Source organism: Dasypus novemcinctus, chromosome 30 (assembly GCF_030445035.2).
Source record: "Dasypus novemcinctus isolate mDasNov1 chromosome 30, mDasNov1.1.hap2, whole genome shotgun sequence".
NCBI lineage: Eukaryota > Metazoa > Chordata > Mammalia > Cingulata > Dasypodidae > Dasypus > Dasypus novemcinctus.
In genome coordinates, this window is record NC_080702.1 from 43,984,869 (window position 1) to 44,056,957 (window position 72,089).

Here is a 72,089-nt window from a genome sequence, read left to right on the forward strand (position 1 = left end):
TGGTGAGAAAAGCTCTCTGAATGATGAGCCAGCATTCATTCTGACATCACAGCAGTTATGTGACCTTAAAATTACTAGGTGGAAACCTGAACATTATATTCCTCTGACATGCTAATGGCAAAATGAAGTCAAATGTACATCCTCTCCCTTCCATCTATCCCTCAAAGAATTCACACATAGATGGGTCCAACAAATTAAACAGACACAATTTTTAAACATCTTCATAGTCATTAAGAAATGAAGGCATGGATAGAGCCAGAAGAAAAGTAGAGAGTGAGGAAAAGAGCTTTTATCTTTTATGGATGTTTGACATTATTCAGGCAGAGATCATGAAACAACCCTTTTCAATGAATATTTGAAAAAGAATATTTTACATATCTAATATGACATGAATATTTAAATATTAAATGAAACAGAACCTCTACGTTCAAAATATACAATTATGAAAATTAAAAATATCCGTGTAGGGTAACTGAGAGAAATTTAAGTACAAGTAAAACCAAAGCCCCTTCCCATTGTAAAGGAGAAATTAGAAAATAAAACAAATTTATATCTGTGGATTTTCTCTATACCTGACTCTTTTTCTGTGTCCCAGCTTTTACTGCCTGTTAAGCATTCACTCCCATGATATTTGTTACCCACACCAAAACAGAACTGTTCTGGTTCATTCCAGTCACTTATTTGTTCCACTGGATGTTTCCTCCTTGGATAATAGATAAATACAAAATATGTGTTTTCTGGAAACTCAAGGAATAAAACTGATATGAACTACAGTTTAGATGATGTATCTCAAAAATCTGTGAGTGCTTCCAATTCCTCTGAGAAGAGTGAAATGGAAGAGAGCAGGAAATGGAATGTTACAATTAGTAAAAGATACTAGGGGATGATATCCAAATCCTTTTCAGACATTACTTAAATGCAAACATTTGGTTCCCTTTGAAACTCGGCTGCTGGCAGTGAGAGATAGGGTCATTCCTCCTGTGTTTGACATAAACAATTTACACTGCCTACATTTTTAAGGCATATTATAAATTGTAAGGACTCTTTTTTTAATAAAAATTTTATTGTATTTTTTGAAGATAGAAAACAAAAAATGTTACATCAAAAATTATAAGTCCCCATATACCCCACAAACCCCCCACTCCTCCCACATCAACAACCTCTTTCATCATTGAAGTACATTCATCGCATTTAGTGAGTACATTTCGGAACACTGCTGCACCACATGGATAATAGTTTACATTGTACTTTGCACACTCCCCCAGTACATTCAGCATTATATAGCAGGATATATACTGTCCAGCATCTGTACCTGCAATATTATTTAGGACAACCCAAGTCCTGAAAATGCCCCTACAACACATCTCTTCTTCCCTCTCCCTGCCCTCAGCAACTACCATGGCCATTTTGTCCCCATCAATGCTATAGTTTATTCCTAGTCACTCTAGTTCTATAGTAGAATACCAGTAAATACACTCTAATCCATATTTTAATCCTCCATCCTATGAACCCTGGGATGGTGATGTCCACTCTACTTCAATATTGAGGGGGGGTTAGATAACACATGGTTAATAGATGCAATTCTCCTGCTTGGAGTTGTAGGCACTCTTGGCTCCCTGGTGCGGTGGTCAAACATCTTCACCTCTCCTCAACTGACCTGGGTAGGTCTCAGAAACTGGAAAGTAGAAGTTGCAACTCTCCTGAGGCCCAGGACCCAGCTGGCACATGGCCAGCAAAGAGATTCTAGACTCCTGAGTATACATCAATCCGATTTCCAATGACAGGTTCAGCAAAAGTGACAGAAGAGTCGTGAGTAGAATGGTCACATCTAAGTACAACTCCATCATGCTCAGGAACACAGACTGCATAGCAGGGCCCACTGACAAGGCACTGAACTCCAGAGCCACTGTCTGTAGCCCTCAGGAACACCAGATACTGGGGTTGTATATACTTTGGCTGTCTCTGGGTACATGCTGAGGCATGCATACATGAGATCCCTCTGATGATCTCCAAACTCTTTTTTGAAGACTCCTCATCATATAAACTCATTTGTCTTTACCATTTCCCCTTTTTATTTAAGGTCTTTTTCTAGGTGCATCACCAGTTAGTGATTGGTGGTAATCCCTTGGCACCATGGAGGTTTATCCCTGGGAGTTCTGTCACACACTGGTTGAAAGGTAATGCATTTACACACTAATTTTGGTTTAGAGAGTGGCCACATTTAAGCAGCATGGAGGCTTTCAGGAGGTAACACTTAGGTACCCTGCAGCCCTAGGCCTAGTTCAAAGTTTTGTCATGTAGGCTCTTAAACATAGTCATCAGTAACAAAGGCTCATCATTGAATCATCTATCTTCACTGGTATTTACTTATGCACTTGGGGGATTGCTGCTCTTCCTTTGGAGAATGTGAAAGAGTTCTCCGGGTAGTTCTCCCTCTTTTGTCATTTGTAACTGTAAATAATATGAAAATACCGAACAAATGTCTGAACATTTTTATACACCTTGATTACTGTCCATGGAGAACTCCCTCCCAGCCATGTGTCCCCTATCAATAACATCCCACACCAGTGTTCCTCCCTTGCCAGAGTTGAACCCCTCTGTGGTAAAAACCTTCTTCAAAAATCAAGCCTAATATATTGCTAAAAATCATTTAGTCAGAAAATAAAATAGTAGTGATAGGTTTAAATATTTACTACTTTCCTCTGTGTCTTAGTTTAAGTGGTGTTCCTGGACATGTTCGTCTTTATTCTGATTTCCTCACTCTGGACAATTGATCATCTTTTCTAAATTTTACATGGATGGGTCCCAATAAATAATTATTCTAATTACTCAACCTAATACAATTGAACAGAAGAGAGTTCACTCAAAATAAGTGTTTTGCTCCTTCTATATATCATATATTTTATGGTTTGAAGACAACAATCAAGTCCCATAATTCCCCATTGAAAATAACAGTATTTCCTTCTGTAACCTTGTATTTATCTCTCAATTCATGGAATTATCTTCAGAGGAAATTCATATTTTAATGACTCTCCTCAAGTTTTCCCTTTAACAAAACCCAAACCCCAAAATTTTGGCAATAACAGACATTTGAATGACTTTTCTTTTAGCTGTGTATAGATTCTTCAAGAATAAAATTTAGTTTTCCATGGGAACAAATTGATACTCTCAATTCAACATGAATCATTATTGTCACCACATACTATAAGGGTTTTGGAGAGGAATAAAATTTCCCTTATAAAGTTCAGAAATATTTTGCTGAGATAAAAAACAGAATAGGAGGAATATGAAAGTATGTAGAGATCTAGGAATAACTGGCAGATTTGAAAGAGCCTCCATCACTCACTCAAGACATGCTCTATAAACACCTTTTCTTAAGAACTAATGTACCTGCTAAGCGTATTGGAAAATAAATGGGAAAATAATTGGGAATTTTGAAAGTGATAAATCTTACTTTCTCCAAAAATACACTCAAAACCTCAGCAGACTTGGAACTCCTACCCTCTGGTTTATTGGACCTACCCTGGCCAGCTAACAGGGAAGTGAAGAACATCAACCACCACACCAGGGAGACAAGAGTGCCTACAATTGCAAGCAAGGGAATTGCATCCATCATCCATGTGGAATCTAAGCTCCCTCTTGATGTAGAGGTGGACTGGACATAACCATCCCAGGGCCCACAGGATGGAGGAGTAGAGGGTGGACTAGAGGTGACTTACTGGTGTTCTGCTGGGGAACTATTGTGATTAGTAAGTTAAGAAATTGTAATATCGATGTGGAGAAATTGGCGACAGTAGCTGCTGATGGTAGGGAGAGGGAAGTAGAGATATGATGGGCACATTTTCAGGATTTGGAGTTGTCCTGGTTAGTGCTGCCGGGACAGATGTTGGACATTGTGTGTCCTGCCATGGCCCACTGGGAACGGGGGAGAGTGTAGACTACAATGTAGACCACTGTCAATGTGGTGCAGCTGTAGTCCAAAATATATTCACTGGGTGTAGTGAATGTGCCATGATGATGGAAGATGTTGATGTGGGAGGGGTGGGGTGGGGCATGGGGGGTATATGGGGACCTCATTTTTTTAATGTAACATTTAAAAGAAAATAATGAAGAAAAATATATAAGTATGATTGACATTTGTCATTGAGTGTCAATGTTATATTGTGAACTAGTTGGCATGAACTGGCCCTTAGCTGCAATTTCTCCCTATTCTGGTTTACATTACTCCACTACAGAGGATGGTAAACTGATAGGCACATTGCCTATTTTATCAACTTTTATAGCAAGAGATTCCTACTACTTGGACTGCAGAAAATGCAGCATTTTTGGAGCCAAGTATTTCAGTGGACTCTTGCGAATTATACAGGGTTCCTAATGAGAGTAGAAGCATCAACCTGGTTTGCATGTTTTTCAGTCTTTTTTTACTTAAAAGGCTTTTTACTTAAAAGGTTTACCTCTAGCTTATTCAACAATATTGAGAATACCTGCTTACACTACATTCATAAATATATATTTTTTCACAATGAGATTTTTGCTTAAATTAAGACATACAGGGAAATTATTTGATAAAAAATTGATTGCAAAATACAGTCTTGTAAGATAGGAATCTGGGAATTGATATATGAAGATGTTGCAAGTGAGGACAGCAATGACATTTTATTGGATAAATTATATTATTTGTGTATGTATAGCACTGGAAAATCTAACTCACAATATTTTCTTTGTAGTTACTACTAAAGTTTGTACCTAGGGATTATTTTGGCAAACTGAATGGTTTATATGATAAATGACTTTTTGATAATCATATTTCAAAGCATGTGGAGTGACGTGATTCTTTTATTTGCACTGAAGAGATTTCTGAAAGAAAATGGCAAGTTGAAGATTTTTACTTCACTAATTATGGCACAACCCAAAATGAGAAAATTTCAGGACTATTAATCAAAACTCATATCTCTGAATGTACAGTTCTGATTTGGGTATGACTCCAAAGCAGAGTTTCACCCTATGTGTTAGTACATTACCAAATACTATAAATTCATCATTTGCAAAATAACGTGAAATGAGAAAAAGGAAATGTCCAGATTTTTTTTGTCAAAATTGGACATTAGAAACAATAGAAGATCACAACAAACCAATCACAAGTGAAGAGATTGAAACAATCACAAAAATTTCCCAAAGATGAAAAGCCAAAAGCCTGAGACCAGTAAGCTTCACAGTTGAATTCTACCAATCAATCAAAGATGAAATAATACTGATGATTCTCAAGCTCTTCCAAAACACTGAACAAGAAAGAACACTACCAAACTCATTCTATGTAGCCAAAATCACCCTATTAAAAAAAAACAGATAAAGAACTACTAAAAAATTACAGATCAATATCTCTAATGAATATAGATGCTAAACTCCTCAACAAAATATGTACACACAGAAAGCAAAAACACATTAAAAGAATTATACACCACAGTTAAGTGGTTTTTATCCCAGGAGTGTAAGTGTGGTTCAACACAAGAAAACAACCAATTAGTGTAATAAACCACATTGATAAATTGAAGAAAATATATCACATGATCCTTTCGATGGATACAGAGAAGGCATTTGACAAAATACAACAATCTTTCTTTACAGAAAGGATCCAAAAGATGGAAAATCAGAAATATTTTGTAATTTGTGAAATGTATATATGAAAAACCTACAGCTAGCATTGCACTCAATGGTAAAAGACTGAAAGTTTTCCCACTGAGATCAGGAACAAGACAAGGATGCCCACTCTCAACATTATTATTCCATATTGTGCTAGAAGTTCTAGACAGCACAATTAAGCTAGACAAAGAAATAAAAGGCACTGAAATAGTAAAAGGAAGAAATTAAACTTTCACTATTCACTGATGACATGATCTTATATCAAGAAAACCCTGAAAAATACACAACAAAACTCCTAGAGTTAATAGACTAGTTCAGCAAAGTGGCAAGATACAAGGTTAATATGCAAAATTCAACAGTGTTTGTATACATGACTAATGTGCAGTCTGAACCTGAGATCAGAAAGAAAATTCCTTTTATAATATGACTAAAACAACCAAGTATTTAGGAATTAACTTAATCGAGTACATAAAAGACCTGTATTCACTAAACTTAATCGAGTACATAAAAGATTGCAAAAAAAAACTGAAGAAAACTTAAATAACTGGAAGGACATTATGTGTTCATGGATTGGAAGACTAAATATCGTTAAGATGTCAATTCTACCCAAATTGATTTACAGATTCAATGTAATTCCAATATAAAATCTCAGCAGCCACTTCTGCAGAAATAAAAATGCCAATAATCAAATTTATTTGGAAGGGTTAGGGGCCCTGTATTAGGTAGCCAATAGGGAGCAAATGCAAAATCCCAGAAATTGGGATTTTATAAAGGGTATTCTTTTGGGGTAGAAATTTAGAGTTCCCAGGTAATAAAGCATAAGTTACTTCCATCACCAAAATTTTTGATACATGTTGGAGCAAAATCACTGCCAATGTCTACCAGGGTTTAGGTTTCCTGGATTCCTCTCTTCCCAGATCTTTCCTCTCTCCACCCTCAGGTCCTCTGGTTTCTCCACAAGGTCTGCTGTAGACTATGAAGTTTTCTAAGCTTTAGCTCTCTTCAAAAGGTCAGCTATAGGCTATCAGGAGACTGGCTTTGTCTCTCTCCCTTGGGTTTCTGCTGTGTCTAAAGAGCTACCTCTATTTCTCTGTGTTCTCCTTCGTCAGGTCCTCTCTCCCCAAGACTTGTTTCTCTTTCCTCTGTGTGCTTATGTTTGCTGAAGATCCAGCTCAAGACTCCAGAATCAAACTCCTATCAAAACCCCAACATCAAATTCTCCAACTCTGTCTTTTGCCAAGTCTTTTATTCATGAGTCCCCACCTACCAAGTGGTGGGGACTCAACATACTACTGACATGTCCCAATCAAAGTCCTAATCATAATTTAAACATGCCCAGGTACAGACCAGTTTACGAACATAATCCAAAATCTATTTTTGGAATTCATAACTACATCAAACTGCTAAAGACCCTAAATATCAAAATTGTCTTAAAAAAGAAAAGGTTGGATGATTCTTACTTCCTGACTTTAAAGAATATTACTTAGCTACAGTGGTAAAGAGAAGTGTGGTACTGGTATATGGACAGATAGATTAGCCCATGGAACTGAATCACAAACTCAGAAATTGACCATTACATCTACTGTCAACTGATTTTTACAAGGCAATTAAGCCCATGCAGCTGGGCCAGAACAGTCTGTACAACAAATAGTGCTGGAGGAAATATATAGCTATATTGAAAAGAAAGAAAGAAGACCCCTATCTCATGACTTATACAAAAATTAACTCAAAATGGATCAAGGAATTAAATATGAAACCAATAACCATAAAACTCTTAGAAGAACCTGTAGGAAAACATCTTCAAGAACTTGTGCAGGTGGTCGTTTCTTAAACCTTACACCCAAAGCAAAAGAAACAACAAAAATGGTAAATGGAACCTCCTCAAAATTCAACACTTTTGTATCTCAAACAACTTTGTCAAGGGGTTGAAAAAGCAGCTGACTAAATGAGAGAAAACATTTGGAAATCACATATCTGTTAAATGTTTAATATCCATGTTAGATTATTATGTATTCTATTTCTAATCTATTAAAATATCTTTTAAAGAGCAACATTACATCCCTGGAAGAACCACATATTGGTGGGATTATCAACTTTGGAAGAATTAGAGGTTCTAACATCTATTACATCCTCACTTACCTTATGTAAGAGAATGCGCATGAAAAATCATGTAATCAGACATGAAATAATCTGAATTGCTGTAAATTTAATCAGATAGTGAATTCAGTGCAGGATGTGAACTCTTTCTAGAGCAAGATTGCACAAATCCTGTCAATGGGGTCACAGCCCTGGATGACACAAATGAATTTTCAACAAAAACATATAACACCATGACAATTGCTTTCATTTGGGAGGGTCTGAGTACAGCTTCATGACCCCAGCATCTCCTATAATTTATTTAATGCATACCCAATAACATATATTAAAATTATCCTGAAAATTTTTGTAGGTCATTCTGTCTTCAACACTGAAATCAGAGAATACAAACAGGGAAGTCAAATGACTTAAAGAAAACTGGAAGAAGCAGTTGTTTTTGATGTATAAAAATTAAAATGACAGAATTCTGGAAATTATGTAAATACCAGATAATCATAAAAACATCATGATTTAAATCTTGCATTGTTTGACCTCAATTAATCATAAAAAAAGTTCTAAACTTGAGAAAAAGTATCCTTTTATACGGAGAATGTTTTTCTTCTGGAGATTTTTTTTTAAGGTGTGCTATATGTGCCTGTTTCTAAAAGTAGATAAAAGTTTTCAGCAAGGGACTGACCACCATGTACATGACTGATGGCATTGCATTTCTTTTTGAATATGGGGTAGCTTCAGAACTCAGATTCATAAAACAATGACACTACTGAAAAATGAGAACCACAGGTAGAAAATGTTTTATACTTTCCCCAGCTGTTGAAATTTTCAAAATGGAGGACATTATATTAGAGAAAGAGTAAAGGATCCCCTAAGTGGAATAACACCCAAAGTCCATGTGCAAAATACATCACTTTATCATTGAGGAAGGTATCAGAATAAGCAAGTTGGACCACCTGATTAAATTCACAGAAAAACTGGGTCATTTCCAAATCTGTACAAGGAGACAAATGCAAAATCATTAAGTATTCTAAAAGGGAGTTCAGAACACTCAATAATCATGTTACCAATAATAGCAGCACACACAACTGGAGGCTCATGATGACTACATAGTGCAGGGAATAACAGATGACATCGAAGCAGGAAGATAGGAAGATAGGAAGAATGTGTCTAATCATGCAAAAAATACATGGAAAAATACTTGTGACTTACTGTCAAACCAACGCAGAACTGTCTATTCAAAAAATGGTGCTGGGAGAACTGAATATCCACAGACAAAAAAAAAAAAAAAAAAAAAAAGGACCCTATCTCACACCTTACACAAAAATTAACCCAAAATGGATAAAATACCTAAATATAAAAGCAAGAACCATAAACGTTTTGGAAAAAAATGTAAGAAAATGTCAAGTCCTGTTGGTAGGTGGTGTGTTCTTAAACCATACAATGAAAGCATGAGCAATAAAAATAAGCACACAAATAAATGGAACCTCCTCAAGCTGAAACATCTTTGTGATTCAAAGGACTTCCTCAAGGAGGTGAAAGTCAGCCCACTCAATGGGAGAAAATATTTGGGTAAGGATTTGATTTCCATTCTATACAAAGAGATCATACAATTCAAGACTAAAAGAGCAAGCAATCTAATTTAAAAATTGGCAAAAGATTAAAAAAACTCTCCAAAGAGGAAATAGAAATGGCCAAATAACACATAAAAATATATTTTCTATCACTAGCTAATAGGGAAATGCAAATCAAAATGACAATGAGATATTATCTCACATCGCATTGAATGGCCATTATTAAAAAAGCAGAAAACAATTAATGATGGATAGAATGTAGAGAAATAGGTTAACAACTTTATGGTTGATGGGATTGTAAAATTGTGCAACCCCTGTGGAAGACAGTTTGGCAGTTCCTCAGGAAGCTAAACACAAAAATGCTATATGATCCATCAATTACTCTACTAGGAATATATCCAGAAGAACTGAAAACTGACATCAACAGTATCAGCACACTAATTTTCATTGTAGTGTTATTCACAATTTCCAAAAGTTGGAAACAACCCAAGTGTCCATCAACCAAATAATGGATTTTAAAAAGTTGCATTTATAAAGATATATACATATATACACACATATATACACACACATATGTATATATATAATGTAATACTATGCTACAATAAGAAAAAACGTAATTGGGGCACATATGATAACATAGATAAATCTTGAGTACAATATGATAAGTAAAATAAGCCAGACAGATAAGGGCAAATATTGCATGGTCTTGTTAATAAGAACAAGAATAAATGCATGGAGTTAAAACATAGAACATATATTATTAGGAAATAAGAGAAGGACTGAGAACAACTACTGATGCTTAGTATAAGTAGAAGTTTTATTCAGCCTGAATGTGAAAGTGTGGAAATGGATAGAGTTGATGGTAACACATTATAGTTAGTAGCAGCTGGTTCATAAATGGAATTGTTGATGAAAAGTTTAGTCTAGGGATATAAATACCCATTGAAATAAAGTTAGAATATAATCTAGGGACTGTGTAACATAGTGAAACCAGAGTTGTATGAGAATTGTGTTTGATGGAACAGATGAAAGAGTGTCCTTCTATGAGATGGAACAGATGTACATCATTGTTGCGGGGTGGTGGGAATGTGATGAAGCATGGGAAAAATACAATTGGTGTGATCTATGAACTGTGGTTTACAGCAGTACTGTAATATTCTTGCCAAAGATGCACTGTGTTGAAAATGGGAAGATAGGGAAGCCAACTTGACCCAGTGGTTAGGGAGTCCATCTACCACATGGGAGAGCCACAGTTCAAACCCTGGACCTCCTTGATGTGTGTGCAGCTGGCCCATGCACAGTGCTGATGCATGCAAGAAGTGCTGTGCCACGCAGGGGTGTCCCTTCAAAGGGGAGCCCCACGCCCAAGGAGTGCGCCTCATAAGGAGAGCTGCCCAGCATGAAAGAAAGTACAGCCTGCCCAGGAATGGCATTGCACACATGGAGAGGTGACAAAATGACACAGCAAAAGGAATCACAGATTCCCATGACACTGACAACAACAGAAGGGGACAAAGAAGAAGATGCAGCAAATGGACACAGAGAACAGACAACCAAAGAGGGGGGAAGGGGAGAGAAATAAATAAATAAAATAAATCTTTGAAAATAAAAGAAAATGGGAAGATAAGGAAAAAGTGTGCCAAATATACATTATGGACAATGGTTGGTAATAGTCTGATATTATTGTCACATAATCTGTAATAAATATTCCACTATGGTATGATGTGTTGGTGAAGGGTGTTGAATAGGAATTCTACACAAGTGCATGATTGTTTTGAAAGTTCACAAAGTCTGTAATTAAAATACTTTAAAACATATTAGGGTGGGCTGTGGGAAAATAACAAATATAAGATATGGACTATAGTTGGCAGTAATATTTTTTCTTCTTTATTTTCTTTTAATGTTACATTAAAAAAATATGAGGTCCCCATATACCCACCACCTCACCCACCCCACCTCTCTCACATCAACAAAGTCTTCCATCATTGTGGCACATTCAAGCAATAATATTTTGATGATGCTCTTACATAGTTTATGAAAAATATTTTTCTACAATGCAAGGTGTTGGTTGAAAGGTGATGTATGTGACCACTGATCATGTTATGAAAAATACACAATATTAATTATGCTCTTACTGTATAGTGTAGAAGGATGATAATGAACAATATCCATACCAAAAAACAGAGTTTTTATAACTGCAAGAAAGACAGATCCATCAATCTACCTTGTGAGATCTAAGCCCCCTCTCCATCAGAAACAGAATAGGCATCATGATCCCAAAATCACCAAAACTGAAGAATGAACAGACATAAAGGGGGATTAATTGTAGACTAAAGTAGGCATTGTTGGCAGCGGACTTGGCCCAGTGGTTAGGGAGTCCGTCTACCACATGGGAGGTCTGCGGTTCAAACCCCGGGCCTCCTTGACCCGTGTGCAGCAGGCCCATCTGCAGTGCTGATGTGCGCAAGGAGTGCCGTGCCACACAGGGGTGTCCCCGCGTAGGGAAGCCCCACGTGCAAGGAGTGCACCCCCTAAGGAGAGCTGCCCAGTGCGACAGAAAGTGCAGCCTGACCAGGAATGGTGCCGCACACACGGAGAGATGACGCAGCAAGATGATGCAACAACAACAAAAAAGAAACACAGATTCCTGTGCTGCTAACAACAACAGACGTGGACAAAGAAGACGCAGCAAATAGACACAGAACAGACAACCGGGGTTGGGGGGTAAAGGGGAGAGAAATGAATAAATAAATAAATAAAAATCTTAAAAAAAAAAGTAGGCATTGTTATTCTAGCAATGAAAGAACGTATATCATTGATATAAAGGCAGTGGCCACAAGAAGTTCTGAGAGGAGAGAATAGAGAAGAATAGGTATAATACAGAGTATTTTCTTGGACTTACAGACCACTAAACATTTTGCCAAAACCTTTAATACTTTTAATGCAAATTCTAAAATATAATGTAAACTATAGAACATGGTTAACAGCAATGTTTCAAAAATATGTCCATCAATTCTAACAAATGTACCGAGATAAGGAAAGATGTTAATGAGAGAAAGTGGGGGAAGGGAAGTGGAAGGGTTTATGGGAATTCCCTATATTTTTGATGTAACATTTATGTAATCTAAAGGATCTTTCAAAATAAAATAAAATATATATATTTAAAATAAAACAAAAACACATCAGCTCTGCAAAAATCACTGTTAAGAGCTGGGGAAATATTGTGATTAGTAAGGGAAGAAATTGTAGTAATGTGGAGAGGGTGGCCATGGTGGCTGCTGATGGTAGGGATATGGAAGAAGAGATATGGTGTGGGGGCATTTTCAGGATTTGGAGTTGTCCTGGGTGGTGCTGCAGGGACAGATGCTGGACATTGTGTGTCCTGCCATGGCCCACTGGGTGGACTAGGGGAGAATGTGGACTACAGTGTGGACTGCTGTCCATGTGGTTCAGCAGTTCTCCAGAATGTATACCCAAGGTGAAGTGGATGTGCCACGATGATGGAAGAGGTTTTTGATGTGGGAGGGGTAGGGTTGGTAGGGTGGGGGGATATATGGGAACCTCATATTTTTTGAATGTAACATTTGAAAGAAAATTTAAAAAGAAAATTAAAAGGAAAGTCACAAAAATGAGAGAAAATGCATGCAATACCCATATCTAATAAAGGAACTGAATCCAAAATAAATAAATAAACTTTAAAACACAACAATAAGTAAATAAACAGTCCAATTTTAAAATGGGCACAGATATGAGCAGAACCTCATCAAGGAAAATAAGCATATGGAAAGAAAATAGCATAATTCCTCTTTAGGGAGCTGCAAATTACAACATTGTGATACCACTACACACCTTTTAGAATAGCTAAAAAAAAAAAGTATGTAAAACTGCCAATACCAATTACTAGCGAGAAAGTAGAGCAATACAAATTCTCATTTTGTTAGGGGAATACAAAATAGTACAGTCGCTTTGGAAGACATTTTGGAAATTTCTTGCAGGGACACCCAAGAGACAAAGCTGGAACAATTTAAAGAAAATAATAAATTTTTTTAGATTATAACCTAAAGTATAAAATAAATGTCCATGAGTCCATAATGATAAAAATTAATGATTGAATAGAAAAGTAAGTAAATTAATTAATGAAATCTCCCATGCTGAAGAAATCTAATGATTTATGTTGATATCCTGCTCTCAACGAGATGAATCATAACTCCCACTCCTGAAATATCGGCTGCACATAAAGACTTCCTTAAAAGAGTACAGGAAGAAAAGGAGGAAAGAATAAATTTACAGTGGATAAACCTAACAAACACTATCTCAGCCTGGTAATCAAAGTTTGCATGAAGAGTGATAGGTCATATAATATGCATATTAGATATCACAGACTAGAGAAGCTTAAAGAAAATGATCAAAAATACAGAGAAGTATACTGTGTGGAAGATGTCAATAATGTGGGAAATTCCCTGTATTAGCTTCACAATTTCTCTGTAGATTTACACTGCTAAAAAACAGATTAAGAAAAAATAAAAATATTACTGAAATGCAACTACTTTGGAAACATTGAACTCTGTGCTTGACTCCAGACTCTACTAGATTCCTCAGAGAAGCAGTATCATTGCCATAAGTCTCACAGTATTCAGGCATAAACTCAGAGTATGGATATCAATTTCATAGAGTTATCAAAGAACTAAATGAAATATCAAATAAATAATATTATGCATTGAGCTGAATTTTAATCAGTGAGTTCTTTGATACATTGTTTTATTTCTTTCTTTTTTCTTTGTCTATTTATATTTTTAATATTACATTAAAAAATATGAGGTCCCATATACCCCCCACCCCCCTCACCCCACGCCTCCCCCCATAACAACAATCTCCTCCATCATCATGAGACATTCACTGCATTTGGTGAATACGTCTCTGAGCACCGCTGCACCTCATGGTCAATGGTCCAAATCATAGCCCACACTCTCCCACAGTCGACCAAGTAGGCCTTGGGAGAACATACAATGCCCAGTAACTGTCCCTGAAGCACCACCCAGGACAACTTCAAGTCCCCAAAATGCCCACACATCTCATTTCTTCCTCCCAATACCTACCCCAGCAGGCACCATGCCACTTTCTCCACACCAATGCCACATTTTCTTCGATTACTAATCACAATAGTTCATGAATAGAATATCAGTAAGTCCACTCTAATCCATACTCTATTCTTCCATCCTGTGGACCTTGAAATGTTTGTGTCTACTCCACATCTATGTCGAGAGGGGGCTTACATTCCACATGGATGATGGAAGCAATCCTCCTGCTTTCAGTTGTAGGCACTCTTGGCTCCCTGATGTGGTGGTTGACCTTCTTCAACTCCATGTTAGCTGAGAGGGGTAAGTCCAATAAATCAGTGTGTAGGAGCTGAAGTCTGTTGAGGCTCAGGGCCTGGGTATCACATGGTCAGTCTAGAGATTCAGGTCCCCTGGGTATATATTAAACCCCAGCACCAACTATAGTTCCAGTAAAAGTAACAGGAGAGGCTTGTGAATGAAGATCACATCTGAGTCCAGCTCCATCACACAGAAAAACAAACACCAAAGTAGAGCCAACTGACATGCCACTGAACTCCATCTGCCATGACCATAGAACCTGTGGGTCTCTGTAGCCCTCAGAAGAACCTGTGGTTGTATCTACGTTATCTGTCTTGGGGACTCTGCTGAGGTGTGCATAAGGGCAACCCCTTGGAAAACCTTCCAGCTCTTTTTAGAGACTCATAGCCATATAAATTCATTTGTCCTTTCCATTTTCCCCTTGATTCAGGTCAAAAAGCAATTTTAACTCCTGGTATTATATGCAGATTGAGATATTTGCTGGCCTGAGTTGACCCTTTTATTCAAGGTGATTTTCTAGTTACATCATCAGCTGGTACTTGGTAGTAATCCCTCAGCGCCAGGGAGGTTAATCCACAGGAGTCATGTCCCAAGCTGGGGGTAGGCAATGCATTTACATACTGAGTTTGGCTATGAGACTGGCCACATTTGAGCAGCATGGAGGATCTCAGGAAGTAACTCTTAGGCACCCTACAGCTCTAGGCCTTGTTCTTATTTCAGGTACACAGGCTCACAAGCATAGTCATTAGTATCAAGGGCTCATTGTAGGACCTTCCTTCTTTTTTGGTCTTTGCCTTTGCACTTGGGGGATTGTTGCTGTTCCTTCAGGGACTGTGATAGAGCTCCCCTGGCTAGGAACTCAGCACCCCCTCGGTTGTTGTTTTGATTTGTACCCACTAAGAATATATCAAAAGATTTTTATGTACCCTGGTTAAATGCCCTGGAGAACTCCCTGCCAAACGTGTGTTCCCCTGTCAATAACATCTGACACCACTATTCCTTCCCTGCCATTGTTGAACCTCTCTGTGATCCAAAATTTCTTAAAAAGTGAATCCCAATATATTGCCAGGTTCCATTAATAGTAAAATGGAATATAGTGATGAGTTTAAAGGTTAGATATAGAATACATATTAATTTAGAAAAATTAAGGTAAAAATAAATTGGGTTATCAAAAAAATTAAAAAATGCAAGAGCTTTGTTTTTGTTGTTTTGCCTTCCATCACTGCAATAAGTGTGGCCCTGTATGCAAATTGGCAAGGGAACTACTTCTGTCTTTTCCTCAGTATCTACAACCTTTTTCTTTTCTTTTTTCTAATTATTAAGCTTACCTTCATGAAAGGTTTTTTCACACTAATTCAAATATACAATATAGAGTACTCCCACATATCCAACATAAAACTTTTCCCATCCACAGCAATAATGTTTTTACATATTCATTCTATATTTACTGAAACTGATGTACAGAGATTGAGACAGTAGCTTTCAAACAAGGTAACATTTGTGTTTACATTGTGGTTTATATTTTAGACTATATGATTTTCTAAATTTTTGTAACCTTATGTTTTACATTATGATTTACATTTTAGCCTATCAGCCCCTGTATATTTATTTTACATGTCTTATATCCATCCTTGCATACACTTGTGGAACATTTCTATAGCCCACACATTTACATTGGTTCTATCTATTCAATACCTCTTTCCCCCTCCCCTTAGGGCCCAAAGTGACAGTCACTCTTCATTGCTTGAAGGGCCATGTTCAGAGATACTTGCAACAGTGTTGAGAGCTTGACATGCTCAACTGCTCTAATGCACTGGGAGCCACCATTTCTCTTGAGAGATACAATTCCCTCTATTTGAAGGCATCAGTGCTGCCCAGGACGTGGGTATGCCTTCACTCTCATTATATTAGTCTCTATCCAATAATATAACTCACTATGGCAAAATGAGCATTCACATATTCCCTAGGAGCCTGTCCTGTGTCAGATTATCCCCTTTAATCATCTTAAACAGGTAACGTTACTTATTATATTTTTTAAAAAGTTTTCTCAGCATTATACTCCCAACCAAATACCTAACAATCTCCTATCATCGTATGTTGCCACACCCTACCCCAATTTCTTGGACAATATTACCCATCCTCCTATCCCTAGCTCCCTTCAAGCCTGCAAGGTCCCACCAAAATGTCACCCTGTGCCCCCATTTTATCCCTTCCTAGTACAAATACTTACCTCCAGCTTTTCATAGATTTCACCCATGTAGATGTCAGCTTACATCCTTCCTTTAACCCCCAATTTCCTTTAAGCCTATCATACAGTCTCTAGCTCTCTGAGCCAACTTGCTTTACTTATTTCATGTCATTGAGGTCATGTAGTATTTGTCCTTCAATGCCTGGGTTGCATCACTCAACATAAGGTTCTCAAGATTCATCCATGTTATCACGTGTGTTTGTAGTGTATTCATTCTTAAAGCTGATTAGTATTCCATTGTATGCATATATCACATTTTATTTATCCATTCACCTGTTGATGGGCATTTGGTTTGATTCCAACTTTTGGCAATAGCAAACAGTGCTGATATGAACATTTGTGTGCATATATCTCTTTATGTTCTTGTTTTCAGTTCTACTGCAGTGGAATTGCTGGGATATATGGCAAATCTATGGCTAGTTTTTTGAGAAAACACCAAACTGTCCTCCAGAATGGCTGGATCCTTCTGCATTCTCACCAGCAGAGGATGAGTGTACCCATTCCTCCACATCCTTTTGAGCATTTGAAGTCTTTGTTTTTTTCATAGCTGCCAATCTTATGTGAGTAAGATCGTATCTCATTGAAGCTTTGATTTGCATTTCCCTGTAGCTAGAGATATGGAACATTTTTTCATGTGCTTTTTAACCATTTGTATTTCTTCTTTGGGGAAGTTGAGATGGTTTGTTGGCTTTCTAGAATATTATATGACTGTATATATGAGGATCTATATCAGAACTCTGAAGACGGTTCTGTTGGTCTCTGTGTCTCTCCTAATGCCAATAAGATGCTGTTTTCAGTACTGTAGCTTTGTAGTATGTTTTGAAGTCAAGTAGTGTGATTCCTCCAATTTCATTTTTCTTTTTCAATATATCTTTGGCTATCCGGGGCCTCTTTCCTTTCCAAATAAATTTCATAGCTAGTTTTTCTATTTCCTTAAAGAATGCTGTGTTGATTTTTATTGGGATTGCATTGAATGCATAGATCAGTTTTGGTAGGATAGACATCTTAATAACATTTAGTCTTCCTATCCGTGAACAGGGAATATCTTTAGATTTTTTAGGTCTTCTTTGGTTTCCTTGAAAATGTGTTGTGTAGATCTCTGTGTATAAGTTTTTTACATCTTTAGTTAAATTTATTCCTAGGTATTTAATTTTTATATTGACTGTTTTAAATGATATTTGTTTCTTGATTTCCTCCTGAGCTTGCTCATAATTGTACAGAAATGCTACTGATTTTTGCACATTGATCTTATAACCTGTGATTTATTAAAGTCATTTATGAGTTCTAGAAGCTTTGTTGTAGACCTCTCAGGGTTTTCTATGTATAGGATCATGTCATCTGCAAATCATGAAATTTTGACTTTTTCCTTTCCACTTAGAATGCCTTTTATATCTGGTTCTTACCTCAGTGCTCAAGCAAGTACTTCTAAGACAATGTTAAATAACAGAGGTGATAGCGGGCATCCTTGTCTTGTTCCTGATCTTAGAGGCAAAGACTTTAGGATTTCACCATTTTAAATGATGTTGGCTGTGGGTTTTTCATATATATTTTTTGCCATGTTCATAAAATTTCCTTGTATTCCGATCTTCTGCAGTGTTTTTATCAAGAAAGTTGCTGTATTTTGTCAAATGCTTTTTCTGCATCTATAGGTATTATCATGTGATTTTTTTTCCCTTCAATCTGTATGGTGTATTACATTGATTGATTTTCTTATGTTGAAACATCTTTGCATACCTGGAATGAATCCCACTTTGTCATGGTGTATAATTCATTTATTTTGTTGTTTAATATGGTTAGCAATTATTTAGTTGAGAATTTTTGTTTCTAGGTTCATTAGAGAAATTGGTCTGTGATTTTCCTTTCTTGTGGTGTCTTTGTTTGGCTTTGGTACTAGGGTAATATTGGCATCATAGAATGAGTTAGATAATGTTCCTTCTGTTTCAATTTTTTGGAAGAGTTTCAGCAGGATTGGTGTTGGTTCTTCCAGAATGTTTTTGATAATTCACCTGTGAAGCCGTCTGGCCCTGGGCTCTTGTTAGTTGGGAGGTTTATAATGACTGATTTTATCTCTTTACTTGTGATTGGTTTTCTTGAGATCATCAATTTCTTCTTTCATCAATATAGGCTGCTTATGTGTTTCTAACAACTTGTTCATTTCCTCTGAATTGTCATTTTTGTTGGAATATAGTTTTTCAAAGTATCCTTTATGATAACCTTTATTTCTTTGGGGTCAGTGGTGATATCTCCTTTCTCATTTCTTATTTTGTGTATTTACATCTTCTCTTATTTTCTTTGTTAATCTAGCTAAGGGTTTGTCAATTTTATTGATCTCAAAGAACCAGCTCTTGGTTTTGTTTACCTTTCAAGTGCTTTCTTATTTTCTATTTCATTTGGTTCTGCTCTTGTCTTTGTTATTTCTTTCTATCTTCTTCTTGTGGGGTTACTTTGTTGTTATTTTACTAATTCCTCCAAATGTGCAGTTAGTTCTTCAGTTTTTGCTATTTCTTCTTTTTTGATTTATGAATTTATGGCTATAAATTTCCATCTAAGTGCTGCTTCTGCTGCGTCCCATAAGTTTTGGTATTATGTGTTATCATTATCATTAGTTTCAAGGTAGTTATTAATTTCTTTTGAGATCTCCTCTTTGACCCACTGTTTTTCTAAGAGTGTACTGTTTAATTTCCATATATTGTTCTGAAATCTGAGCCTCTGGCCCTTGCAGATTTCCAGTTTCACTCCACTGTGATCACAGATATTAATTTTTATGATTTCCATCTTTCTGAATTCATTGAGCCTTTCTTTGTGGCCTAGCATATGGTCTATCTTGTATAATGACCCATGTGCACTTGAGAAAAATGTATATCCTGCTGTATTTGGGTATAATGATCTGTATATGTCTATTAGATCCATCTCCTCTAATATAATGTTCAAAGTTTTTGTTTCTTTAGTGCTTCTCTTTTGAGATGTTCTGTCCAAAGTTGATAGTGGTGTTTAAAAGTCTCCCACTATAATTGTAGAGGCATCTATTCTTTCACTTAGTTTTCCAGTGTTTGCCTCTGTTATTTGGAGGTGCCCTTGTTAGGAGCATGAATATTTATGACTATTCATTCTTGGATGATTATCCTTTTCTCTAATACGTAGTATCCTTTTTTATCTCTCACAATTTTTTAACATTTAAAAGTTGATTTTGTCTGATATTAATATAGCTACATCTGCCTTTTTTTTGTTATTGTTTGCTTGTAAGAGTGTTTTCGAGCCATTTACTTTCAACCCCATGAATCCCTGCATCTAAGATGTTTTTCTTGTAGACAGCATATAGATGGGTCATATTTCCTTATCCAGTCTTCCAGTCTGAATCATTTGACAGGTGAGTTTAATCCATTGACATTCAGTGTTGTTACTTTCAAGGAATTATTTATGTTAACCATTTTTTTTGGACTTGTGTTTGTCTTTTTTTGCCTTTTTTTCCCCTTCACTTTTTGTCTTTTCTGTTGCTCTTATACTCTACTCCAACTCTGCCTCTCCTGTATTTTGTTCTTCCTGCAGAACTCCCTGTAGTATTTCTTGAATGGCAGGATTCTTGTTGCCATACTCTTTTGATTTCTGTTTATCTGTGAATATTTTGAACTCTCCATCATTTTTGAATGTTAGTTTAGCTGGGCACAGTGTTCTTGTTTGGAAACTTTTTATTTTAGTACCTTGACTATATCATACCACTTCCTTCTTGCCTCCATGATTTCAGATGAGAAATCAGCACTTATTCTTATGGAGCCTCCCTTGTATATGATGGTTCTCTTTTCTCTTGCTGCATTTAGAATTTTTTCTTTGTCTTGAACAATGGATAATTTGTGCTTCCTGGACATGTACATGCATCACTCTCAGTAGATTTGGGAAATTTTCAGCCGTCAATTCCTCCAACACCCCTCTCTCCCCTTTCCCTTCTCTTCTCCTTCTGTGATGCCTATAATACGTATGTTTGTGTGTTTTGCGTTGTCATTCAGGTCCCAAAGTCCTAGCTGGATTTTTTCTTTTTGTCGATCAGTTCTACTATCTGATGTTAGATGTACTTTCTTCCACATCTCTAATTCTCTCCTCTGCATCTTCTAATCTGCTGCTAATGGCTGAGTGTGTATTTTTGATTTCTTGAACTGTGATGTTCATTCCCATCATATTTGTTATCTTTTTGTGTATGTCTGCAATTTCCTCTCCAAGTGTTTTCTTCATATTGTTAACCTCTTCCTTTACTTCATTAAGTTGGTCTCTAATATATGTTTTGAGATCCTTAATTACTTATCCAATGTTCTGCTCCCCTTTCTGGTTTTTAGTTTCTTCATTGGATTCAGCCATATTTTCCTGATTATTGGTTTGGTGTGTAGTTTTTGTTGCTGTCTTGTCATCTTTGTTTCTTGACGGGTTTAATCAGTTCCATAGCTTCTTTGTCTAGTCTTGGGGAATAATTAGTTGTTGTTCGTGCATAAGTGTTATGTCTTCTCTTTGTCACTTTGTTCTTCTTACTCTATTTTGTCGTTGCTGGCTAAGTTCACTTTGAGGGAAAATATTAGGGCCAGGGACAGCAAAATGTGTAAGAAAAGAAAATATATAAAGTAGTATTGGTAATATGTGTTAACAGAGCAACAATGTGAGATCTAGGAGGATGGATATTAGACTCCTGTACGTTGTGTAGAGTTATAGCAGTAAGTAGTGTACTGATAATGAGACAGTCAACTGAATATGGGGAGGAATATAGTATGAATTAAAGGCCAGTGTTTTCATGAGCGAGCAAAAGAGAAAAGAAAGACAATAATATCAAGAGTGAATAAATGACAGAAAACAGAACAAAGGTACTAGAAATAAAAAGTCAGGCAATGTATATTAGGTGCAGAGGTGCCCAGAGATGTACTTACCGAGTCCAGTGGATGTGTCATGATGATGGGAACGAGTGTTGTTGGGGGGGGGGGGAGAGGGGGGGTGGGGGGGTGGGGTTGAATGGGACCTCACATATATATTTTTAATGTAATATTATTACAAAGTCAATAAAAAATTTAAAAATTATATAAAAAAAAAAGTCAGGCAATTTGGGGGACAAAAAAAAGAGAGGTGGAATGTAAGAGAAACAGTAGATAATGGAGGGTAGAAAGATGTGGGGGAAAGGGGATAGTGTAGGTGGCCAAAATCAATACACACACACAAAAAAAAAAGGAAATGGAGGATGAGGAAACACAGCAAGTGTGAAGCACTCCCTGAAGCACCTATTATATAAAGAAAATAAAATAAAATAAGAAGAAAAGAGTGAAAAGAAAAAAAGGGAAGAGAAAAAAGTGGGAGCAAAAAAAGGGGGGGAAGCAAGAAAAAGAAAAAAAGAAATAAAACTAAATGAATTTAAAAGAATTTTTGGGGATAAAATGGGAGAAAAGACCAGAAGAAAATGCAAGAAGCAACCAAGACAAAAAAAAAAAAAGAAAAAAAAGAACCAACGCTTTAAGCTAGGAATCCACTTTGCCTTTAAAAAATACACTTAGGGGTCTGACCTTCCCCCTTTCTCCTTTCCTCTCTCTCTCTCCCAGTGCAGCAGGAAAGCTACCTGAGGGGTCTGGTAGGAGATTCAAGTAGATCCTTGTTGAACCAACCCAACACAGAAGACTATGAGTCTTTATTTCCAGTATGAGATAACTCACACCTCACAAGAAACCCCAAATATGCTACTGGAAGCTTGGATAGCACCTCCTACAGTCCCTCCCCCTTAGGTGTGCTTGGAGAAGTCTAATTGATTTTCTGATCCCACCTTCTCCCAGACCAAGTTTCCTATATCAGGTCATTTAGGTAAATTGTGCTTTCTCAGCAGATTTGCCTCTCCTTTCTTTCCAGACTCTCCCCAAGACAGCTGGTACATTACTTCAAGTTCAAGGAGAAAGAGAGAAAAAACAACACAAATGCCAAGGGCTCGGTAATCAAGGACCTCAGATGGACCTCAGGATGTGGTGGATTTGGGGATGGGAAGTCTGTGATATTGCAGACTCAAGGTATATGAATCTGGAGTGTGGACCACCAGGGTTTAAGTGACACAGGCCTGGGAACCATGCATCTGGTTAACAGTGGGCCTGGGAGCACTGCAGCACAACACAGCCTTCAGGGATCCCCACAGCTGGGCACCAGCCCTAGGGGGACGGGTCCTACCCACAACTTCTGACCTCCATGTCAGAAACTGAAAATTCCATCTCTTGCAAGAATCTCTTCTGTCACTGTCTCACCAAATCAACCTCCAGACATTTCCTGCCCTGCAAGCCCCCAAAATAGCCTGCTCAGGGTTTGGGAACACCCCACACAACAAAGATCTCAGGGATTGCCATGGCCCAGGCACCAGCCCTAGGCATAGGGGCCCCATTCATACCTCTGACCTCCATGTCCGAAACACAAAATTCCACCTCTCACAAGAATCTCCTCCTTCACTGTTTCAACAAATTGACATCTGGACATGTCCTGCCCTGAAAACCCTGGAAACAGCCTGCTCAGGGCTTGGGAACTCCCCAGCACATCAAAGGCTTCAGAAATCCCTGCTACTGGGCCACCAGCCTCAGGGGGTAGGTTCCAGCCCACAACCTCCAACCTCCATGCAAGAGACCAAAAATTCTACCTCTTGCAAGAATCTCCTCTGTTACTGTCCCACCAAATAGACGTCCAGACACCTCCTGCCCTGCAAACACCTGAAACAGCCCAGTCCAGCAGGACTCCAACCCTACTCAGCCACTTCTTTGCAGGAGAGATTATGAGGTGCACTCACTCAGAGTCTCATTGGGTATTTTCATAGTAGATAAAGTAACAAGAGAATAGAGAACCATCACATACAAAGGAGGCTCCAAAAGGTTAAGTGTTGATTTCTCATCTGAAACCATGGATGCAAGAGGGCAGTGGTATGACATTGTCAAGGTATCAAAAGAAAAGAATTTACAACCAAGAATATTCTATGCAGCAAAGCTAGCATTCAAAAATGATGGAGAGTCCAAAATATTCACAGATAAACAGAAACTGAGAGAGTATGCCAACAAACAACCTGACTTTCAGGAAATAATAAAGAGAGTTCTGAAGGAGGATAGAATAAAACAGCAAAGACAGAGTTGGAAGAGAGTGTAAGACCAACTAAGACAACCAAAAGAGAAAAAAAAATCAAACAATATATGACAAACACCAATCCAAAGAAAATAAGGCTAATATAAGTAATTACTTGAAAGTAATAACACTGAATGTTAATGGATAAATCTCACCAATTAAGAGACAAAGAATGGAAGGTTGGAAAAGGAAATATGACACATCTATATTCTGTCTACAAGAAATAACATCTTTGATCCAGGGAAACAAGGATATTGAAAGTGAATGGCTGGAGAACAATATTACAGGGAAACAATAATCAAAAAAGGGCAGGTGTAGCTATGTTAGTATCAGACAAATTAGACTTTAAATGCAAAACAATTATGAGAGACAAAGATGGACACTAAATATCAGTGAAAGGTACAATCTTTCAAGAAGAAAGAACAATCATAAATATTTATGCCCTAAACAAGGGCAACTCCAAATATATGAGGCAAAAAATGCAGAAATTTAGGGAAGGAATAGATGCCTCTACAATTATAGTGGGGGCTTTAACACACCACTATCACCATTGGACAGAACATCTCAAAAGAGTATCAATAAAGAAATAAAGACTTTGAACAATATATTAGAGGATCTGAACTTAATAGACATATACAGAACATTACACAAAAATGCAGCAGGATATACATTCTTCTCAAGAGCACATGGAACATTCTCAAAGATAGACCACATTCTAGGCCACAAAGAATGTCTCAATGAATTCAGAAAGATTGAAATCATACAAAATAATTTATTTGACCACAGTTCAATGAAGCTGGGAATCTGCAAGAGCCAGAGACCCAGATCTGGAACCAAGATATAGAAGCTAAACAAAACACTCTGAGAAAATCAGTGGGTCAAGTAGGAAATCTCAAAAGAAACTACCCAGAAAGTAATGAAAATGATAACACAACATAGCAAAACTTATGGGATGCAGCAAAAGCTGTACTGAAAGGGAAATTCATAGTCATAAATTCTTACATCAAAAAAGCAGAGAGAGATACAATTGAAGAACTAACTGCACAATTGGAGGAATTAGTAAAAAAAACAACAAACTAATCCCAAAGAAAGAAGAAAGAAAGAAATGAAAAAGACCAGAGCAGAACTAAATGAAATAAAAAATGAGAAAGCACTTGAAAAAATAAAAAAAAAAAGAACTGGTTCTTTGAGAAGATCAATAAAATTGACAAACCCTTAGGTAGACAAAAAGAAAAAAAAAGAGAAGATGAAGATACTCAAAATAATAAATGAGAAAGGGGATATCAACACTTACCTCCATGAAATAAAGACTATTATAAGAGGATAGTTTGAAAAACTATATTCTAACAAAAATGACAATTTAGAGGAAATGGAAAAATTCCTAACGACATATTAGCAGCCTACATTGAGGAAAGAAGAAACTGATGATCTCAACAATCCCATCTCAATTAAAGAGATAGGATCAGGCATCAAAAACCTACCAACTAAATAGAGTCCTGGTCCAGACAGATTCACAGGTGAATTCTACCAAACATTCCAAAAAGAACTAACACCAATCTTGCTTAAACTCTTACAAAAAGTCAAAACAGAAGAAATATTGCCTAACTCAACTTATGATGCCAAGATTATCCTAGTAGCAAAACCAAATAAAGACACCACGAGTAAGGAAAACTATAGACCAATTTCTCTAATAAATCTATTTGCAAAACTCCTCAACAAAATTCTTGCTAATCATATTCAACAACACTTTAAACAAATTATACACCATGATTAAGAGGGTAGCATTCCTGGTATGCAAGGATGGTTCAGCATAAGAAAATCAATTAATGTAATACATCACATAAACAGATTGAAGGAAAAAAATCACATGATCATATCTATAGATACAGATAAAGCATTTGACTTAACAACACTCTTTCTTCATAAAAACACTGCAAAAGTTCAGAAAGAAGGATACATTCTGAACATGATATACTGTATATATGAAAAACACACAATTAACATCATTTAAAATGGTGAAATCCTAAAATCTTTCCCTCTAAGATCAGGAACAAGAGAAGGATTCCCACTATCACCCCTTCTAATTAATATTGTGTTAGAATTACTTGCTTGATCACTGAGGAAAGACCCGAATATAAAAGGCATCAGAATTGGAAAGGAAGAAGTCAAAATTTTACTATATGCAGATGACATGTTACTATGCATAGAAAGTCCTGAAAAGTCTACAGCAAAGCTTCTAGAACTTATAAATGAGTTCAGTAAAGTCGCAGGGTATAAGATCAATGTACAAAAATCAGTAGCCTTTCTGTCCACTGATGATGAGCAATTTGAGGAGGAAATCAAGAAAGAAATACCATATGCAGCAGTAAATAAAAAATCAAATACTTAGGAATAAATTTAACTTAAGATGTAAAAGACTTATACATAGAAAACTATACAAAACTGTTCAAGGAAATCAAAGACGACCTAAGTAAATGGAAGAACATTCCCTGTTCTTGGATAGGAAGACTAAATATTATTAAGATGTCTATCCTACCAAAACCGATCAACACATTCAATGCAATCCCAATAAAAATCAACACAAAATTTTTTAGTGAACTAGAAAAACTAAATATGAAATTTACTTGGGAAGTAAAAAGACCCCAGATAGCCAAAGACATTGAAAAAGAGAAATGAAACTGGAGGAATCACACTACCAGACTTCAAATCATACTACAAAACTACATTAGTGAAAACAGCATGGTATTGGAACAACGATAGACACACTGACCAATGAAACCGAATTCACAGTTCTGATATAGATCCTCATATATGCAGCCATCTCATATTTGACAGGCCACAAAGCCCACGCAACTGAGAAAGAATGGCCTCTTCAACAAATGGTGCCTCGAGAATTGCATATCCATATGCAAAAGAAGGAAAGAGGATTAGCAACTCACACTCTATACAAAAATCAACTCAAGGGAAACAGACTTTGCCCAGTGGTTAGGGCGTCCGTTTACCATATATGGGAGGTCTGCGGTTCAAACCCTGGTCCTCCTTGACTCATGTGGAGCTGGCCATGGGCAGTACTGATGCGCGCAAGGAGTGCCATGCCACGCAAGGGTATCCCCCGCGTGGGGGAGCCCCACGCGCAAGGAGTGCGCCCATGAGGAAAGCCGCCCAGCATGAAAAGAAAGAGCAGCCTGCCCAGGAATGGCGCTGCCCACACTTCCCGTGCCGCTGATGACAACGGAAGTGGACAAAGAAACAAGATGCAGCAAATAGACACCAAGAACAGACAACCAGGGGAGGGGGGGAAATTAAATAAATAAATCTTAAAAAAAAAAATCAACTCAAGATGGTTCAAAGATGAAGATGTAAGAGCCAAGACCATAAAGACCTTGGAAAATGATGTAGGAAAGCATATACAGGACCTGGTAATAGGAAATGTCTTCATGAACTTCACACCCAAAGTATGAACAACAAAAGAACAAATAGATAAATGGGACTTCCTCAAAAGTAAAGCCTTCTGAACCTCAAAGAAGTTTGTCCAGAATGTGAAAATATAGCCTACACAATGGGAGAAAATATTTGGTAACCATATATCTGATAGGAGCCTTATAACTTGCATATATAAAGAACTCCTATATCTTGAAATTAAAAAGACAACCTATTTTAAAAATGGGAAAAATTTTGAACAGATGCTTCTCCAAAGAAGAAATACAAATGACTATAAAACATATGAAAAAAAATGCCCCAAATCAATAGCCATTAGGGAAATGCAAATCAAAATTACAATGAGATACCATCTTACTCCCATAAGATTGGCAGCTATCAAAATCAGAAGACTACAAGTGCTGGAGAGGATGTGGAGGAATAGAAACACACACCCACTGCTGGTGGGAATGCAGAAGGTTCCAGCCATTCTGGAGCAAATTTTGGCAGTTTCTCAAAACCTAACTATAGCTTTGCTATATGACCCAGCAATTCCACTGCTGGATATATACCCAATAGAACTGAAAACAAGTGCATAAACTGATATATGCACACCAATGTTCATAGCAGCATTATTCACTATTGTCAAAAGTTTGAAACAACCAAAATGCCCATCAACAGATGAATGGATGAGTAAAATGTCATATATATATACAGTGGAATACTACTCAGCTGTAACAAGGAATACAGTACAAGCATGTGTGATAACATGGATGAGTCTTGAGGACCTTATGTTAAGTGAAGCATATCAGGCATTGAAGGACAAAAAACTACATGACCTCAATGATATGAAATAAGTAAAGAAAGCTGCCTCAGAGAGCTAGAGACTGTGAGATAGGCTTAAAGGAATTTGTGTGGGTGGAGAGGAATGTTGCTAGCTGATGCCTACAGGGGTGAAATCTATGATAAGCTGGAGGTAAGTATTTGTAGAGGGAAGGGTTAAGATAGGGGCATAGGGATAACTTGGGGGGGTCTTTGTGGACTTGACAGGGGCTAGTGTTGGGAGGATGGGTCAGATGGCCCAAGGAATTGTGGGGGGCCTGGGAAAAAAGGTGAATATGGGAGAATACCAGGTCTATGTTTGCAGTTATAATGTTGAGAAAACACTTTAGAAAATATAATGAGGAAGGATTACATATTTAAAGTGCATAAAGGGGTCATTTGTTACAGGGCAAGCTTCTAGGGAGTGTGTTATATCATTGTGTGGAGACACATAAAATGAATGTGAAGTTGTACCCACATGCTGGGGAGAAGTGATGTTCCCAAATAGAGGGAATTGTGTCTCTCCAGAGAATCGATGGCTCCCAATTAGTTAGGGAAGCCTAGTAGGTAAAGTCCTCAGCATTGTTGCAGTATCTGCAAATCTGGTCCCCCAAGTAAAGAAGATTGTCACGGTGGGCCCTGAAGGGAGTGGGAGAGAGGTATAGAATAGATGGAAGCATGGCAACTGGGGGGCAATGGGTGTGCTCCATAAGATCATGCAATGATGGATATAGAACATATAAACTGACACCAAAAGTGTATAAAAGTCTATAAAATGTAAACTATAGTGTAAAACATAAGGAAGCAAAAAATTCAGAAATTTGTACAGTCTAAAATATAAACAATAATGAAAACCAAAATGGAACCATGTTTTATAAAAGCTATGTTTCGAAATCTGTACATCAGCTGCAGCAAATATAACATGAGCATGTAAAAAGATCATTGCTGGGGAAAGGCAAAAAGGGTTTAATGTTGGATATATGGGAGTCCCCTATGTTGTGTATATGAATTACTGTCATCTAAAACTTTTTTGAAGGCAAAATTAAAAATTAGAAAAAGAAAAAAAGAAAGGATGTAGACACTGCGGAAGAAATGAAAGAAAGTGCCTTGCCACTGTATATACTGGGCAAAAACTATTATAGTGATGAAAGGCAAAATGTTGGAAACAAAGCTTTATAATGCTTTTCATTTTATTAATACACCAATTTATTTATATTTTATTTTAGTATTTCTAAATAATTATGAATTCAATTTCTAAACTTCAAACCAATCAATATATTTCAAGTTCTTATTAATTGAATTTGGCAACATATTAAGCTTCATTGTTGAAGAAGTTTTGGATGATAGAGATGTTCAGCTATGGCAGGGAAGGAACTCTAGTGTGGGGTGTTATTGATGGGGGGCACATTAGTGGGGAGTGGAGTTCTCCAGGGCATGTATACAGTGGACATAAAAATGTTCTGATATATGTTGGGTATTTTTATAGTAGTTACAGTTACAAACGTCACCTGAGTGATTGCTGAGTTCTCACCCAGGGGAGCTCTGTCACATTCCCCAATGGAACAACAATAATCCTCCAAATGCAACAGCAAAGACCAACAAGAAAGGATGGTCAAACAATGAGCCTTTGATACTGATGACTATGCTTATGAGCCTGTGTGCCTGAAATATGAACTAGGCCTAGAGCTGCAGGTTGCCTAAGTGTTAACGCCTGAAAACCTCCCTGCTGCTCAAATGTGGCCAATCTCTAAGCCAAACTCAGCAGGTAAACGCATTCCCTTCCCCCAAGTGTGGGACATGACTCCTGGGAATGAGCCTCCCTAACGCCAAGGGATTACTACCAATCACTAACTAGTGATGCAACTAGAAAGAGGCCTTGAATAAAAGGGCAAACTCAGACCAGCAGAATATCTCAGCCTACATATTGGATCAAGGGTTAAAAACTGCTTTTTGAACATGAATAAAAGGGGAAAATGGCAAAGACAAAGGAGTTTTTATGGCTAAGCATCTTCCAAAAAGGTTCGGGAGGTCATCAGAGGGGCGATGCTAATGCACACCTCGGCAGGACCCCAGAGAGAGCCAAAGTAGATACAATCCTAGGTGCTGGTTCTCCTGAAGGCTATGGAGATTTACAGAGCATATGGTCATGGCAGATGGATTGGGAGTTCTGTGCCATGTCAGAGGGCCCTATTTTGGAATTTGTGCTCCTGAGTGTGATGGAGATGGACTCAGATGTGACCTTCCTACACATGCCTCTTGTCACTTTTACTTAAACCTGTGGTTGGTGCTAGCGATGGTGCATACTCAGGGAACTTGAATCTCTGGGCTGCCCATATATCAGCTGGGCCCTAAACTTCAGCATAGTTGCAACTCTTACTCTCTGGTTCATTAGACTTGTCCAGGCCAGATAACAGGGAGGTGAAGATGGTCAAACACCACATCAGGGAATCAAGAGTGCCAACACTGCAAGCAGAGGAATGGCATCCATCATCCATGTGTAATGCAAGCCCCCTCTTGATCTACATGTGGGGTGGACATCACCATCACAGGGTCCACAGAATGAAGGAATAAAATATAGATTAGAGTGGACTTACTGATATTCTACTATAAAACTAGTGTGACTAGTAATAAAAGAAATTGTAGCACTGAGGAGGAGGAAGTGACCATAGTAGTTGCTGAGAGCAGAGAGAGGGAAGAAGAGATGTGATGTGGGGCCTTTTTGGGACTTGAGTTGCCCTAAATGATATTGCAGGGTCAGATTATGGACTTTATATATTCTTCCTTAACCTACTGAATGTAATAAGGAAGAGTGTGAACTACAGAGTAAACTGTTATCTATTTGGTGCAGCAGTGCTCCAGAATGTGTTCACCAAATGTGATGAGTGTGCCATTATGATGGGGGAGGTTCTCGGTGTGGGAGGAGTGAGGTGGAAGGAGGGAGTATAAGGGAAACTCATATTTTTTAGCATAACATTTTTATGGGTGTGTAATGTATATATCTTAAAAAAATACAATTTACAAAAAAATGGGGTGGGTGGGGAAAGGGGTATATGGGAATATCTTTGTTTTTTAAATTTTAAAAAATGTAATGTTCTTTGTGATCTATTAACTTGAATAAAAAAGTATAAAAAATTTATTCCTATGCATTTGATATTTTAAATTTACAATTGTAAATGGTAATTTGTTTATTTCCTCCTCAGATGGCTTATTATTGGTAAACAGAAATGCTACTGATTTTTGCACATTTATCTTATAACCTGCAACTTGATTGAACTAATTTATAAATTTTAGAAGGTTTGTAATAGACTTTTTATGTCTTTCTATGAAGAGGATCATGTCATCTGCAAATAGTGAAATTGTGACTTCTTCCTTTCCAATTTGGATATGTTTTATATTTGATTCTTGCCTCAGTGCTCTAGCTAGTACTTCTAACAAAATATTAAATGGGGGGGGAGGGTGATAGTGGGAATCCTTGTCTTGTTTCTGATATTAGAGGGAAAGGTTTTAGGATTTCAACATTATAAATGATGCTAGCTGTGGGTTTTAATATATACCTTTTATCATGTCTAGAAAGATTCCTTCTATTCCTATCTTTTGCAGTGTTTTTATCAAAAAAGTGTGCTGTATTTCATCAAATGCTTTTTCTGCATCTATAGATATGTTTATGTGATTTTTTCCCTTTGATCTGTTTATGCCGTGTATTACGTTAATTGATTTTCTTATGTTGAACCATCTTTGCATACAGGGAATGGATCCCAGTTGTTCATGGTGTACAATTCATTTAATTTGTTCTTGAGTATGATTTGCAAATATTTTGTTGAGGATTTTCACAGTTTGGTTCATTAGAGGGAATGGTCTGCAAATTTCCTTTCTTATGGTGCCTTTGTTTTTCTTTTGTATTAGGATAATTTTGGCATCATAGAATGAGTTAGGCAATGTTCCTTCTATATCGATTTTTGGAATAGTTTAAGCAATATTGGTATTAGTTCTTTCCAGAAAGTTTTAGAGTTCACCTGTCAACCCGATTCTCCCGGGCACTTCTTAGTTGGGAGGATTTTAATGACTGATTCTATCTCTTTACTTATGATTGGTTTGTTGAGATCATCAATTTCTTCTTGCATCAATGTGGACTGCTTATGTGTTTCTAGGAATTTTTCCATACCCTCTAAATTGTCCTTCTTGTTGGCATATAGTTTTTCAAAGTATCCTTTTATTGTAGTTTTAATTTTTGTGGGGTCCATGGTGATAAAACCTTTCTCATTTCTTATTTTGAATATTTGCATCTTCTCTCTTTTTTCTTTTAGTCTAGCAAAGAGTTTTTTAATTTTATTGATCTTGTGAAAGAAACATCTCTTTGTTTTGTATATATATTTATTTTACTCTTTATTTTATTTTAAATGTTATGTTTGAAAAATATGAGGTCCCATATAAGTTGCATCTGCTCACCCCACTCCTTCCACATCAACAAACTCTTTCATCATCATGGCATATTCATTGCATTTGGTGAATACATTTTGGAGCACTTCTGCGCCACATGGATAATGGTTTACATTGTAGTTTACACTCTCCCCCATTCCAACCACTGAGCCATGACATGACACACAATGCCCAGCATCTGTCCCAGCAGTACCACCTAGGACAATTCCAAGTCCTGAAAATGCCCCCACATCATATCTCTTCTTCCCTCACCCTACTCTCAGCAGCTACTGTGGCCATTTTCTCCACATCAATGCAACATTTCTTCCATTACTAATTACAATTGTTCCATAGTCGAATTTCAGTCAGTACACTCTAATCCATACTCTATTTCTCCATCCTGTGGACTCTGGGATGGTTATGTCCAGTCCATCTTATATCAAGAGGGGGCTTTGATTCCACATGGATGATGGATGTAATTCTCCTGCTTGCAGTTGTAGGCACTCTTGGGTCCCTGGTGTGGTGGTTGACCTTCTTCATCTCCCTGTAGCTGGCCAGGGTAAGTCAAATAAAACAGAGGGTAGGAGTTGCAAGTATGCTGAGGCTCAGGGCCTGGCTGTCACATGGACAGTCCAGAGATTCAGGTCTCCTGAGTTTACACCAACCCCAGTGACAACAACAGGTCCTGTAAAATTGACAGATGAGGCATGTGTAGAAAGGTCACATCTGAGTCCAACTCCATCACGCTCAGCAAAACAAACTCCAAAGCAGGGCCATCTGATATGGCAGTGACCTCCAGAGCCATCTGCCATGACCATAAAACCTGTGGGTCTCTGCAGCCCTCAGAAGAACCAGTACCTTGGCTTGTATCTACTTTGGCTGTCTCTGGGACACTGCTGAGGCATGCATAAGCATGACCCCTCTGATGACCTTCAAACCCATAGCCATATAAACTCACTTGTCCTTTCAATTTCCCCTTTGTATTCAAGGTAAGAAAGTACTTTTTAACACCTGACATTACATGTAGGATAAGATATTATGCTGGTAGGAGTTGACCCTTTCCTTCAAGATATTTTTCTAGATACATCATCTGGTGGTGCTTGGTAGTAATCCCCCAGCACCAGGGAGACTCTTCCCCAGGAGTCATGTCCCACACTCGGTGAAGGTAATGGATTTACATGCTGAGTTTCACTTAGAGATTGGCCACATTTGAGCAACATGGAGGCTTTCAGGAGGTAACTCATAGGACCCTGCAGATCTAAGCCTGGTTCATATTTCAGACACACAGATTTATAAGCATAGCCCTCGGTTTTATGGGCTCATTGTTGGACCACCTCTCTTTTTTGGTCTTTGCCATTGCACTTTAGGGATTGTTGCTGTTCTTTTGGGGAATGTGTTAGAGCACCCCTGGCTAGAAACTCAGCACTCCCTCAGTTGTCATTTTTAACTGTAACCACTATGAAAATATCCAAACATTTTTATATACCCTGTATACATGCCCTGGAGAACTCCCTCCCAACCAATTTCTCCCTATCAATAATACCCCACACTAGAGTTCCTCCCCTGCCATAGATAAACCTCTCTGTGGTCCAAAACTTCTTCAAAAATGAAACCAAACATATTGCCAGGTTCCATTAATAATAATATGGAATACAGTGATGGGTTTAAAGGTTAGAAATAGAATACATACTAATTTAGGAAAAGTAAATAAAGTAGTAAGTAAATTGGGGTATCAAAAAATGAAAAAAAATGAAAAAGCTTTTTTTTTTAATGTTTTGTATTTCATCACTGCAATACGTATTGCCCTGTATGTACAGTGGCAAGGCATTTTTTCTCCATTTCTTCCTCAGTGTCTACATCCATTCCTTTTCTCTTTTTTTCTAATTATTAAGTTTATCTTCACAAAAGTTTTATATCACAGTAATTCACAAATACAATATATGGGACTCACACATATCCAACATCAAACACCTTGACCTTTCTCCAGCAATGATCTTTTTACATATTCATATTATATTTGCTGTGGCTTATGTATGGATATTGAAACAACAGTTTTCAAACATGGTTCCGTTTGGTTTTACATCATGGTTTATATTTTAGACTATACAATTTTCTAAATTTTTGGTTATCTTATTTTTTACATTATGGTTTATGTTTTAGCCTATAGACTTTAATACATTTTTGGTGTAATTTAATATGCCCTACATCCATCATTGCATGATCTTGTGGAACACTTCCATTGCCCCACAGTTGCACTGTTTCCATGTATTCAATACCTCTTTCTTCCTCCCCTCAGGTCCCACAGTGATGATCAATCTTCATTACTTGAAGGACTATATTCAGAGATACTTGCATCAATATTGAGGGCTTGGCATCCATGACTGCCCTAACCCACTGGGAATCACCAATTCTCTTGAGAGATACAAATCCCTCTATTTGAGAACACCAGTCCTCCCAAGGATGTGGGTATACCTTCATTTTCATTAGATGGGTCTCCAGCCAATGATATAACCCACTCTGACAAAATGAGCACTCACACACTCCCAAGAAGTCTGCCCTGTGTCAGATGTCCCCCCTTAAGCATCTTAAATAGGTAACCTTCTTTATTATATTTTCTAAAGAGTTTTCTCAGCATTATAGTTTCAATCATATACCAGACAATCTCCTATGTTCAAATGTTTTCCCCACCCTCCTCCCAATTTCTTGGGCCATCTGACCCTTCCTCCCATCCATAGCTCTCCTCAAGCATGCAAAACCCCACCCAAAGTTATCCCTATGCCCCTATTTTATCCATTCCCTGTCAAATACTTACCTCCAGCTTCTCATAAATTTCACCCATGTAGATGTCAGCTTGCAAACTTCCTCTAACCCCCAACTTCCTTTAAGCCTATCATCCAGTCTCTAGCTCTCTGAGACAGCTTGATTTACTTATTTCATATCAGAGAGTTCATGTAATATTTGGCCTTCAATTCTTGGACTGCCTCACTCAACGTAAGGTCCTCAAGATTCATCCATGTTATCACATGCATTTGTTCTTTATTCCTTCTTATAGCTGTGTAGTACTCCATTGTATATATATACTACATTTATTTATCCATTCATCTGTTGTTTGGCATTTGTGTTGATTCCAACTTTTAGCAATGGTGAATAGTGCTGCTATGAACATTTGTGTGCATATATCAGTTTGTGTCCTTGTTTTCAGTTCTACTTGTCATTCAGGACCTTAAGTCCCTGCTGGATATTTTTCTTTTCATAGATCAGTTCTACTATCTGTTTGATTTCAGATGTACTGCCTTCTACATCACTAATTCTTTCCTCAGCCTCTTTGAATCTGCTGAGACTGTATTTTTAATTTCTTGAATTGTGCTGTTCATCACAATTGTATCTGTTATGTTTTTGCATATGATTACAATTTCTTCTGTATTCTCTCCAAGTGTTTCCTTCGTATTCTTAATCTCTTCCTTCACTTCATCAAATTGGTTCCTAATATGTTTTGAGAGATTTAATTACTTGTTCAAAGTTCTGCTCCTTTTCTTTGTTTTTAGTTTGTTCATTGGATTGGACCATGTTTTCCTGTTATTGTGTTTGTTTGTAGTTTTTTGTTCCTGTATGGTCATCATTTTATATCGATGGGTTTAACCAGTTCCTTAGCTTCTTTGTACAGTCTTGGGGTTTAATTAGTTGTTTTTTTCTTGCACACATGTTATGTCTTCTTTTTGTCACTTTGCTCTTTTTATTCTATTTTCTTGTTGGCTAAGTTCTCTTGAAGGAACATATTAGAGCCAGAGAATGCAAACGGGGTAATAAAATAATATGTATCATAGTATTGATAGTAAAGTTAACAGTGGAACCATGTGAGATCTAGGAGAATGCATATTAGTCTCAGGTAAGTTGTGTAGAGTTATAACAGTAAACAAAGTAGTGTACTTAAAATGAGACAGTAAACTGAATATGGGAAGGAATTTAGTATGATTTAGAAGGTCAGTGTAGTCAGGAGATAGGGAAAGAGAACAGAATGGACAATAATATCAGGAGTGAATAAAAGACAAAAAACAGAACAAAGGCATTAGAATTAAAAAGTCAGAAAGTTGGGGGCCAAATGAAGAGAGGCGTATTGTAAGAGAAACAATAAATGATGGAGGATAGGAAGATGTAGAGGAAAGGGGATAGTGTTGGTGGCCAAAATCAATGCACACAGAAAACAGGAAATGGAGGATGAGGAAATTCAGCAAAAGTGTGTCACTCCCTTTAGTACCTAATATAAAAACATTTTAAAAAGAAGAGAAAGAAAGAAAAAAAAACATGTCAAAATGGGGGGGAAGCAGGAAAGAAAAATAGAAAAGGAAAGGAAAGGAAAGGAAAGGAAAGGAGAGGAGAGGAGAGGAGAGGAGAGGAGAGGAGAGGAGAGGAGAGGAGAGGAGAGGAGAGGAAAGGAAAGGAAAGGAAAGGAAAGGAAAGGAAAGGAAAGGAAAGGAAAGGAAAGGAAAGGAAAGGAAAGGAAAGGAAAGGAAAGGAAGGGAAAGGAAAGGAAGGGAAAGGAAAGGAGGGGAAAGGGGAAAGGGGAAAGGGGAAAGGGAAGGGAAGGGAAGGGGCCTTGGGGGATAAAGTGGAAGGAAAAACAAAATGACAAACTAACAAAAAAAGACCAGATAAAGTTTCAAACAAGGAATCTTCTTTGCAGTTAAATAAAATGCTTAGGAATCTGACTTCCCCCCTTTCTCACTTCCTCACATTCCTCTCTCCTAGGGCAGCAGGAAAGCTGTGTGAGGGTTCTGGTAGGAGATTCAGGTGGGTCTCTGGTGAGCCAACTCAGCCCAGGAAACAATGACTCTTGACTTCCAGAGAGAGAGCACCCACACCTATCAGGAAACCCAAGTATGCTATTGGAAAGTTGGAAAGCAGGTCCTACAGTCCCTCTCCCTTAGGTGTGCTACGGGAGAGCTAGTTGATTTTCTGACTACACCTTCTCCCAGACTAAGTTTCCTATCCTGGGGCATTTAGGTAAATTAGACTTTCTTAGCAGATTCACCTCTCCTTTCTTCTCAGACTCTCCCCAAGTCAGCTGGTATGATCTTTCAAGTTCAAAAAAATAAAAAATAAAAAAGGGGGGACAGAAAATTCAACCTGCACTCATTTGGCCTCTCTGCACCTCCCACCAAATCCCTCCCACTCATGGATTCAGTCCAAAACTGGAGGGCTAAGGTATTCTTAGACCTCAGGGAGTGCTGGATACAGTAAAGGGAAGTTTGGGATAATGTGGACTCTTGGTATGTGGGTCTGTGGAACGTGGACTATTGTTGCTTAGGGGACTCAGGCCTGGGGACCACACATCTGGGGAACACAGGGCTTAGGAACACCACCACACAACCAACAGTATTCAGGGAACACTGAGATTCCCAGCCCTAGGGGGAAGGTCCTGCCTTCTCACATCTTCTAACCTCTGTGCTAGAAACCCACTATTCTAACTTTCACAAACACTACTTAAGTCACATTCTCTCTAAATTGACATCCAGACTCCTCTTGCCTTGCAAACCCCTGAAACATCCCACTCCAGCAAGATTCCAACCCTACCCAGCTGCTTCTCTGCAGGAAAGTTAATGTGGTGCACTCACACAGATGCCATATTGCTCCACAGGAGTGTGGGTTTTCTTTCTTAATTGGATTGGGCCATGTTTTCCTGATATTTGGTATAGTTTGTAATATTTTATAGTTGTCTGGTCATGATTTTATCTTGATTGATTTATTCAGTTGATTAGCTTCTCTATGTGGTCTTGGGGTTTATTTAGGTGTTGTTTTTGTGTTCATGTTACCTCTTCTCTTTGACAGTTTGTTCTTCTTGTTCTATTTCCTTGTTGTTCTCTATGTTTCTTTGATAGAAAATACTAGGGCCAGAGCAAGTAAAAAAGTGAAAAAAAAGAAAAAGTATAATAGTAGTTTTGATAGTACATGTTAACAGATGAACCATGTGAGATGAAGGAGAATGGATTTTAAACTCATGTAAGCTCTGTAGAGTTATAACAGTAAAAAAAATTGGAGTAACTACAATGAAATGGTAAACTTAATATAGGGAAGACTATATTATGAATTAAAGGCCAGTGTTGTCAGAAGAGAGGGAAAAAGAAAAGAAAGGAAAATAACATAAAGAGTGAATTAAAGACTGAAAACAGAATTGAGATCTTAGACATAAAATTCAGAAAAATTGGGGACTAAAAAAAATAGGTGGGATGTAAGAGAAACAAAAAATGATGTAAGAAAGAAAGATGTAAAGGAGGGAGGATAATGAGGGTAGCCAATATCAGTACACACAGAAAAGAAGAAATTGAAGATGAGGAAACACAGCAAATTGGAAACACTACCTACAGCACATAATAGAAAAAAATATAAAAGAATAAAAAGGGAAAAAAGAAAAAAGTAAAAAAAGCAAGCAATAAACAAAAACTGATGTGGGGAAATAAAGAGCAAGGAAATACAAGAAAACAAGCCAGCAGAAAAGACCAGACAAGGCCTCAAGCAAGAAATCCTCTCTGCAATTGAATAAACTGCTTAGGAGACTGACCTTCCCCTTTCTCTTTTTCTCACTTCTCTCTCTCCCAAGGCAGCAGGAAGGCTGTATGAGTGATCTCCTGAGAGATTCAAATGGGTCCCTGTGAACTAACTCACCACAGAAAATGACTCTTAGTCTCTTTGAGAGAGAGCACCCACCCCTTGCCAGGAACCCTAAATATGCTCCTGTAAGCCTACAAAACATGTCCTACTGCCCCCCATCCTTAGGTGTGCCACGGAGGATTAGTTAATTGCCTGACTCTACCTTCTTCCAGACTAAGTTTCCTTATACCAGTGGTTTCAGGTAAATTGAGCACTCTCAGCAGATTCACCACTCCTCTCTTCCCAGCCCCTCCCCAAGCCAGCTGGCATACTCTGTCAAGCTCAAAAAAGGGGGGACCACACAGTTGAACCTGCATTGCTCGGGTCCCTCTGCATCCCTCACCAAAACCCTCCCACTCTTGGAGTCTGTCTTAGATTGAAGGCCAAGAGAACACTAGAGTTTGGCGAGTGCTGGGTTTGGGGAATATGGAATGTGGATCTTGGAGAATATGGAATGTGGATCTTGGAGAACATGAGGTTCAGGGAAAACAGGTTTCTGGATCACGTGCTTGGGGAACACAAGGCTTGGGAACACTGCTGTGCAACCAGGAGTGCTCAGGTAATGTCTGGACTATCAGCTCTAGGGGAAAGGTTTTGCCTTTCCACAGCTTCAGGCTCCAGTGTCAGAAATCCATGGTTTCACTTTGAGAAGGCATTCCTGCCACAGTCTCTCCAGATCCATATCCAGACACCTCCCATTTTGTAGGTTCCCCAAACTGCCCATTTGGGCAAGATTTTTGTCCCCACCCAACTGGTCCTTTGCTGGAGAAATGATGATGGTGAATTTACTTGGATGCCATCTTGCACCTCCTGATTGTTAACTGGGTTTTATATCAGCAGGTGTGTATGACTCAACACAAGAAAACCAATCAGTGTAATACTCCACTATTAAATCAAATAACAATAAAAATACTCTATTAACAGAAGAAAGGCATTTCAAAATTACAGCATCCTTTTTTTTTAATAAAAATACTACCAAAGATAAAAATTCAAGGAAACGTTCTCAACATGATACATACCATATATGAAAAACCCACAGCTAACATTTTACACAATGATGAATGACTGAAAGCTTTCCCATTGAAATCAGGAACAAGACAAGGATGCACACTGTCACCTCTCTTACTCAGCTAGAGAATAAAAGGCATTCAAACCAGAATAGAAGGAATAAAACTTTAGATATTCACGGATGATATGATCCTATACCTAGACCATCCTGAAAACTCTACAACAAAGTTCCTGGAGCTAATAAATGATTTTTGTAGAATGTCAGGATACATGATCAATATGCAAAATTCAATGATACTTCTAAACACTAGTAATATACAATCTGAGGAGGAAGTCAGGAAAAGATTCCATTTAAAATAGAGACTAAAAGAATAAAATATTTAGGAATAAACTTAAGCAAGAATGTAAAGCACTAGTACACAGAATACTATAATTCATTGTTAAAAGAAATTTTAAAATGACCTAAATAATAGGATGGACATTCCATTCTCTTGTAAAGGAAGACTAAATATTATTAAGATTATTAATATAATTAATATGCAGTTTCAATGCAATCAAAAAAAAATTTCCACCAGCGTATTTTTTATCAAATGGAAAACATAATCATCAAATTTATTTAGAAGAGTAAGTGTTCCTGAATAGCCAGAAACAACTTTAAAAGGAAAAATGAAGTTGGAGGACTCTCACGTCCAGAATTTATATCATACTACCTTGCTACAGTGGTGAAAAGAACAAGGCACTACTATAAAGATAGACACATAGATCAATGGATCTGAATTGATGGCTCAGAAACAGACCCTCACATCTATGGCCAAGTGAATTTTGACAAGCCAAACCCTCCCAGGTTGGGTAGAACAGTCCATTCAATGAGTTGTGCTGGGAGAACTAGATATCCATAGACAAAAGAAAGAAAGAGGACTCCTACCACAAATCTTATACAAAAATTATATCAAAATTCATCAAAGACTTAAATATATAAGCAAAAACCATAAAGCTTTTAGAAAATATGTAGGAAAACATCCCCAAGACCTGGTGGTTGGTAGTGGATTCTTAAAGTAGTTAAGAGAAGGGCTGAGAAGGGCTACTGATGCTTAATGTATGTAGAAGATTTAATTAACTTGATTGTAAAATTGCAGAATTGTATGGAGTTTATGGTAACACCTAAGGAATGGAAGTTGTTTCAAACTCTCTGGTTCATCATGGAGGCTGGAAGATATGAGGTTGACAAAGTGAGGTCTTGACAGGGAAGGCCAAGGCAGACTTATCTGGTAAAGTCACAGGAGAATTCAGGGTTCCAATGGCTCTATCAGTATCATCTTAATCCCATATGTCTCCATCCCAATTCCCTGGATTCCACTCTTTTCCAATCAATGCCTTCACTTTAACTTCAGAAACACTGAGGGGTTGAGATTTTAGTTTCCTTTGGAATTCTGCTACTCATTTAACAAGAGTCTGAGTTTGGTTCTCAGATATTTCAATCTTATGGCTACAGGAGAAAATATATTTTTTTCAGAGTAGACATATAAACATTTGCATCATCCATTTGGTATTTCAGTTTCAAATCTGAAGCCTTTATCTAATCTCTTTCTTTTGTAAAAGTATCCAGAGTAATCTAGGAGGAGCCAGTCAACATTCTTATACTGTCTGACTCCACAAAATTCTGTTAAGGTGTTGAAAACACTCTCACCTAGATCCTTGCTTCTTATAAGCATGGAAGTAGGGGTATCCAGTGATACTATTTTGCATTTCTCAATACCCAACTCATGCCATGGATTTTAGTTGCCTCTTCATTATTGGAAAAGGGGTCTTCAGAACCCTTGAGTCCAATTAGTTTAGAGAGACTATTGCAATATTGCCAGAACCACCTCAGACACCACATGTTTGAAACCCTTTTCCTCAAGAACCATGCCAAGGACTAAGCTGTATTTGTCAGGACTCTCTAGAGAAACAGAAAAAACAATAGCTATCTCTTAATAGTATGTGAGTCTATAAGAGTCTCTCACACAGCCTTGGGGCTACACAAGTCCAGGCTCTGCAAGCGGGCCACAACCAATATCTGTGAGTTCTGGGAGATGTTGGCTGTCCAAAGACAAGCTGGTAAATTCTCTCTCAGTGCTGGAATCACTTCCCTTTTAAAGGGATTCAACTGATTGGATTAAGTGTCACTCATTGCTGATGGCAATCTCCCTGATTGATGTAATTATAGCCAGCAATCTATGATTTACCACTGCAGTAAAGTCAATGGTGACTAGATCCATAAATGTCCATAAATTACAGTTAGTCCAGTGTTTGCTTGATCAAACTACTGGGTACAATTACATGACCAATTTGTCACAATAGCCAACCGTTCACAGTCTTTATGATCTTTGCTCTTATATTTAGGCCATTGATCAATCTTGAGTTGATTTTTGTATAAGGTATGAGATGCTAATCCTCTCTCATTATTTACATACAGATATCCAATTCTCCAGGCACCATTTGTTGAAGAGGCCATTATCTCCAAGTTGAGTGGGCTTGGTGGTCTTGCCAAATGTGTCGAATGGAAATTAAACAACACATTTAAATAATCTATGGGTGGACGAAGAAATTGCAGGAGAATTCAGCACATACCTTGAGATCAATGAAAATGAGATCAGAGCTTATCAAAACTAATAGGACTATGCAAAGGCAGTGATGAGAGGGAAATTAGTAACCCACAATGGTTACATTAATAAGGAAGACAGAAGTATAATTGAAGTTCTAACTGCAAACTTGGAATAAGTCATTAAAAATGGCAAAATAACCCCAAACCAAGCCAAAGGAAAGAAATAGTAAAAATTATAAAAGAAATAAATGAAATGAAGAACAAATAATTCAATAGAAAGAATCATTAAAACCAAAATATGGTTATTTTAGAAGATGGACAAATTCAACAAAACCTTAGCAAGACTAATGAAGAAAAAAATATAGAAGATGCAAATAAATAAAAACAGAAAAGAGAGGGGAGCATTACCACTGAGCCCTCAAGAGTAATAGAGGTCATAAGAGGATACAATGAACAATTGAATGCCAAAAAACTAGACAATGTAGATGAGATGCACAAATTCCTAGAAACACATGAAACACCTTTACTCATCCCAGAGGAAGAAGAGGATCTAACCAAATATTAATAAATGAAGAGATTAAAGCAGTCATCAAAAACCTCACAAAAGATGCAAATTCCAGACCCAGAAGGCTTCACAGGTGAATTCTACCAATCCTTCAAAGATGACTTAATACTAATTAGGGTCATGTTTTTTTCCCCCAAAGTTTTGAACAGAAAAATAATGCTAATGAACTCATTCTATTAAGCCAACTCACCCTAATAACAAAACCAGATAAAGAAACTGAAAAAATGAAATTACAGACCAATATCCTTAATGAAATATTATGGCTTATAATTTTTTTGCTGATGTGTACATATCTGAATGGGTGAATTTATTCTGGTGTTCAATTTCTTTGCTTTACATAATAATTTTTATTCACAGCTCTTCTTTTATATGCCATTCAACTTATTCTAAATATTTAAAATTGCCTGAACAAAGTTACCAAATTTGGCCAGGGATGGAGTAATTGGGTGCAACTTTTCAACCAGGAGTTAGACACTGAGAATTTGTTTCCAAGCTATTTCTAAACGAGCCAGCAGATGGTTGTGTAGCACCGTCCTGGCATGCTGAACTCCAAAATGGATCCCTTGGATAGCTTTTACTATTTCTCCCTTGTTTTGTGAGAGCTTTGAGCTCTGCCTTTTAAGCACTTTCCATCTTCACACAATCCTCTGGAAATGGCTTGTATTTTGGTTTAGGGTGATTTGTGTGAAGGCTTCCACCACATCACTTTACCCATCTTGGGAACTGGTTATTCCCTTTTCCTTAACACTGCAATTCTTTTTCTCTTTGTCATATGTAAGATGTCCAAATGAGCCAAAGGCAAGAAGAGCCATTTAATCCTAGCTCTTGTGGGAGAGAGATAATGAGTTGATGGTTTATTTTAATGTCAGAAGTAAAAATACATATTATTTTCACTGCAGGTACATTGCATTGTAAAATGAGTAAGGGCAAAGTATATATTTCAGGCCTTCTATCTTTTCAAAGTAATATCCTGCCAAGTTATTAATATTTTACTCAGCAATAGTCTCATTCTTTTGCTATGGATTGGGGACATTACATATGTTAAACTTCAACATTAATAAATCCCTGATGGTCTCCTGTAATTATATTTGACTTGTTGCTTCAAGATAATCTTACTGTCTCTTTTCACTGTTATTGAAAATACTGTGAAGATCACAGATTAAGAATTTCCAACTTTGGAAAATGTATGTGATATGAAATGAGGCAGTTATGTAGTTTTAGGCAGCAGAACCCAAGTAGCCATTATTAATGAAAAATTTCTCAATATATTTTGAAAGTAAAATGGTTGTTTGGGTCCTGAATGGGATTCTAGAAAAGAGAAAGTATCTTAATTTAAAAAGTAAAGATCTTGGAATAAAGTAAGGATTTTAATTCATAATAATATACCAATATATGCCCATTAGTTGTAACAAATGTACCAAACCAATATAAGATATGAATAATGGGGAGGACTGGGTCTTTGTTATATGGGAATTCTTTACAGTCTTTGCAATATTTCTGTGAAATCTAATGAAAATTTTATTAAATAGGCAGTCATACAGATGATAGATGATATAGATAGGCAGATAGAAATATATAGATGATATACATGATCAATTGATATAGATATAGATGATACAGGTAGATGATATAATTACTCAATATATATATAGAGAGATGTACATAGGTAGTTGATGGATCATATAGATGATCAATTGATAGGTAGGAAGAAAGGAAGGAAAGGAGGGAGGGAAGAAGGAAGGAAGGAAGGAAGGAAGGAAGGAAGGAAGGAAGGAAGGAAGGAAGGAAGGAAGGAAGGAAGGAAGGAAAGGAAGAAAGAAAAAGATAGACAGAAGTAAAAACAGAAAGACAGAAAGAAATAAAGAAAAGAAAGAAGTAAAGGAAGAAGAAAGAAAAGAAAGGATGACATTGGGAATGAATTTATGTCACCAAAAAATTTTTAAACAGAGACCACTTGTGTTGGAGATTTGGACCTGAAGGGTATCAGGAATGAAAGAAAGAGAGAAAGAGAGAGTGAAACAAAGATAGAAAGAGAGAGAGAGCTTGGATCAGGGGGTCTGTGAATAATGACTCCTCAGACAAGTTTATTTTCTACATGTAGCATTATATATACTCAAACTATCGAGATAAGAAGCAGTGTAACTACCCATTAACAAGACTCATAAATTAAAGAACTTATCTCAAAGTACAAAGATTTAGCATTCCTTTCAAACTACAAAGTGTGTTTGCTCGTATTTCTCTCTGCTCTGGACATTTCTGTCCTGCTGACTTGAAAGGTTTAATTGCTGCATTCTTATGTTAATAGCATAGCCATGGAAACTGCAAGTCTCCCTTTTTGAGACCACCATGCCTCAGTTTCCAACATTTCCCCCTTTATGTTTTAGTTGAGGTGACTGTGCCTGCCTTAGGTTGCCCTCCTTTCTAGAGTCTTACCTGTCATTGACTACCAGCCAAGCTCTTCAATTTGGGGAAGTTATTGAAGTGCTTTTGCTAGCACCAGATTATTTGTATGTCCCATGGCTGTTATGCTTTGCAGTTTTCTTTGAAAGCACTGTCCGGCACAGGTGAAAATCTTGAGCAACAGAACAAATATGATTAGCCTTATTCCTAATGCTGACAGGAAATGCTGTGATTTCCACCAATTAACTGGGTTAAGTTTTATAATACATGAAATCATGTCTGAAAAAATATACTTATCACTGGCCACATGAATTGATTGAGACATTTCTAATATTTTTCTTTGTAATTCAATTATTTCCAAAGAGATATTACTTTTATGGCCTAGTAAATGATTCTTAATTTTTCCCCATTCTATATTAAATGAATTATAGGCAAGAGGAGTAATACAAATGTTGCCTTCATTCTAATTACATTTCAATCCCCTTAATTTTAAATTATACAATTGATCTCCAATATGCAAAACAGCTGATTCTAAATCATTAACTTGATTATTTAAAGCTACCACAGTAGTAGCAACAGCTGTAATGATTTCAATCAGTCCCAAAATGCTTTTAATAAGCATTCCAATAAAGCATCTAGTCCGTTTTAAGAATTCTTGTACCATATGTAGCAATAACTGACTTTCAGGAGAGGACTGCCAAATCCGCATCATTCTCACAGGTATCCAGATGCCTTTTCTTCTTCTGGCCATTGCTATTGTTTCTCCATCTTGAAACACACTTTCTGATAGACATGTATACATGGCACCATTTTCATAAAACAATGAGTCCTTCTTGATAGTTATCTTACCAGTTATGAAAACAAATGGATCTTTAACACATGCTTTAAGATTATATGTTTGATTAAGGGTCAAATACTGTTTTGTCTTATTTATATTTCCCAAACATTCATAAGTAGGTGCAATCCTAAGAAATAATTTCTACAAATTTTTGTAGGTTATGACTATGAGTGTCATTAGCCCAAGGGGCCAGTATCCATTTTCCTTTGTAATGTTAACAGTTCCTGCCACAATAGCATAAGGGGAGGGCACACAGGCCCAAAACCCATAGGCAGACACAAGCTGCAAGTTCACAGTTACAGGATTTGTAAAGTTAATGTGATGCATGGCAACAATTGCCACAGATCTCAGTTAAGTATTTTATCCTCTGGCCATATTTCCACTTTTCTCCCTTTCTGTTTTTGTAAAGTAAGGAATACAGTTCAGGTGATTTTTTGTTGTATTACTCCCCAGAGAATTTGAATTGTGCACCTGAGGGCTCATTCTTCTCAAGAGCAGAAGGGATCTGATGTGACAGTCAATGGAGTAAGCATGAAGATAGTTATGGGTGATGTCTATGAGCTGTTGCCACGTAACAGGCAGCCAGAAATGCTGGGCTAGGCACCACAAGGTTTGGTACTCATGATGTTTGCCTTTTCAGTGGAGCCACTTTGCCTTTTCTCAGGTGTCAGTGGTAGGGCCCTGTATCTTCACAAAGGCATCTTCATCAACAGTCCTAAAAGGGATGTTAGTGGGGTGGGAAGGGACATGACAGTCACCTGTTATTACTAGCAGGTATCCCTGCTAGTAATAGATCTGAGGGTGATTTACAACAGTCCATCATTTCTGTTTTGCTTTTAGTATTTGCAATCCACACCTGGATAGGGATGGAAGTTTTCAGAGTGACCAGACACTATTGGGTTAAATCTTTCACTTTTAGCAGGACCTCCTATGCTGCACACAATTACTTTTTTATATTGCATTTTTGGCCTCCTTCCAGAATTGTGATTAAGACCCAAGGGGTACTTGTTTAGATTTGCCTTTGCCATAAACTCCGCCCAAAGCCAATATTGGTGCTTGCCACATCCAATTCATAGGCTAAGTTAATGCCCATAATTTACTTTCCTTTTATTATTTTTTAAAGCAGCTTGCTGGAGGTTTTCCTACTTCCATGAAGGACTTTTCTCATTTACCACATACAATGGTTTTAATATTTGAGCTAAATGAGGTATGAAAGATTTTTAGTATTTTAACAATATTACAAATTCTATTAACATGAGAAAACATTATACTTTATTAAGTACAGCAGAAAGTATAGTTTTATCTTACCCAACCAAACAACATTTAAAAATTTGATAGAGCAGCAGGGACTTTGTAGCTTGTTCCAATTGTTTGCCTAGTTTAGACTTTTAAGATACTATTGTCTCTGACGTTTCTTTTAATTTTGAAAAAAAGGATTACTGGTTAATGTCATCGTAGTATTTCAGCTACAGATGTTTTTTCTATGCAGCCAGATTATTATCACCATACCAGGGAGATGGTTGGGCTATGCACATAGCCCTGAAAAGCACTGCAAAAGTCTATTGTTGGGTTTTCCACAGATAGAGAAATGCAGCTGGCTTGACTTGTCTAAGAAGACACTAAAGATAGCTTTAGCAAGTTTTAAAACAAAGTGATAGCAACACAGCTGGACATTAACTTCTTGAAACAAGCTAGCAGTATTTGGGACTGCTGCATACTACAGTGTTGTTATTTAATTTATGATAAGAGGTTGTTTCTGTGACACATACCTTTTTATAATAATTAAAACCATAATTAACCATAATTGTACTTCTGTTTAATATTATGCTGAAACATTGGTAAATTTATACAGTTAAGTATTCATAGGAACTGTTTACTCATACAACTTTAATTAACAGAGGGTTAAAGAAAAAAAAACCTGTTAATTTTATAACACTTTTAAACACCGTACATTCGACTTATAACATATTAAATGAACTTAACTATTATTTTAATTTCTTTCAAGGTAAAAGAACAAATTTCTTATAATTAGTTTGGAATAAAAGGCTACTTTTCAGGATTTGATTTTGAGAAAGCAGATTTGAACGTTATGTTCCTTTAAAAGCAATAAAACCTTTTCTTTTTGGAACACTGAGGAAATGATGAGGTTAAAGCACAAGAAGCTAATTTGATAAAACAATTTCTTTGTATACTGATTATTCAGTATAAAATCTTTTACTAAAACAGACTAATGACTTGAGAGACTCCAAGAAAGAACAAAATTTTTAAATTTGCTTCAGTATACTACTTGACACTAAACCTTTTAAAATTTTATAGATAGACCCATCAAATCTTACTCAAATTTAATCATAAAAATTTCTTTTCCATGAACATTTTACACTTTCAGTATTCATTCAGGTTTATTTCACACTCTAGTCTTTTCCAATAATCAATCATTTTATCTTAGGACAAAATCATCTCCTGTTTCTGCAACAATAAAAACACATTCCATACATTCCACATACGTAAGTTACCAGGCAAACTTCTTACAACGTATAATTGCCATTAACATGAAACAAGCGTGTTAAAATAATAAACTTTTTTTCACTTTAAATACTTAGTAGCATGCAATATTAGAAAAAGTCCCCTAGAAGCAAGTTGTCAGGGGAGGCTGGCTGCTGCCAAGTTTTCCTGTTATAAAATTACCTTTTATTATTATTATTATTATTATTAATTCAGGTTTGTTTAATAATGACCTTTTGGAATTAGTCATTTAAACACTTTAAACAATGCTTTATTAAACTTTTTAAATTATTTATAACCACATAGACTAAAATTATATTATTTTAAGACAAATTTTACCATTACAAAACACATTTCCTTACTTAAAGTTACCACAATATCTTCTACAACTTCCTACATGCATTTAAGTTCCAAGAGTTTATGAAAATTAGCCATCTTATTTTAGGGCAAAACACACCTTTTTGAAAAAACATTAAATTTCAATCAGCACTTGCACAAACTTTTAACCTTCTTTAATATTCATTTAAATTTTACATCCTTCATTTTATCCTGTGAAGAAAAATAAACTATTCATTTCAATCTAGGCAAGAACAACTTTTTATAAAATGACTTATAGTAATTTTGCTAATCAAGCCTTACAATTTTTATCATTGTAGAGATCTTATTAACATTTAAACTTAAGTATTAATATAAGCACTTATTTAATTTTTGGCCATTTGAATAGAGCTCTTTTTAAAATTTTTATTAATTTGTATTACCATACAGAGGTATCAAAATATACACTGACATTGAATGAACAGACAGACACAAAACAATTACAGCACATTAACAGAAACATACAGTTTACAATTAACTCATAATTCTTACTTTCTTACATTTTGGTATAGCTGTTTTCATGTTCTCCATTATTTTACTTCACAGATTTTACTGTATTTAATATTTCTTCTGGAATCCATGTTGCCTGTAACATGCAAGCTTGTACTTGGAAACATTTTTATTAGTTATCAGCAATCAGTTAAGATAACTTGAGCAGCATAAATGTAGTTAAGCTCTTATTTAGCAGTTTAGACAGACTATTAACACACATTTTTGGATTACTACTCTATAAGACTATACTGAGACTTGAAGTCCAGGAGTAAATTACTGATTTAAAACTGAAAATTCCTTTTAACACGTGGATAAAAATTTTGCACTAATTTTATTACCTTGATTAAATTGGCCCAATCAGAATTAGCATGGAAACAAAACAGAACACCAGTGTTGCCATGTTTTTCTCTGTTTTTCAGTGGCTTAACTCTATTAACCCGCCCCCCTAGCCCACAGCTACATTTTCATGTAGACAGCAGGAGGTTTGCAGAGTTGCTGCCAAAACATTTTACTTATCTTAGGTAACATTTTAAAAGAGTTTTCTTACAAGCCTGATTTCACTAACAAGGACTTTATTTAGTATTTTTACCTGTTTTAAATCTTTCAATAGTTTAAAAGTTATTGGTTCAAGATGGAACTCATCAGCTCCCTGAGGATTATTAGCATCTGATGGAGTTGGTCGTAATACAATCATAAAAGCTGATAATAATCGCATGGCCTCTGGATCCCCTTGTTGAGATCTGTGGAATAAACAGGGCATTAAAGGTGTTTGAGGAATGGAGTTAGGAACAATTATCTTACTAATATAGGGTAAAGCATCTGATTGTAAAGGATCTAAGGTGGCAGCAATTTGCTGGCACAAAGCCAACACAGATAAAGGAATGGATTCCCCTCTTTGATATACTCTTTGTAAAGCTTTCATAACACATTTCCACTGTTTCAAATTTAAAACATTATGCCCCTGAGGCTGAAACCAACCACAATACTTTTGTATTAAAGCAAACAATTCTATTAACTCACAACTTTTTACAGGCACCCTCTAGCTTTCAAACAAGTTTTTAACACTTGCAAATATGCTTCCACACATCCCATTTGATTACCCATTACCCTGATGACTTTGCAGACATGTTACTTACTTACTTAATCTTGAAGAGTCAAGTCACTCTGCTTTGGACATCACACACGACCCTCGATGAGGTCTTTTCTATTGTTCCCAATACTGATTTGGAAACCTCACTAACTTCTTTGGGCCCCATGTTGGGTACCAGATGTTGGAGATTTGGACCCGAAGGGTATCGGGAATGAAAGAAAGAGAGAAAGAGAGAGTGATACAAAGAGAGAAAGAGAGAGAGAGAGCTGGAATCAGGGGTTCTGTGAGTAATGACTCCTCAGACAACTTTATTTTCTACATGTGGCGTTATATATACTCAAACTATCGAGATAACAAGCAGTGTACCTACCCATTAACAAGACTCATAAATTCAAGAACTTATCTCAAAGTACAAAGATTTAGTATCCCTTTCAAATTACAAAGTGTGTTTGCTCGTATTTCACTCTGCCCTGGACAGCTCTGTCCTGCTGACTTGAAAGGCTTAATTGCTGCATTCCTATGTTAAAAGCATAGCCATGGTAACAGCACAACTCCCTTTGTGAGACCACCATGCCTCAGTTTCCAACACACTTGACTACCATATGTATGTGGTGGGAATGGGGACAGTTAATGCTTGAATTATATATGATCCTGGTAAGAATCCACATCCAGAAATTAAAGTGAGAAATAAATGTATTTCCTTCTGTAATTATCAAAATCATTCCAGGAACTCATCAAATGGGCACAAGTTTTCCCAATGTTTAGGGTACAAAGAAACACAAAAACATTTTTTGTCCATGCATTTTCCAGCCCAGCCAGCACATGTCACTCATTGTTGCACCTTCATACTGTGGTGTTCAACTCAATTGTCTTTGCCATTTCCCCCTTTTATTCAAGGTCAAAGAGCAGTTTTTAATGCTTGATCCAACATGTAGGCTAAGATATTCTGCTGGTCTGAGTTGACCCTTTTATTCAAAGTCTCTTTCTATTTGCTTCTCCAGTTAGTGGTTGGTAGTAATCCCTTGGCACTCAGGAGGTTCATCCCCAAGAGTAATGTCCCATGTTGTGGGGGAAGGTAATGCATTTACATATGAGTTTGGCTTAGAGAGTGGCCACATTTGAGCAACATGGAGGCTCTCAAGAGGTAAATCTTAGGCGTCCAGCAACTCTATACCTGGTTCATATTTCAGTCACACAGGCTCCTAAGCATAGTCTCAAGTATGAAGGGCTCATTATTGGACCATCCTTCCTTGTTGATCTTTGCCATTGCACTTGGGGAATTATTGCTGTTCCATTGGGGTATGTGACAGAGCCCACCTGGCTGGGAACTCAGCACTCCCTCAGTTGATGTTTGTAACTTTAACTTCTATAAAAATTCCCTATACTTGCCCTGGAGAACTCCACCCTAACCTATGTACCCCCATCAATATCACCCCACACAAGAGTTCCTCCCCTGCCATTGTTGAACCTCTCTGTGATCCAAAACTTCTTTGACAATGAAACATAATATATTGCCAAATTCAATTAACAGGAAATTGAAATACAGTGATGGGTTTAAAGTTTAGAAATAGAATACATAGTAATTTAGAAATACTAACATAGAATAAAAATAAATTGGTGTATTAATAAAACAAAAATATTATAAAATTTTATTTCTAACCCTTTGCCTTTCATCACTGTAATAGGTGTTGCCCTGGATGTAGTAGCAAGACACTTTCATTTCTTAGTGTCTACATCCCTTTCTTTTTCTAATTTTTAATTTAGCCTTCAAAAAAGTTTTAGATCACAGTAATTCACATACACAACAGAGAGGACTCCCAGATATCCAACACCAAACCCTTTTCCCCTTTCCCCAGCAATGATCTCTTTACATGTTCATGTTATATTTGCTGGAGGTGATGTACAAATTTTGAAACATAGCTATCAAGCATGGTTCCATTTTAGTTTACATTATTATTTATGTTTTAGCCTGTACAAATTTCTAAATTTTTAGTTTCCTTATGTTTTACCTTATAGTTTACATTTTAGTTTCTAGACTTTTATACACTTTAGATGTAAGTTGACATGATATCATTGCATGATCTTGCGGAGCACATCCATTGCCCTCCAGTTCCCTGCTTTCATCCAATGCTTTACCTCTCTCCTCCTCTCCTCAGAGCACATCATAACAATCTTCACTACTTGAGGAACCAGATTTACAGATTCTGCAACAACGTTGAGGGCTTGACATAGTAGCCTGCCCTAACTAATTGGGAAAGAGCAATCTTCTCAAAGATACAATTCCCTCTCATTGGGAACATCAGGCCTCCCCAAGATGTGGGTAACACATTATGACAAAATGAGCACTCACATATTACCTGGAAGCTTACCCCTGTAGCAGATGCCCCTCCTTAAGTACCTTAAACATGTGATCCTACCATATTATATTTTCTAAAGAGTTTTCCCAACAGTGGGTTTTCAACCATATACCTGACATTTTTCCATATTCATCAGTTCCTCCCAGACCTACCCTTAATTCTATGGGTCATTTGACCCATCCTCCCAACCCTAGCCCCCCTCAAGCCCACAAAGCCCCACTCAAAGGCATCCTTATGCCTGCATCTTATCCCTTCCCTGTACAAACACTTACCTCCACCTTGTCATAGATTTCACCCTTGTAGGCATCAGCTTGCAACATTTCTCATCCCCCCAGATTCCTTGAAGCCTATCTTTCAGCCTTTAGCTCTCTGAAACAGCTCAGATTGCTTGTTTCATATTAGAGAGGTCACATAGTATTTGCCCTTCAATGCCATGCTGGCTTCACTCAACATAAGATCCTCAAGATTCATCCATGTTACCACATGTGTTTGTACTGTTACTTTTTATAGCTCAATAGTATTCCATTGTATATATATATATAACATTTTATTTATCCATTCATCTGTGGATGGGCATTTGGGTTGATTCCAACATTTGGCAATAGTGTGTAATGCTGGTATGTACATTGGTGAAAATATATTGGTTTGTATACTTATTTTCAGATATTCTTGTTATATATACCCAGCAGTGAAATTGCTGGATCATATGGCAAATCTATAGCTAACATTTTGAGAAACCACCAAACAGTCCTCCAGAATGGCTGGATCCTTCTGCATTCCCACCAGCATTGGCTGAGTGTTCCCATTCTGCCACATCCTCTCCAGCACTTGCAGCCCTGTTTTTATGATAGCTGTCAGTCTTATGGGAGGAAGATGGTATCCCATTGTAGTTTTGGTTTGCATTTCCCTAATAGCTAGTGATTTTGAGCATTTTTCTTTCTTTTTTTTTTTTTTAAAGATTTATTTTTATTTATTTAATTCCCCTCCTCCCCCGGTTGTCTGCTTTCTGTGTCTCTTTGCTGCATCTTGCCTCCCTGTCCGCCTCTGTTGTCGTCAGCGGCATGGGAAGTGTGGGCGGTTCCATTCCTCGGCAGGCTGCTCCCTCCTTCGCGCTGGGCAGCTCTCCCTATGGGTGCACTCCTTGCACGTGGGGCTCCCCCACGCGGGGGACACCCCCGCGTGGCGCGGCACTCCTTGTGCGCATCAACACTGCGCATGGGCCAGCTCCACACGGGTCAAGGAGGCCGGGGGCTTGAACCGCGGACCTCCCATGTGGTAGACGGACACCCCAACCACTGGGCCAAAGTCCGTTTCCCAATTTTGAGCATTTTTCATGTGCTTTTTAGCCATTTGTATTTCTTCTTTGGAAAAACGTCTATTTGAGGGTGGAAATCTCCCAGCGCGGAGGGTCTGCAGAGTGGCGGAGCAGGAGCTGAGGATGCACGGCGACACGAAGGACGACTGCGGAGAGCAAGGCAGATGGCACAAGTCCAATTTATTCAGGGTTACAAGAGCTTATATAGGCTAAGGTGATAGCTGGTACAGGGTTTTACCATATAAGGCAGTGAACAGGAGGAAGGTTGCCGATTGGTTATGGGGGACCAGGGGGAGTTCGGGGGTTGTGCGTGCGAGCTGAAGGGGGAGGGGGTCTGGTGCTGCACGTGCGAGCGAGCCGTGGGAGGAGGGGAACCGGAACCTCTGCGGCCTTGCAGAACAGGGGAAGTGAGAAGGGAGGCAGCCGTGGGAGGTGGGAGCAACAGGGGGGCAAAAGACTACCCACTCCATGTACTCACTCAGTGTGAGACGAGACATCTCAAGGCACAGAGTTTGCCAATTGTTTTAACCAAATGGACGCATGCCCTGCCTCATCTCCCCCTTGTTTTTTTTATTTAAGGCAAGGGTGGCAGTGGCCATGAGAGCTTGTTTGTGGTGCAGGTTGAATAATGAATGTGCCCAAGTGGTTGTTGTGGGCTGAATCTCGCAGGGGGTAAAAGTTGCCCTGCGGGGAGGGGGTGATTATGAGGGTGTTTGGGAAGGAGGGTAAGCAGGGTAAGGCAAGTGAACAGTTGGAGACGTACGTGTGGGGATAGGTAGGGCTCTCAGGGGTAAGGTAGAGGAAGCCTGGGGGGTGGCGAATAGCCCCCCACACTTCGGCGGAGTGAGCGGTGGTGGCTAGGGTGAGCATGGCGAGGAGCATAGCAGTAGTAGATGGAAAAGGATTGGGGTGGTCGCGTTTTGCGGAGCGGTATAGGCGTAGCAGGTTCTGTATTTCCTCAGGATTGTCTGCGGTCAGGGAGAGTTGGCTCATCTGATGCCACAGGGCTCTCAAGCGGCGGCGCTCTCTCTGCGTCATCCTCGGTTGTCCCGGTGGCTGGCCTGATGTTCTGGCCTGGGATCCAGATGGGCTGGGGGATATCATCTGGAAAGACACAAGCAAATCCTCTCCCTTGGGTTAAGAGGGAGGAGGGCCCCTTCCATTGATTGTTTTCAGGATCTTTCCAGTACACTAGGGGTGCAGGTGTGGGCCCTGGGGAAGGCCCCCAGTGTCTGTGAATGGGCGAGAGGCCGTCCTTGTCAAAGGTGAGGATGTTGAGATGAATGAGGCAGGAGGTGATAACATCACTAGGGGTGCTCGAGGGAGAGAGGGCCCGCTCCTTTTGCATCCAAACCTTTAGGCGGCGGTGCAGGCTCTTGACTATGCTTTGGCCCTGAGGATTATATGAGATGCCAAAGTGATGTGTGATGTTATAAAAGCGAAGAAATTGGCTGAAGGAGGCGCTGCGATAGGCCGGCCCGTTATCGGTTTTTAGGTCCCATGGGACCCCCATGAAGAGGATGGCCTGTCGCAGTGCCTTGATGCAATGCTTGGCAGTCTCTCCGGCGAGAGGGACAGCGTAGCAGAGACTGGAAAATGTGTCTACAAAGACATGCACATACTTTAACCGACCAAAGGAAGAGATGTGCGTGATATCGGCCTGCCATCTGGAGTTGGGCTTGAGCCCGCGGGGGTTAACCCCCTGGGGTTGGAGCGGGCCCAGGGGCAGGAACTGCGCACAAGTCTTACAGGTGCGTACTAGGTGCTTGCAGGTCTCGATGGGAAGATCAGGCAGCAGGTGCTTGAGTGAGGCTGTCAAGAAGTGGAACCTGGAATGGAGTGATTTGGCCTGATTGATAATGTCCCCCGCGATGGTTAAGGCATGAGCGGAGACTGCCTGATCAGCGTGAGCGTTGCCCATGGCAAGGGGCCCTGGCAGTGCCATATGGCTGCGGATGTGTGTAATGTACCACAGGGCAGCCCGGCCCTCCAGTAGTTTTTTGAGGGCACTTAGCACCTGATCGAGGGGCATCTCCTGGGGGGAAAATGTGGCATGAGCTAGGACAGCACATACCTGTAGGGTATAGTGGCTGTTAGTGAAGATGTTAATGGGCTCATCCGGGAAAGCTTGTATGGCAGTGTAGACTGCCAGGAGCTCCCCCGTCTGGACAGAGTATGGGTTGATGTGAGTGACTGTAAGAGGCTGCTTGCAACCTGGCTGGTAGGCTACGTATACAGCAAGTTTTGTTTAAGGAAGATGAGTGCATCCTCAAGTTTGCGGATATTCTCATGTGCTATGAGGATATCGTCCATGTAATGAATGATGAAGGCCAGGTGTCTAAGGGGTTGAATGGCAACATTAACATAGTTTTGGCAGAGGGTGGGGCTGTTCTTCATTCCCTGTGGGAGGACCTTCCACTGGTAGCGGGGATTAGCCCCTGGTGGTTCCTGAGGGGAACTGTAAAGGCAAACTGGTGGCGGTCCTTGGGGTGGAGGGGAATGGAGAAGAAACAATCCTTAACGTCCACGACAATAATGTGATGATGGTTAGGAATTGCTGTAGTGTGTGGCAACCCTGGCTGGGCAGACCCCATGGGGAGGATGTGCTTATTGATTTCCCGGAGGTCATGAAGGAACCAGTAGGTGTTAGTGGCCTTCTTCTGGATAACAAATACAGGAGAGTTGTAAGGGCTGGTGGATGGCTCTATATGCCCTGCCTCAAGCTGCTCCTGGACTAGCGCTTGGAGGGCAGCAAGCTTGTGGGGCAGCAGGGGCCACTGCTCCACCCAGATAGGCTCCTCAGTGTCCCATTGCAGAGGAGTGGGCATGGGGGGTGTAATGCGAGCAGTGGCGTAATCTATTGGGGGGGCCCCGTAGTAATGGAGGCTCCACTCTGCGCAAGGATGTCTCGCTCCCAAAGGATGGTGGTGAGGGCCGGTATAAAGAGAGGCCGGAAGGAGCCCGAGCATCCGTCCTCATCTTGCCACGAAAGCGGGCAGCATGCCTGGCGCGAAGATGCCTCCCCGGTGGCCCCCTGGGCGGCTAGCCCATTGCAGACTTCCCAGTTCTTTGCATAGCAAATGGGGAAGCAAAACAGCTCTGTCCCAGAGTCAACTATGCCATGGAACCAGTGACCGTCAACTCTTAGGGCGAGGGAGGGCTTACCTCGGGTTATGGGGAGGGACCACATCAAGGCTTTGGGTGGCCCCGGGTAGCCTCTTGGGCGCGGGGCTGAGGCTTGCCCCGGAGGAGTTTAAAGGCTTCCCAGTTTTGTCAGAGTGTGCACGACAATCCCTGGCCCAATGATAGCCGCGCCCACACCTGGGGCAAGGCGTGGCGGGTCTATCCGGTTTGCAGCCTCCGCTAAAGGGCGGAGGGTTCTGGGTGCAGTCACGCGCAAAATGTCCCGACTCGCCGCACTTAAAGCAGCCGCTGTTAAGGGCAAGGGCTTGCGCCAAAGAGGTGGCCAGGGCCTGGGCAGAGGGGTTTAAGTCCTTACAGGCTAGTACCCAATCATGGAGGTCTTTGTCTCGAATGGGCAGCAGGGCCTGTTTACAGGCAGAGCTTGCCCCCTCGAGGATGAGCTCTCTTGCTAGGGTGTGACGGGCCTGGCTATCCTCGACCTTGCGCTCACAAGCCTCTTGGACCCACGAGACAAAGGAGGCAAAGTCCTCATCCCCCTTTTGAATAAGTTTGACAAGGCTGTCGGCCTTGCTGGCGGAGCAATTTTAGAAAGCTCGCAGGGCGACCGTGCGGATTTGGTCCCAGAATTGAGCAGGTGAGCAGACATAAACCACAGGGTTGGAAAAAGGGCCGGTGCCCAAGAAAGCCTCGAGGGGAAAGGGGACGTTGTTGTGCCGGTTGGCGGCCCCCTACTGCTCAGCCTGATCTTGGAAATGGGCTCACCAGTCAACAAATTGACCGGGGTTTAGGACAGCGCGAGCAACAGAAATCCAATCATAGGGCAGATTCAGATGGAGGGAGAGGTCATCCAGCAATTGCCGGGCAGATGGACTATGGAGACCGTCCTCTTTAACGGCCCATCTAAGGCGCTTAATATCGCCATGGTCATGTGGGTACCAAGAGAGGGGGCGCTGTTGAGTACGTGTGAGATTGAGGGGGTAGAGCTGGGGGCCAGGCGGGGGGTCGTTAGCTGGCAGCTGGTGGCACTGCATTTGGAAACGTGCGGAGGGGAAGGAGGTGGGCACAGACCAGCCTGGCGGTTGCCAGGGGTGGGGGCAGGCAGCAACGGAGGGGTCGGATAGGGCTGGGGTCCCTAGGCATGCGGTGGCTGCCTGAGCAAACGGGTCACTAGGTGTGACTTTCATTTTTGGGACTTTCCTATTCGCAGCAGAGGGGGGGGCAAACACTGCGTCATATTCGGGATTTTCCAGGTATGCCGGCAGCTTCCCCTTTTCTGGCCGAGAAGAAGGCGGAAGCTCGCCATCTTGAGCCGCGGGTGGAGGCGGCACAAAAGTCAGGTTAGGTGGGGTTCCTGGGGGCAGCGGGGCAGGCGGTGCACACCCTAACATGTAGACGAGGGAAATGTTATCGTCGGCGCCACGTGTGGGGCTACCTCCTTCGCAAGCGAAGGCAGTGGCAGGAAGAGTAGCGGTGGCGGGGGGCAGGGCCTGTACTTGGGGGGTTTGCTTATGGGAAAGGAAGGCCCCCATGATGGGAGCAAGGATTAGTAAGCATTAGGGGAAAGGAGACGTGCCGCAGCCTAGCCTAGAAGGCAGATGCGGAGAGTCTGGTTTGTAAAATCGGACGGTGGGAGTCCGCACCTCAAAAAGAGGGGGACGGGAGTCCGGCCTGAGGGGGTTGGACAGCAAGAGTCCTGCCCCAAGTGGTTAGGAGCTCAAGGGATGGACGGGGGTCCTTACCTGCCCCACATTGGGCACCAGAAATGTGGGTGGAAATCTCCCGGTGCGGAGGGTCCGCGGAGTGGTGGAGCAGGAGCTGAGGACACACGGTGATGAGAAGGACGACCGCAGAGAGCAAGGCGGATGGCACAAGTCCAATTTATTCAGGGTTACAAGAGCTTATATAGGCTAAGGTGATAGCTGGTACAGGGTTTTACCATATAAGGCAGTGAACGGGAGGAAGGTTGCTGATTGGTTATGGGGGACCAGGGGGAGGTCGGGGGTTGTGCGTGCGAGCTGAATGGGGAGGGGGTCTGGTGCTGCACGTGCCAGTGAGCCATGGGAGGAGGGGAACCAGAACCTCTGCGGCCTTGCAGAACAGGGGAAGTGAGAAGGGAGGCAGCCGTGGGAGGTGGGAGCGACAGGGGGGCGAAAGACTACCCGCTCCATATACTCACTCAGTGTGAGATGAGACATCTCAAGGCACAGAGTTTGCCAATTGTTTTAACCAAACGGCCGTGTGCCCTGCCTCATCTATTCAAATCTTTTCCCCATTTTTTAAGTGGGTGTGTGTGTCTTTTTCTTTTCAAGATATAAGAGTTCTTTTTATATGCAGGCTATAAATCTCCTATCAGCTATATGGTTACCAAATATTTTCTCCCATCGTTCAGGCTTTCTTTTCCCTTTCACGACAAACTCCTTTTAGGTGCAAAAGGATTTAAGTTGAGGAAGTCCTATTTTTCTATTTGTTCTTTCACTGATCGTGCTTTGATTGTGAATTTCATGATGCCATTTCCTATTACAAGGTCCTGTAGATGCTTCCCTATAATTTTTCCCTAGGTCTTTATGATCTTGGCTCTTATATTTAGGTCTTTGATCCATCTTGAGTTGACTTTTGCATAAGATGTGAGATGGTAATCCTCTTTCTTTCATTTGCATATCGATATCCAATTCTCTAGACACCATTTGTTGAAGAGGCCATTTTCTCCCAGTTGAGTGGGCTTGGTGGCTTTGTCTAATATCAGATGACTGTATATATGAGAATCTATATCAGAACTCTCAATTTGGATCCATTGGTCAGTGTGTCTATCCTTGTGCCAATACCATGTTGTTTTCATTACTGTAGCTTTGTAGTATGTTTTGAAGTCTGGTAGTGTGATTCATTCAGTTTCAGTTTTCTTTTTTAATATTTCCCTGGCTATTTGGGGCATCTTTCCTTTCCAAATAAATTCCATAGTTAGTTTTTCTAGTTCCTTAAAAATTGATGTGTTGATTTTTATTGGGATTGCATTGAATCTGTAGAACAGTATTGTTAGGATAGACATCTTAATAATATTTAGTCTTCCTATCCACAAACAGGGGATATTCTTCCATTTATTTAGGTCTTCTTTGATTTCCTTGAACTGTTTTGTGCAGTTTTCTGTGTATAAGTCTTTTACACCTTTGGTTAAATTTATTCCTAGGCATTTGATTTTTTTATTTACTATTGTAAATGGTATTTGTTTCTTGATTTTCTCCTCAAATTGCTCATTATCAGTGTACAGAATTGTTACTGATTTTTTGCATTGATCTTAAACCCTGTGAATTACTGAACTCATTTATATATTCTAGAAGCTTTGCTGTAGAACTCTCAAGGCTTTCTATCTATAGGATCATGTCATCTGCAAATATTGTAATTTTGAATTCTTCCTTTCCTATCTGAATGCCTTTTATATCCCGGTCTTTCCTCAGTACACAAGCAAGTAATTCTAACACAATGTTAAATAGAAGGGGTGTGAGTGGGCATCCCTGTCTTGTTCCTGATTTTAGAGAGAAAGATTTTAGGGTTTCACAGTTGTAAATGATGTTAGCTGTCGGTTTTTCATATATACCCTTTATTATGTTCAGAAAATTTCCTTCTATTTCTATCCTTTGCAGTGTTTTTATCAAGAAAGTATGCTGTATTTTGTTAAATGCTTTTTCTGCATCTGTAGATATGATCATATTTCCTTTGATCAGTTTATGTGATGTATTACATTAATTGATTTTCTTATGTTTAACCATCCTTTCATACCAGGAATTCATTTAATATGTTGTTGAATACAATTAGCAAGTATTTTTTTTTGAGGATTTTTGCATCTAGGTTCATTAGAGCGATGGGTCTGTAATTTTCTTTCCTTATGGTGTCTTTGTTTGGCTTTGGTATTAGGGTAATTTTGGCATCATAAAATGAATTAGGCAATGTGCTTTCTATTTCAATTTTTTTGGGATAGTTTAAACAAAACTGGTGTTATTTCTTTCTGGAATGTTTGGATGATTTCACCTGTCAAGCTATCTGTCCCAGGGCTCTTCTTAGTTGGGAGGTTTTTAATGACTGACTCTATCTCTTTACTTGTGATTGATTTGTTGAGATAATTGATTTCTTCTTTTGTCAATGTAGTCTGCTTATGTGTTTCTAGGAATTTGTCCATTTCCTCTAAATTGTCTTTCTTAGTGGAATACAGTTTTTCAAAGTATCCTCAATAGTTTTTATTTCAATGGGGTCAGTGGTGATATCACCCTTCTCGTTTCTTATTTTGTGTATTTGCTTCTTCTCTCTGTCTTTCTTTGCAAGTCCGGCTAAGAATTTGTCAGTTTTATTGATCTTCTCAAAAAACCAGCTTTTCGTTATGTTTATTCTTTTCTAGTGCTTTCCTATTTTCTATTTCATTTAGTTCTGCTCTGATCTTTTTTTCTTTCTTTCTTCCTTCTTTGGGATTAGTTTGTTGTTTTTTTAAACTAATTCCTCCAATTTTTCAGTTAGTTCTTTAATTTTAGCTCTTCTTTTATGATGCATGAATTTTTGGCTATGAATTTCCCTCTCAGTACAGTTTTTGCTGCATCCCATAAGTTTTTATATGTTTTGTTATCATTTTCATTAGTTTCAAGGTAGTTATTGATTTCTGTTGAGATTTCTTCCTTGATCCACTGTTTTTCTAAGAGTGTGTGGTTTAAGTTCCATTTTTTTTTTTTTTTTTTTTTGCCAAATTAGCATCTCTGGCCCTTGCAATTTCCAGCTTCATTCCACAGTGGTCAGATAAATTATTTGGTATGATTTCAATCTTTCTGAATTCATTGAGACTTTCTTTGTGGCATAGAATTTGGTCTTTCTTGGAGAACTAACTATATGCACTTGAGAAAAATGTATATCCTGCTGTATTTGAGTGTAATGTTCTGTATATGTCTATTAGGTCCAGATCCTCTAATATATTGTTCAAAATATTTGTTTCTTTATTTATTATTTTTTGAGATGTTCTGTCCTGGGGTGATAGTGGTGTATTAGAGTCCCACAGTGTAATTGTAGAGGCATTTATTCCTTCACTTAGTTTTCCCAGCGTTTGCCTCATGTATTTGGAGGCACACTTATTAGGGGCATAAATGTTTATGATTGCTCTTTCTTCTTGAAAGATTATCCCTTTCACTAATATGTAGTTTCCATCTTTGTCTCTCACAATTGTTTTGCATTTAAAGTCTATTTTGAATAATACTAATATAGCTACACCTGTCCTTTTTGGTTATTGTTTGCCTGTAAGATTGTTTTCCAGCCATTCGCTTTCATTCTCCTATAATCCCTGGGTCTAAGATGAGTTTTTGTAGACCACATATAGATGGGCCATATTTTTGTACCCAATCTTCCAATTTGTGTCTCTTAACAGGTGAGTTATTCCATTGACATTTAATGTTATTACTTTCAAGGAATTACTTATATTAGCCATTTTTTCTTTGAATTTGTGTTTGTTATATATTGTTTGATTTCTTCCCCTTTTTGTAATTTTAGTTGTTCTTATTCTTTCCTCCAACTTTGTCTCTGATGGTTTTTTCTTTCCTCCTGTAGAACTGCTTTTAGTCTTTCTTGAAGCAAAGGTTTTTTTTGGGATACTGTCTTAGTTTCTGTTTACCTGTGAATATTTTGAACTCACCATCATTTTTGAATGCTAGCTTTGCTGGATAGAATATTCCTGGTTGGAAATTCTTTTCTTTTAGTACCTTGACTATGTAATACCACTGTCTTCTTGCCTCCATGCTTTCAACTGAGAGATCAGCACTTAATCTTATGGCGCCTCCTTTGTATGTGATGGTTCTCTTTTCTCTTGCTGCATTTAGCATTGGATAATTTGACAAGTATATGTCTTGGGGTATGCCTGTTGGGATTTATGCTGTTTGGCATGTGTTATGCTTCCTGGACATGTACATGCATCTCCCTCAATAAGTTTCAGTTGGTTTCAGCCATTATTTCCTCCAACATCACTTCTGTCCCCTTTCCCTTCTCTTCTCCTTCTGGGATGTCTATAGTGCATATGTTTGTGCATTTTGCATTGTCATTCATGTCCTTAAGTCCCTGCTGGATTTTTTTCCAACTTTTTATCAATTAATTATACTATCTGTTTGATTTTAGATGTACTGTCTTCCACATCACTAACTCTTTCCTCTGCCTCTTTGAATCTGCTGTTATTTTCTGAGAGTCTATTTTAGATTTCTTGGATTGTGGTATTGATTGCCATCATTTCTGTGATATTTTTGTGCATGATCACAATTTCTTCTGTATGCTGTCCATGTGTTTTCTTAATATGCCTAATCTATTCCTTTACTTCATTGAATTTGTCCATGGTACATGTTTTGAGAGCTTTAATTACTTGTTCAGTGACCCACTTCTCTTCCTAATTTTTTTAGTTTTTTTATTGGATTGGGCCATATTTTCCTGATTATTGGTATGGTCTGTAGTTTTTTGTTATTGTCTGGTCATCATTTTACCTTGTTGGGTTTATTCTGTTGATTATCTTCTTATTCTAGTCTTGGGGTTTAATTACTTGTTTTGTGTATGTGCATTGTCTTCTCTTTGTCACTTTTTTCTTCTTATTCTATTTCCTTGTTTTTGGCTAAGTTCCCTTGAAGGAAAATATTATATCTAGAGAAAGCAAAAGGGATAAAAAAAGAAAAAAAATATGGTAGTATTGATAGTGAATGTTAGCAGAAGAACCATGTGAGATCTAGGAGAATGGATATAGAACACATGGAAGCTGAGTATAGTTATAACCATAAAAAAGTGGAGTACCTATAATGAGATATTAAACTGAATATGGGAAGGAATATGCTAGTAATTAAAAGGTCAGTGTGGTCAGGAGAGAAAAAGAAAAGTGAAGACAATCATATAATGAGTGAATAAATTATAGAAAACAGATTAGAGGTATTAGAGATAAAATGCCAGGAATACTGGGGGCTAAACAGAGAGAGGTGGAATGTAAGAGAAACAATAAATGATGGAGATAATGATGTAAAGGAAAGGCGATAGCATTGATAGCCATAATCAGTATACACAGAAAAGGGAACGTTGAGGATGAGGAAGCACAGCAAACACGAACTTTTGCCTACAGCACTAATATAAAAAAAAAGAAAAAAGAAAAAAAAAAGATGAAGATAGAAGAAAAAAGCCAAGCAAGAAAAAGAGAAGTGAGAAAAAAGAAAGAGGAATAAAAAGTGTGGTGGCAGGAATAAAGAGGGAGAAAAAACCAAACCAACAAAATGACCAGACAAGGTCTCAAGGAAAGAATTCTCTTTGCAATTGAATAAACTGCTTAGGAGTCTGACCTTCCACCTTTCTTCCTTCCTCACTTCCCTCTCTCCCAAGGCAGCAGGAAGGCTACATGAGGGCTCCTGTAGGAAATTCAAACCTGTTTCTTCAAAACTCCCATTTTGGCAGGGTAATGTAGCACCAATCTGCAAGGGTTCAAATTGTTTTCTTGTATTTCATCATAATAAACACATACTATGAATTTTATTATTTACATTTAAATTTGAAGAGAAATGATCTAAAGAAGTTCTAAACTTATCCAAAATCATCTATCTTGAAACTGGTGAATTATAGATTCAAGTTCCTATTAATCTGACATAACATAAAATATCTTTGGGCTATATTCAGGATATGACACTCTCTTCATTCTTGGGAAACTCACTTAAGATCACTATTTCACCCTTCCATTCAAAACAAGCTGATGGCTATGTTTGCCTCTCTTACCTCCACATAGTTGTAGGTCTGTGTTGAAAATGTTTTGTCATAGCAGTGCAAAATATATATTTTTAATGTAATATTATTACAAAGTCAATAAAAAAATAAAAGAAACAAAACAATATAGTAAAAAAAAAATATACTAATTGTTTCATTTATGACCAAAGTACCTTGAATTGATGCTGTTTGAATCTTGATGAATGAAAATAAAGAGATATAAAACATAATTTAGATGAAAAGTTGGAATCTATAAATTCTTTTTGGTTTTCAGTGTTTGCCTGGGATCAACCTTGTGTTTTTCACTATCCTGTCCCAGGACTGTCCCTTCATTTTCCAGACAATGCATAGAAATTCAGGTAGGCAAATGAACTATTGCCACTGGCTTGAGTCCAAGGTTCTATGTAGAGCATTTCATTGTTTTTCATGAAGAGATCATTATAAGAGCATGTGGTTAACACTGGTAATCACATTTGATAAAGGTTAAGAGGTTGTTACCATGATTGAAAATTCCCACCCACTAAAATCTTTTAAAATGTGGTGGGAAAGTCAATACAGAATTAGTCACTTATCAGAGCAATAATACCTTTATTGATTTACTACCAATATCACACTCTAGGTGTATGTTGAGGTTTAGAATTGGGAACAGTCTTGTCCAGCTTGTCTCAGATGCATGAAGAAAGTACATGCATACACTGCAGTTGCATGCTTAAAGAAGAAGCTTCCTTTATTAGTTTTTCTCCCTGTATATATTCCTCTGTTTCTAGACTTGATGCAGAATTAACAATGAATCCTAATCCATGAATTTATTTTCCTGGTTAATCATATGCATGTCTAATCTACTACAGCTCATGATTAAACATCTCATTGTGTGTTTCCAGCAGGCTATGTTCCAGATGCCACGGTCGCTTTCATTCCCTTACATACTCAACAAACTTCTATGGGCACTACATGACTTGCGAATCTCCTCAGCCAGACATGATGGTGACAGTTGTTTTCAACCATCTGCTTTCAAAGTTTTCCTTGAATTTCCATCAGGGTCTAACAGAGGCAGCCTGGTTTGCCACAGTGGTAAAATAGTTTCAATTGTTTACCCCATTTGGGATGGATGGCAAGAAATTGTCAAGCTTTGGTTTTTCTGAAGTAATTTTCCAATTATTGTTTTTTTGATCCATTTCCCTACTCACTTTCTACACCAACCTCTCCCAACACACACATGCACACCATCACCACCACCACCACCCTCACTGCCACCACTAACAATGACAAATGTGCTGGGACTAAGTAGTTGGATATAGCTATGCCAACGTTTTGTAGATCAAAGAAGAGAAAGATTGTAACCATAGTATGAAGAAATGTCTCTAAATTGTCTCTTAGTCTCAGCAATTCCTCTGCATGCTTAAATTACACTTTAGACCTATTTTCTATTTGGTGAGAAAATAAGCATTTTAAACTTACCCAAGAAAAACAAAACTTAACTTGTTGCTACAGTTTTGGGAGATGTTTCCTGGAAAAACACTGGGACTTGTATTGTTCATTTCTTCCAAAATGTGTATCAGAAAGTTAGGGATTTGCCATTTATTTATAGCAAAAAATGTAAACTCTATTTTTCATTATACAAAAATATAATATTTTACTGGAAAAAAAGATAAGCAATGAGACAAAACAAAAACAAAATCAAGTCTAAGTCCACAATTCAGAGATATTCACTTTATATTTTGGAGATTATCTTCCTAGGTATCTTTTTCCTATTATATATAAGTGTACATAAATCCATTAGTATGTTATAAAAACATAAGTACATTATTATTTTACCATTTAAACTATATAAAGACAAAAATTAGATACCTTTAATGACATAGTCAATTTTTTCCTTATTGTGAGATGTATTCTGATATCTATAATCCTTTGAGGTTATCATAATTTCCTTTACTAACATACTATTAATATACACTCAAGTTTGGGGCAATTTTCATACTGTAAATAATAGTCTGATGAAAGTCTATATGCCTGAATCTTTGTTTGTTTGTTGTGTTCTTTCCTTGGAGATGTCATTAGAAAAGGAAATACCATTTAGACTGTATGCATATTTAAATCTTCTGAGAATTATTTCTAAATTCTCTACTAAAAATTGCTACTCTATTTTGTATACTCATGAGTAATCACAGACTGTCTTATTTGCTTCATCCTTTCTTTCTCAGAAACTATTATCACTGTTTTCAATATTTCAAAATGTTTGGTGAATGCATTTATTGGAGACTGGATATATTTTATACAGGCTAATGTTGGGAATTGAATCATGTCCCCGCAAAAGGTGTATTCAGGACCCAACCTCTGATCCTGTGAGTATGAACCCATCTGTAATTAGAACCTTTGATGATGTTATTAGTTAAGGTGTGCCTGATCAGAATGGGTGTGGGCTTTAATCCAAAATGGCTAAAGGTCTTATATGCAAAGAAAATTGGATATGGAGAGGAAGCCATGGGGAGTGGTGAGAAGCTGGAAGTGAACAGAATTGAAGGAGGAAGGAGAAAACCCTCTAAATTCATTGCCTTGTGACAGAAAAAACAGAAGCCCTAAAGGTAGCTTGCAAGCCAGGAGATCCCAAACCTGAGAGGAAGCAAGTCTTTTAGCCATTGGAACCCTGAGGCATTACATTCCTTGTTAAATCTACCTGTTATGTAGTATTTGTTTGAACAGCTAGTAAGCTATACAAATGTGTAATTTTCCTCTTTGTGCATTTTTCATTGGTGTCTTCAACTTGTTCTTATCTATTTTGAAGAGTTCATCAAACATATTAGGTCTATTAAATTATACCCTAATGTTTTACTTTACTTTTTTTTTTTACCAAGATGTAATTTTTTATTATATCTAGGAGCTTCCTTGCAAAAGAAATGTATATTTTTTCATGGAATCTAATTTTACTCATATTTGTCTCTGTAGCTTATCAATTTCATGTCATGTTTATAAAGATTTTATAAAATCCATGGTTATGTAAACAGTTACTTTATTCATTAGAAATTTAGCCATTTCTTTTTTAGATTTGTACCTTCAGAATGTCACTACTCTTTAACAGAATATTGCCATGATATAACTTATACTATGGAAATGATCTACCCAAAAGAGGGTGACTACAGATGGCCACTGGAATCATAAATGGAAATATAGTCATTTGCCAGGTTAAATGAGAAATCGAAAGTGGTTTAGTAGCAATAAAATACGAAGAATTTGGAAAATACCAAGGCAATATTATAAGCAATTGTTATAATCATTACTCTTTTTGTGGAATGAGCAATTTGAGGCTATAAGAGTTAAGCAATTTCAAATAATTCATATTCCAATAGTTTTTGTTTCTCTATCATGCTTTATATGTTGATTTTTTTCTTGCAAACTATATACAAATCTGTAATACCACTTGAATATAACATGACCCTTATAAATAATAAGTAGTCAAATCTAATTTTATAAATTTATAATTTTATAAATTCACACTGTAAGCTTATCAGGATCTACTATTTTTTAAATTACTTTAATAAACTTTATTTTACAGCAGTTATAGGTTTAAAGAAAATTTATGCAGAATGTACTGAGTTCTCCAATAACTCTGACAAACCCACCCACAAAATTTACCTATTAATTAACATTTTACATTACTGCAGCACAACTCATAATTGTTGAACTAATGTTATTAGAATTATATTTTTGGCTAAAGTTCGTAGTTTACACTGAGGTTCTACTATAGACTTACTGTGATTTTAACAGTGGAAGACATTTTTTCATTGATGTGGAGGCAGTGGTCACCAGAGTTTCTGAGGGGAGGAAGAGGAAAAATAGGTGTATTGGGGGTATTCTCAGAACTTAGGAATTGTCCTGAATGACATTGCAATGACAAAAAAAGCCATTAAAAATTGTGTCAAAACTTACCAAATTTTGTGAAAGAGAGTATAAAATACAATGGGAACTATAATCCATTCTTACTGGCAATGTTATTATTAATTGTTTTTATTAATTGTTACAAATATACCACGTTAATGAAGGATGTTGTTAATGTCGGAAATTGTGGTATGGGTTGGGATAGGGGCATATGAGAATTCCATATTATTTTTCTTTTTTTCCTTCTTTATTTTTTAAAATGTTACGTTAACAAAATATGAGGTCCTCATGTACCCCCCACCCCCCTGACCACACTCCTCCCACATCAACAGCCTCTTTCATCATTGTGGCACATTCATTGCATTTGGTGAATACATTTGGGAGCATTGCTGCACCACAAGGATAATGGTTTACATTGTAGTTTACACTCTCCCCCAGTCCACCCGGTGGGCCATGGTAGATCATACATTATCCAGCATCTGTCCCTGCAGTACCACCTAGAACAACTCCAAGTCCTGAAAATGCCCCCACATTATATCTTTTCTTCAAATCCCTACCCTCAGCCGCTACCATGGTCACTGTCTCCACATCAGCGCTACAATTTCTTCCATTACTAACCACATAGTTCCATAGTACAATATCAGTAAGTCCACTCTAATCCATACTCCATTCCTCTATCTTGTGGATCCTGGAATGGTTATGTCCACTTCCCCTCTATATTAAGATTGAAGTATATCAGTCATACATAAAAAATAAGTGTATAATAATAGCTTTGCACTTACAAAACAAACATATATGACATCTTACATGACTCTTATAACTCACCCTAGCCCCAATAAATTGTATTATTTTTAAACTGTTTTAACTAATGATTAAAGAGCATTGTCAAAATATTACTATGAACCAAGGCATTTTCCTGTCAACCAAACCCTATTATTATATTTATATCATTTATATATGAACATACATATACAATTAAGTGTATAGTAGAAGTTGTGAACTTACAAAGCAAACATGCATAACATCATACAGTGGCCCCGTACATCAACACTCCACCAACACCTTCCATTGTCATGATACATTTGTTAGAAATTGTGAAAGGATATTGTCAAAATCTTACTACTAATCATAGTCCTTATACATTTCATGTGTTTTTACCCCTGCCTACCCTATTATCATTTTTTTAAAATATAATTTTTATGACAGAAGTTTTACACTTATAAAACAACCATGCACACATGCAGAATTCCCCAAACAACACCCCTCCATCAACACACCACACTATGGTGGAACATATGCTAAAGATAAGATAATATAATGTGATTGCCACCATGTCCATAGTGTACAATTGCCTCACATTTTCAGTACTGCCTCATCAAAAACACTGTACATCTTTTGCACAGATGCAAGCATATTATATTCTTACTACTAGCCACAGTCCATAGGTCACTCCAACTGTATTTGGCCCCACGTTTTTCCACATTTCCAACACCCAGCAGTAGTGATATACATTTGCTTTTGCTCACAGAGGATACATTTGCATCTGTGCCATCAACCACAATTCTTATCCGTCTCTCAGTTCACTGTGCTATTCACTTCCTAGATTACTCTCCAGCATTCTGTAAATTGGCATTGGCATACCTAGACTACCGTTTTCAGTCACATCCCCATTTATAAACTAGCTGTTACTCACTATCTGTTACCATCTACTCTATCCATTTCCACACTTTTACAGTATAGCTAATTAAAACTTCTACATACATAAACATCAGTAGTCCACTCAGCCTTCCTCTTATCTCTTAAGAATCCACCCCTACCTCAAGATCTTGAAGATATTTTCCTACAATTTCTTCCAGAAGTTTTACTGTTCTTGCTTTTATTTTTAGGTTTTTGAACCATTTTGAGTTAATTTTTTTATAAGGTGTGAAATAGGGGTCCTCTTTCCTTCTTTTGGCCATGGATATCCAATTCTTATAGCACCATTTGTTGAATGGATTGTTCTGCCTGAGCTGTGTGAGTTTGACAGGCTAGTCAAAATCACTTGACCATACATGTGAGGGTCTGTTTCTGAACCATCAGTTCGGTTCCTTTGGTCTGTTGTGTCTGTCTTTAGGCCAGTACCATGTTGTTTTCACCTCTATACCTAGGTAATAAGATTTAAAGTCTGGAGATAAGGGTTCATGTTTCCTTTTTATGATGTTTCTGGTTATTCAGGACCCCTTACCCTTCCAAATAAATTTAATGATTGTGTTTTCAATTTTTTTCTTTAATGCTGGTGGAATTTTTATCTGGATAGCATTGATTCTACATATTAGTTTGAGTAGAATTTACATCTTAATGATATTTAGTCTTCAAATCCATGAGCATGGAATATTTGTCCAGTAATTTAGGTCTCTTTATTTTTTTAACATTGAGTACAGTTTTCTGAATACTAGTGCTTTACGTGATTGGTTGAGTTTATTCCTGATTATTTGAGT